The sequence below is a fragment of the Humulus lupulus genome, chromosome 3 (genome assembly GCF_963169125.1).
Source record: "Humulus lupulus chromosome 3, drHumLupu1.1, whole genome shotgun sequence".
Taxonomy (NCBI): Eukaryota; Viridiplantae; Streptophyta; class Magnoliopsida; order Rosales; family Cannabaceae; genus Humulus; species Humulus lupulus.
Window position 1 is genome coordinate 279,743,467 of NC_084795.1, and position 59,341 is coordinate 279,802,807.

Below are 59,341 nucleotides of genomic sequence, written 5' to 3' on the forward strand. Positions count from 1 at the left end.
TAGCCTTAGTCCACGAGTCTGTATATAGGTCTGTATTAGAGCTAGGATAAGCTTTTACAATGGAGTTGTTTAACTGTATCTGAACAGAGTTTCTGCCTTCTCCTCCTTTTTCTACGTTGCATTACAACTTATATTTATAGGACAAGGGGGACATCAGGTTTGGGCCGGGCCTGACCCGGACCCATTTGGGAAATGTGCACAAGGGGCCCTCCTAATGGAGGCCCGAGCTAGAAAGATACACAGAACACCAAACCCGAATCAGCCCAGGCCCAATTAGTTGCCCTGAGACGCAAGCATTCCCCCGACAAAACGGCACTTTGGCTCTGACCACTTCGAATCACGAGGCCGATTCAGGGGACAAGACCAGTCAGAGTACTTGGCTGCGCAGTCCTGACACGCCAGCAGATAATCCCAAGGAGACCCTTTCTGCAGGTGAAAAGTGGGGGGACAAGATCCACGCGAAATGAGGCGGCTTCAGTGTCCTGGACGCCTGACCCATAGCCTGGGGATGAAGCGGTCCAGGTTCGTTTACCTTTGGCCCGCTGCGTTTACTTCGGGCCCGGACCATTCTGGGCCCGGGACCGTTCAAGCTGAACATGAACCCCCGACAGTGCCGGGACCGTCCCGGACCCTTCTACACAGGCCCGGTCCGTAGCCCGCGGACTAGGCCCAAATACCGAACCGGTCCCTCTGACCGTGGGCCGGGGCGAGGGCCCAAAACCCCGACAGGAAATGGGGATAACATTTACCCCCCAAGCCTTCACCCCGGTTAGCCGGGGGGAGGGTTGCACCACCCCTGCGGTTCTTGCCAAGCTGCCTCCCCAATTTCTGCCAGGGCCAGGAGGCTTGCGGGAAGGCAGTGGCTGGGGAAGGTTACCCAGCCCGGACCATTTCATGTACCCCGGGGACGTTTACCTTTGGCCCGCTTCAAAAATAGCGACACGTGTCGCCATGTGACTATTGCAAGGGCCTCGAAGAGTCGCCTAGGCCTCCCAAAGTCTGCTAGGCCTGGGCTAGGGTGTCAGCGCACGTCACGAGGCGTCCCATCCGCACGGGGAGAGTCATAATTGATTTCCTTGGAAAGGGGCGGACCGTAGGATGGGGCGTCCTTTGACATCCACCACCCCTAGGCCGTCGGATTGGAGGTGCTGAGGATCCAGACCAAAAAAGAGCTCATAAATGTCCTCTGCGCGATCCTCGGCCGTCGGATGAAGAGGCATCTGACCGTTGGATCGGGGACCAGTATTTGGGGGCTGATATAAAGACTCAGACTACAGACATTCAGCATTTTTCCACTTCCGACCTAGCTTAAGAAAAAGAAAAACCAGAACGCTCGCCAGAGCTTTGCATGTCCAACCTTGCCGACGAAATACTTCGCCGTTTACTAGTTCTGCGCCACCGCCTGTTTCCCAGGGCCTCAACTTTCATTCTGCAACCTGACGGCGCTTCTCGGACTTGCCCCGCCGACGAACTGCTGCACCGGCTGTGCCACTTCAAGAACGAGGTCCTGCCGTCCTTACGATCGGACAACCGCCAGCTTCAGCCGTCGACACCACACAGTAAGTATCTTCTGATTCTATTGTCAACTTTGTGAACCTAGGCTTTCTAGATGCATGCACCTAGGCTCCGTGCTTTAGAATTTGTTAGGAAGGCTGCCCGGTTTGGGTGGCACCGTTTCGGATGATCCCTGGACAAGGGATGGACCGTAGTAGCCTTTCCTCCCGATCAGGGTCCCGGGGCTTTTCGGGGTCCCGGGCCTGATCCGTCGGGACTCCGAGCAGTCCTTAGGAGACTCCCTGTACCTCGACCGACTCTATTGGGTTCAGGTACTGACTGCTTGGCCTTTCTTTCTTTGTTCCCAGATCGTTACTCATGGCCACGGGCATCACGCTTCACTCCGAAGAGGAGGTTAATAGGGCCCCTGTAGTCATTCCCGGCTCCAAGGTGCCCAAAGGCAACAGGTGGGAGATGGACGTAACGCCCAACCTGTTCCGGAACTACCGGATGATGCAGCTCCTGGAGACGAGGCTGGGCATCGAATCGACTCCGGGCCTATTTCACAATCGTATGGCCAGGTTAGAGGAGCGGGCGCATACGTCCGTGGATGGATTCGGGGCCTGGAGTGCCGGCCACATCAGCGCGGGAGCTACGCTCCCGCTTCATGACTACTTCGTGCGGTTCCTGACGTATGTGGGGATCACACCATTCCAACTGCTGCCACAAGCATACCGCCTGCTTGCTGGGTGGAAGGTGTTCTGTGTCGCGAAAGAGATCGCGGATCCTACCCCGGCGGAAGTCCTGTACTTTTACAAGCTGGTGCCGCAGGTCAGCGCCAAAGACAAGAGCTTGGACGGCTTTTACAGGCTGCAGCCGCGGAGTGGCTATCCGGCTCCTACCAGCACCTGGAAGCACCCCCCGGATGTCAGGCACTACTGGATGTCAGGCACTCCGGCTAGTAGGGTTACTCGCGACCACCCAGACCATTGTTGCCCCTAGCCTCCGGGGCATCCCGTTTGAGAAGAACGTCGAGGCCCGGGAGCAGCTAGCCCTTGACCACATCGCCGAGGTGGTGAGAGCGGCGCGGGCCACCGCAGCCCAGCGTAAGAAGAATCAGCTCCCGGTGGAAGAGGCCACCTCGGAAGAGCTTTTCGAAGATGCCCTACCAAACGTTGGGACTCCCGGGGCTAGCGTATCGGGGCGAGGTAACTCCCCTTTAGTCTTAATTTATGCCCCCCAAGTTGGGGGCTTAACTAGGGATAGGCTAGAGCCGCCGGGCCCCGCGTTTGGGGCTGATGGGGAGATGAGGCCTTCATCTCCCATCCTTGTAGGATCAGAAACCTTAATGTTCCTGTCCGGGTTCCTCCAGTATGGGGGGTTTCTAATCCTGGACGACGTAGGAGACCGGATACACTCATTTGCTTTAAGGGAATTGAGTCTCGCCCGGGGCCTAGACGAGGGTTTGTCCCGGGCTATACTTTCTTCTTACTGTTGTTCTTTCCCGTTCGGCTTATCATACTAACTTTGTTTTCCCGTATTTTTGCAGAGGATTCCAACATGTCTGACCCGGCCAGCGAGATGAGGAGGCTCCTCAAGGAAAGATCAGCCTTGAAGGCGGCCAGGAGGTCAAATGTCGTGGCCAGCGCGGAGCTCCCCCCAACCAGTGAAAGATCCGGAACAACGCCCGGCCCAGGTGAGGCATTGGCCGTGGTACCATTCCGGGCCGTGGAGCCGGCCGCAAACGGCGTCCCGGACCAAGCCCCGGTAATTGATTTGGAAATGGGCGAAGCCGCAAGCGGGAGCTCTGGGAAGAGAGGCCCCGGAGATGATGCCCAGGTGGGCAAACTCGGGAAGAGGCCTCGGACGATGTTGTCAGAGACAGCCGAGGAGTCACACGGGGAGAGTAGGCTAACCGCGAAGGAGATCCCTGCTCCGCCTGTCCTTCCTCTCCACCCAACCCTTCTCGAGGAGGGGGAGTCCGCTCTGCGGGACGAGCAGTCCCGGCTGGTCAACCGGACCTGGGAGAGCGGCCGATGCTGGAGAGACGACGCATACAAGGCCCTGATGATCCGTCGCCAGGTCGAGTTTTCGGATCGTCCCGCCGAGTTCAGCGCTCCTCAGCCGATCGTGGATCGGCTAGCTGCTGAGATGGGCTTTCGCCCCAAGCTGGGCCAGGACATTGCCCCCATGGCCGCTGATCTGCTCGATCAGGTCGGGAGTACTATGTCTAACCTCCAGCTGAAGAGGTACGCCACAATAGCCAATCCGGACGGGCTGTTCATCTCTCAGGCTCTCCGCCACCAGGCTACCGCGGTAATTTTCATCTCATGTCCTTTAGTCATTCGTTGGTGGTGACTTCTTTTTCTAACTTTCGTTTGCTCCAGGTTGCCTTGTTATCTCAAAGGAGTGCCGATTTGATGGCCGAGCTTGCCCTCAAGATGGAGACGGCCAAGCTGGAAATAGAGGCGGCCGTGAACCAGAGGGAGACCGTCAAGGAAAATCTCAGCAAGGAGACAGCCCGCCTCCAAGAAGAGCTGGCTCGCGCGAAGGCGGAGCGCGAGGAAATTAGCCGTGCCAAGACCGGGGTGGAAGAGGAGTTGTCCCGGACGACGAAGGTTGCTGACGAAAGGGCGACCCTCTTGGAGACGGCTGCGGCACAGTCCGTCCTGGACAAGGAGGAGATCCGGAGCCTGAAAGCCCGTGTGCTTGAGCTGGGTGACTCCCTTCTTTAGGAGAAGGCGGCACACGACACCACCCGTCGGGAGAGGGAGGAGGCCGACAACTTAGTGGATGTCACCTTTAACGAGGCCATTTATATGGCCTGGTGCAAGGACAAGAACATGAACCTCCTTATCTTCCCCGATCCCGACTCGAAGCGTGCCGAGTACGAGGCCAAGGAGAGGGAGGATGCGGACCTCCGGGCGGACGCGCTGTAGGCCCTTGTCTCGGCCTCGTTCTTTTTGTTAATTAGTTTAGCTTGTAATTTAATTTCAAACACTGCTTCTTCCTTTGGTTTTTAAAAGATTTCTCCTTTCACCATTCAGTAAGAAGTTGATGTCGCGACTAACTGATTGCAGGGGGTTTTGTCCCGGTTCCAACGGCCGGGACTGGACCCAACGACTAGTCTTTGCTCTGTTCGGGGCCCTTGGGACTTTGTTTAACCCGGAGTGTGCTTTCCCTGGAATTTAGGTCCTGGGTTTGTTCCGGGGCTGACCTAATGCTTCCGTGCTCCGAGGATCAGCACGTCCGGGTCGGACAGACTTTATACTCCCGGACATCGCTCGTCCGGGGTGGGACCGGCCTTGGGCTCGGTTCCCTTTTATTTATACCCCCGGACGTCGTTCGTCCGGGGTGGAACCGGCCTTGGCACGGTCCTCTTATTTCTATACTCCCGGACATCGTTCGTCCGGGGTGGGCCGGCCTTGGACTCGGTTCCCTGTTATTTATACCCCCGGACGTCGTTCGTCCGGGGTGGAACCGACCTTGGCACGGTCCTCTTATTTTTATACTCCCGGACATCGTTCGTCCGGGGTGGGACCGGCCTTGGGCTCGGTTCCCTGTTATTTATACCCCCGGACGTCGTTCGTCCGGGGTGGAACCGACCTTGGCACGGTCCTCTTATTTTTATACTCCCGGACATCGTTCGTCCGGGGTGGGACCGACCTCGGGCTCGGTTCCCTGTTATTTATACCCCCAGACGTCGTTTGTCCGGGGTGGAAACGACCTTGGCACGGTCCTCTTATTTTTTTACTCCCGAACATCGTTCGTCCGGGGTGGGACCGGCCTTGGGCTCGGTTCCCTGTTATTTATACCCCCGGACGTCGTTCGTCCGGGGTGGAACCGGCCTTGGCACGGTCCTCTTATTTCTATACTCCCGGACATCGTTCGTCCGGGGTGGGCCAGCCTTGGACTCGGTTCCCTGTTATTTATACCCCCGGACGTCGTTCGTCCGGGGTGGAACCGACCTTGGCACGGTCCTCTTATTTTTATACTCCCGGACATCGCTCGTCCGGGGTGGGACCGGCCTTGGGCTCGGTTCCCTGTTATTTATACCCCCGGACGTCGTTCGTCCGGGGTGGAACCGGCCTTGGCACGGTCCTCTTATTTCTATACTCCCGGACATCGTTCGTCCGGGGTGGGCCGGCCTTGGACTCGGTTCCCTGTTATTTATACCCCCGGACGTCGTTCGTCCGGGGTGGAACCGACCTTGGCACGGTCCTCTTATTTTTATACTCCCGGACATCGTTCGTCCGGGGTGGGACCGGCCTTGGGCTCGGTTCCCTTTTATTTATACCCCCGGATGTCGTTCGTCCGGGGTGGAACCGGCCTTGGCACGGTCCTCTTATTTCTATACTCCCAGACATCGTTCGTCCGGGGTGGGCCGGCCTTGGGCTCGGTTCCCTTTTATTTATACCCCCGGACGTCGTTCGTCCGGGGTGGTACCGGCCTTGGCACGGTCCTCTTATTTTTATACTCCCGGACATCGTTCGTCCGGGGTGGGACCGGCCTTGGGCTCGGTTCCCTGTTATTTATACCCCCGGACGTCGTTCGTCCGGGGTGGAACCGACCTTGGCACGGTCCTCTGATTTTTATATTCTCGGACATCGTTCGTCCGGGGTGGGACCGACCTTGGACTCGGTTCCCTGTTATTTATACCCCCGGACGTCGTTCGTCCGGGGTGGAACCGGCCTTGGCATGGTCCTCTTATTTTTATACTCCCGGACATCGTTCGTCCGGGGTGGGACCGGCCTTGGACTCGGTTCCCTTTTTTATCTTTGCGCCTGGGATGACACCCCCCGCAAGTGAGCAGAGACTGGTCTGGGGTCACTTGAGATAATAGCCCTGAGGCACACATTTTCATGGAAATAATAGCCCTTTATGACGTTTTGCACACGTCATTTTCATTGTTCTAAAAAAGGGAATTAGCCCTGAGGCGTACATGTTACATCGTAAACATTAAACTCGGACGAGCCCTTAGGCTACTGGTAGTATTTACGGAGGTGTTCTGCGTTCTAGGCTCGTGGAACCTCGGAACCATCGAGCCGCTTCAAGCGGTATGTTCCGGGGCAGATCTCTTGCTGGATCTCATACGACCCTTCCCAATTGAGGCCCAGAACCCCTACCCCCGGATCCTGAGTGGCAGGGAAGACCCTCCGCAGGACCAGATCGCCGGTTTCGAACTTACGGCTCTTGACTCTGGAGTTGAAGTGCCGAGCGATCTTGCCCTGGTACATTTTTAACTGCGCCTGCGACTCTTCCCGGATTTCCTCGATAAGGTCCGAAGATTCTTGGAGTAAGGCATGGTTCTGGGTGGGATCATACGTGTCGCAACGATGGGACGGGATGGTCGTTTCAATTGGGATGACGGCTTCGCATCCGTACGTCATTGAGTATGGGGTGTGCCCGGTTGATGTCCGTTCGGTTGTCCGGTAGGCCCACAACACGCGGGGGAGCTCTTCGGGTCACTTGCTCTTACAGGCCTGAAGCTTTTTCTTCAGTGTCCCTTTTAGGATTTTGTTCACGGCTTCGGCCTGTCCGTTCGCCTGGGGCCTGGCCACGGCGGAGAAACTCTTCACTATACCGTGCCTCTCGCAGAAATCCGTGAAGTGGAGGCTGTCAAATTGTTTCCCGTTGTCAGACACGATTTTGTAGGGGAGGCCATACCGACACACTATGTTGTTAACGACGAAATCTAAGGCCTTCTTGGACGTGATCGTGTTCATAGGCTCCGCCTCAACCCATTTCGTGAAATAGTCTACCGCCACAATGGCGTACTTCACCCCTCCTCTCCCGGTTGGGAGGGATCCCACAAGATCGATCCCCCACACTGCAAAGGGCCAGGGACTGTTCATCAAGGTTATCTCTGTTGGGGGGGCCCGAGGGATCTTCGCGTACCTCTGGCATTGTTCGCACCTGCGGACGTAGTCTATGCAGTCTCTTTTCATGGTGGGCCAGAAGTATCCTTGGCGCAGAATCTTCTTGGACAAACTGGGTCCGGCTGTGTGATCTCCGCAAAAGCCTTCGTGGACCTCATGCATGATGGCACCCAGCTCAGTCCCGGACACGCACCGGAGGTAAGGCATAGGCAGTCCCCGGCGATAAAGTTTCCCGTCCATCATGATGTATCGGTGGGCCTGGTACAAGAGCTTCCTGGCCGCGGCTCGCTCGTTCGGAACCTCCCCGGTGGACAGGTAGTGGATCAGCGGCCCTATCCATGAATTGGAGTGATCGACGGCATGGACGGTCGGAGTCCCTATGCTTGGGACGGGGAGATGGTTGACGGGGACCAGCCCGGCCAACTCGGCCTCTGCGTCGGTTGCTAGCTTCGCTAATGTGTCCGCAAAGACGTTCTTCTCCCGGGGTATCTGGCGGATGGAATGCGCCGCGAACGCTTGGAGCATCTCCCTCGCTTGGGTTACGTATGCCGCCATTCGCTCTCCCTTGGTCTGATACTCCCCCGAAATCTGTCTGACTACCAGCTGAGAATCGCTGTATATTTCGAGGTTCGCCGCCCCTACTTCTCGGGCCAGACGCAAGCCGGCTATGATGGCCTAATGCTCCGCCTCGTTGTTCGACGCTTTGAACTGGAAACGGAGGGCGTTTTGTAGCTGGTGCCCCTGCGGGGATACCAGGATGATCCCGGCGCCGGCCCCGTTCTCGTTCGATGCTCCGTCCACGAAGACTTTCCAAACGGGAGAAGTGCGGGCCGCGGGGGCACTCTCTTCTGCGGTGACCCCGGAACATTCGACGATGAAGTCGGCCAGGGCCTGTCCCTTAATGGCCACCCGGGGCACGTAAGATATATCAAATTGGCTCAGCTCCATGGCCCATTTCAGGAGTCTCCCCGACGCCTCAGGTTTCTGCAACACCTGCCGTAGGGGGTGGTTGGTTAAGACCTTTATCGTGTGGGCCTGGAAGTACGGTCGAAGCTTCCGGGATGCCGTCAGCAGACAGAAAGTCAGTTTTTTGATTAGTGGGTATCGAGATTCGGCGTCTAGTAATCGCTTGCTCACGTAGTACACCGGGAGTTGAGTCCTCTCCTCTTCGCGCACCAACGCGGCGCTGATGGCGTGCTCGGTTACGGCCAGGTATAAGTACAAAGGCTCTCCTTCGACTGGCTTCGCCAGGATGGGGGCCTTGGCTAAGTGCTCTTTCAGCTTCTGGAAGGCTTCTTCGCACTCGGGTGACCATTCGAACCGTTGGCTTCCCCGGAGGACGTTGAAAAAAGGGACGCACTTGTCCGTGGCCTTGGAGACAAAACGGCTTAGGGCGGCCACTCGCCCCGTCAGGCTTTGAACGTCCTTGTGCTTCCGGGGAGAGGCCATGTTGATCAGGGCCTTGATCTTCTCGGGGTTGGCTTCAATTCCTCGGGAACTCACGATAAAGCCCAGGAACTTCCCGGATGCGACGCCGAAGGTGCACTTCTTAGGGTTCAGCTTCATCCCGTACTTCCGGATAACCGCGAAAGCCTCCGCCAAATTGCTCGAATGTTCCCGCGACGTCTTGGATTTGACCAGCATATCGTCGATGTATACTTCCATGTTTCGCCCCAGCTGGGCCCTAAACATTCGATTGACGAGCCTCTGGTAGGTTGCTCCGGTATTCTTGAGTCCGAAAGGCATGACGACATAGCAGTAAATGCCCTTGTCAGTTTGGAAACTGGTGTGCTCCTGATCTACCACGTGCATGGAGATCTGGTTGTAGCCTGAGTAGGCGTCCATGAAACTCAAGATCTCGTAACCGGACGTAGCGTCCACCATTTGGTCTATCCGGGGGAGCGGGAAACAGTCCTTCGGACATGCTTTGTTGAGGTCCGTGAAGTCGATGCAGGTCCTCCACGTCCCGTTAGGCTTCGGCACCAAGACTGGGTTGGCTAGCCATACGGGGTATACGGCTTCGTGGATGAAGTTAATGGAAAACAGCTTCTCTACCTCCAGCTTGAGGGCCTCGACCCTTTCCGTCCCCAAAGGTCGGCGCTTCTGACGGACCGGGGTCGCGTTTGGGTCAATGCTCAATGCGTGGCATATGATATTGCGGTCGATCCCGGTCATATCGGAGTGGGACCATGCCAGAAGATCCTGGTTTCCCTTGACTTGGGCGATAATGGCGGCCCGAATGTCTTCCGGCAGGCTCTTTCCCACTTGGATGACCCTGGCAGGGTCGGACTCGCTGATGCATACCTCTTCTATTTCGTCCATTGGCTCAAGGGTGCGTTCCTCTCCCAACCGTGGGTCCAGATCGTCTTCGTCCTGGATAGCTTGCCCGGGCGGGCGGAGTGCCGGCCCGATGGGCTCATCTCGGACCATACAAACGGGACGGGCAGAGATATGGTAACACTTTCGCGCGCTCTTCTGGTCTCCGCGGACTGTCCCAATCCCTCTGTTGCTGCACGGGAATTTCATGCATAGATGGCGGATGGAGGTGATGGCCCCGAACTCGACCAGGGCGGGCCGGCCAAAGATGGCGTTGTAAGCGGTCGGGCAATCCACCACCACAAAGGTGCAGAACTTGAACGATTGCTACAACGCGTCCCCCAGGGTAACAGGTAGCTGGACCTTTCCCATGGGGAGGAGTGCGTCTCCGTTGAAGCCGTAGATTTGGGTCGGGCACGACGCCATATCAGCCTCCGTCAGGCCAATGGCGGCAAAGGCGGATTTGAACAACAAGTTGACGGAGCTTCCGTCATCCACCAACACTCAGGACACCATCTTGTTGGCAATTTGAGCATCTATGACCAGTGGGTCGTGGTGCGGGAAATGGACGTTGCGGGCGTCGTCTTCCGTGAACGTGATGGGGAGGTTCATCAGCAGGGGCCTGGACGAGGGCGCAAACTTCTTGGTCATGGTCCAGCTCGCTCAGATAGTGCTTTTGATCATTCTTCGAAGGGCCTCCTAGGTGGGGTCCGCCTGATATGGTCGACACGTGCCCGTCCACTCGGGGGGGCGCTGCCCCGGAAGGATAGGGCATCCCAGGACCGGGGACCTGCGTGGCGACGGCCCCCTGAGGGGTCTGTGCCGGGAGCCCTTGCGCATACCCTCCCTGGGGCGGGTATGCACGAGTCGTTGCCGGCGCCGCAGACTGCCCGGGATTTGCTGTCATGCCCGGGACGCCTATGGGCATCCTTACCCAGTGATGGAGGTGTCCCAGCTTGATGAGGTTTTCAATTTCATCTTTGAGCTGCCGACATTCGTCGGTGGTGTGGCCCACATCTTTGTGATAGGCGCACCGTTTGCTGTTGTCTCTGGGGTTCCTCCCCCCCCCCCCCCCCTAAACATGGGGCTAGGCTTCCGGTAATGGACCGCTCTATCTGTAGCTAGGTAGATGTTTTCCCGGGTATCCACCAAGTTAGTGTATTCCGAGTATTGGGGCTCATAGCCCCTCTTCCCTTTTTTGGCCGACTCCGGCCGGTTCTGGCCTCTGCCGGCCCGCTTACTCCGGGAGGGATTCACGCTTGCCTCGGTTACCCCGTTCTGCGATTGCTGGGCCACGGCGGGGGCCATGCTGTGCCCTGCTGGCGCGACACCATACCCGGAGAAGGGCGTTGACTGGGCCGGGGCATATCCCGAAGCGGCAGGACCGTACACCACAGGCGTGTAAATAATGCCGGGCGCGACAACCGCCCCCGGGACGATGGGGGACGATGCGTAGGACTGCGCGGGGAAATGTCCCGCACCTCCCGGAATCGTCTGGGTGACCGGATGAGGAGCGGAGGGCCATCCGAAGGACTGGATCTGGGCCTCCTCCCAGTTGATGAATCCTTGGGCCCTCCTAATAAATTCTTCTAGGGTGGCGGCTTTATTGCGCTGCATGTCGTCCCAGAGCGGGGACCCGGCCCGGATTCCAAACTGTAGTGCCACCAGGCGCTGTCCGTCGTCGACCTTTGTCTTGGAGGCTTCTTCAGTGAAGCGCTGGATGTAGGCCCTCAGTGTTTCTGCGGGCATTTGCTTAATATTGGCGAGGGCACTGATTTGCATGTCCATCCTCATGGCGGCCACGAATTGCTTCTGAAAAGCCGACTGTAGCCCGGACCATGTTTGGATGGACCCCGGTTTAAGCCTTTTCCACCACTCTTCGGCGGGGCCGCCCAACGTGATGGAGAAGCAGAGGCATTTGCCGTTGTCGCTGACGTGAGCCACGGTCATGAGTCGGTTGTACCGGGACAGATGATCCCTAGGGTCCGTGCTTCCAGTGTAGGCGGTGAGACTTGGCATCTTGAACCCCTTGGGCAACATGGCGTCTAGGATGTGTCTTGCGCACGGCTCCTTGTCCTCTTCGTCAGAGTCAGTGTCCGCGCCCTCTTGCTTGCGGACCAAGCGGTCGATGACCTTTTTTAATGCTGCCATTTGCTCCATGAGCTGCCTGGCCGCGCCGTCCTCTAGGGGGATTCTCTCGTTCCGCCTGTCGTTTATGTCGTTCCTGAGGTCGCCGTTTCGAGGAAGGATTTTTTGCTTGCGGGCCCGATCTTTCCGGGCATTTAGTCCGTCACGTAAATCTACTCGGGAAGTGTCGTCCCCGAAGCTGAGACCGTCACGATCCTCGCAGAGGGATCGTTCCCGATGGTTCTTGTTGACCGAGGCACTCGGGTGCAAAGGCTTTTCCCTCCCGTTCGCCCTTGGGGCGGGCCGGGGCTGACCGTCCTGCGGCCGTTCCCCCTGCGGATCGATTGGGTGGCCTCGTCCTGGGTCGGGGCACACCTTCTCTTTCCTAGGTAACGGCCGTGAACGTGCCCCGGCTTTACTGACGGGGGTAGTCTTTTTCCGAGTTGCCCGTCGCTCCCTGTCCGGGACTTTCGGAGCCGTGTCGGGGGGAGGTTCTGGGAAACGGATCGGGCTAGCCCCCCTGGGGCCCCCGGCTTGCGCTTGGGGAGCGGGTTGTTGCGTTTCTAGGTGCAGGCCAACTGTGGGGTTGGCCGCCGGGCCCTGTGCGACCATCAGTGCTTGCAGGGCATGGAGAGACTCTTGCACCCGGCGGTGTGCCTCCGCCTGCTCAGCCATCCTGGCTTCCTGATCCCGGATCTGCTGCCTCAGTTTAGTCACCTCCGGGTCTTGCTGATTGTCGCGAGGGACCTCGGGATCCGCGGCTTCATCATGATACTCCCCTTCGTTCTCCTCCTCATAGTACTCTTCTTCGTCTCCTACTTCGTACTCTGTCTCACCCTCGTAGTCTTGCGACTCGTCTTGGTGAGACGTCTGAGGAGGCACGTCTTCAGGCAGGTTTTGAGGGATGCGCTGAGAAGGCAGTGGGTCTCCGTTGCCCTGCTCCGGGTTGGCAGGGTCGAAGGTGGTGTTGCGAGTGTTCACCATCGTAGCAAAGGCCTGACGTTGGCGCTAGCTTCCTTCAGCTCTCAATGAAAGCACCAAACTGTTAACCGAGATTTTCGGCAACTATCTTAAAGAAGGATATTGACTGATAATAATAATGAGAATAGAAGATCGACACAAGATTTTTACGTGGTTGGGGCGTTAACTAGCCTTAGTCCACGAGTCTGTATATAGGTCTGTATTAGAGCTAGGATAAGTTTTTACAATGGAGTTGTTTAACTGTATCTGAACAGAGTTTCTGCCTTCTCCTCCTTTTTCTACGTTGCATTACAACTTATATTTATAGGACAAGGGGGACATCAGGTTTGGGCCGGGCCTGACCCGGACCCATTTGGGAAATGTGCACAAGGGGCCCTCCTAATGGAGGCCCGAGCTAGAAAGATACACAGAACACCAAACCTGAATCAGCCCAGGCCCAATTAGTTGCCCTGAGACGCAAGCATTCCCCCGACAAAACGGCACTTTGGCTCTGACCACTTCGAATCACGAGGCCGATTCAGGGGACAAGACCGGTCAAAGTACTTGGCTGCGCAGTCCTGACACGCCAGCAGATAATCCCAAGGAGACCCTTTCTGCAGGTGAAAAGTGGGGGGACAAGACCCACGCGAAATGAGGTGGCTTCAGTGTCCTGGACGCCTAACCCATAGCCTGGGGATGAAGCGGTCCAGGTTCGTTTACCTTTGGCCCACTGCGTTTACTTCGGGCCCGGACCATTCTGGGCCCGGGACCCGGGACGCGATGGCCGCGATGGTCCGGGGTACTCCAGACAGTGCCGGGACCGTTCAAGCTGAACATGAACCCCCGACAGTGCCGGGACCGTCCCGGACCCTTCTACACAGGCCCGGTCCGTAGCCCGCGGACTAGGCCCAAATACCGAACCGGTCCCTCTGACCGTGGGCCGGGGCGAGGGCCCAAAACCCCGACAGGAAATGGGGATAACAGCCTGTATAACACACAGTTTCCTTAAAACAAATTTGCCGCCTCTACGAGGTTTCGACGTCTATCTCTCAGGATACAACGGTGAACGACAAGTAACTCAATTACTTCGCCGCTGAACCAAACATGCCCGAACTCTATCACACTAGAACAGATCTAAGAACTCTAAAGAGTAGAAAGGAAAAAACAATATTGAAAATATATATATCACAATCTTCAAAGGAAGACAAATATATATATAAGTATAAGTTTTTGGTGTAAATAAAACTAAGGCCTAAGCTCTCTATATATAGTCTTTTCCTAAGGCACAATTTTATTCACAAAAGATGTGGGACAAACCCCAATTGGGTTTTTCATTCAAAAATATCCAACAATCCCCCACATGAATGAAAAAACTGACTCAAGAAAAACCAATAGATGGTTTAGACCTAGGTGATAAGTTCAACGGTAGAAACCTGCATAGGATAGGTAGGTGTTACCCTTTGAACCTTCCCTTGTGTAAGTATATTTACTTTACTGGCTGATCAGTAGACGCGATGTCTTTGAACTGTTCTGTCGTTCGTGTAAACGATGATATACCACACACAGGAATCTTTCCTGACATATATTGGTTCTCAATATTATGTTCGTTTTGGCCCTGAACATTTCCCTGGTTCTGCAAGAGATATTCTAGGAATTGAGCCCTTATTCAATCCCTATAGAAGCGGCCCATCTTCTCTCTCACATAGGTGATTTTCTTAATTAAGAGAAACCCGTATTACTCTGCTCGACATTTCGACGCATAAGAAATCATTAAAAGCATAGCTTAACATTTTCCTTACGGTTATCACTGTTTCATCATAGGAATGGACAATGAGGATAACCCCCACAATGATCCAACATAGTCTTTACAGTTTTAGTTGTCCCTTTGAACCTAGATCTTGGGATCTCCAGTCAACTAGGTGGGGTGTCTACTGTATTGACTTTATTCATTCATGGGCTTTAGACCCATTCCCCTCGATGATTTTTCAACCTACTCTCTATTTAACCCTTTGGTTAGTGGATCCGCAATATTATCCTTTGACTTCACATAGTCAATAGAGATAACTCCAATTGAGAGTAGTTGTCTAATGGTATTGTGTCTACGACGTATATGTCTAGACTTACCATTATACATATTATTATGCGCCCTACCAATTGCAGATTGACTATCGCAATGTATGCCAATAGCTGGCACTGGTTTAGGCCATTTTGGAATATCTTCTAAAAATTGACGAAGCCATTCAGCTTCTTCGCCACACTTGTCTAAGGCAATAAACTCAGATTCCATCATGGATCTAGCTATTACCGTTTGTTTAGAAGATTTCCATGATACAGCTGCACCACCGAGTGTGAACACATATCCACTCGTAGATTTTGAATCTTTCATATCAGATATCTAATTAGCATCACAATACCCTTCAAGTACTGCTGGATATTTAGTATAGTGCAGCCCATAGCTACGAGTAAATCGTAAGTACCTAAGTACTCTTGTTATTCCTTTCCAGTGGTCAGACCCTGGATTACTCGTGTATCTACTCAGTTTTCTAACTGCGTAGGCTATATCAGGTCTTGTACAACTCATTAAGTACATTAGACTTCCAATAATTCTAGAGTACTCTACCTGAGAGACACTCTCCCCTTTGTTCTTGAACAAATGTAGACTCAAATCTATAGGGGTTCTGGATACACCAGAATCTTCTTTGTTGAATTTCTCAAGAATTTTGTCCACATAATGTGACTGACTTAGAATGATCTTATCAGATGTCCTTGAGATTTGAATCCCCAATATGACATCTGCAAGACCCATATCTTTCATGTCAAATTTCGAGTTCAACATACTCTTGATAGATTTGATCATCTTATCACTGCTTCCAACAATGAGCTGTCATCTACGTAAAGACACAAAATGACATAGTCATTATCTGTTTCTTTAACATAAATACATTTATCGTATTCATTGATTTTGAAGCCATTTGCCAACATAGTTTGGTCAAATTTCTCATGCCATTGTTTTGGTGCTTGCTTTAAACCATATAAAGATTTCACCAATTTACATACTTTTCTTTCTTTTCCTGGGGAGGAAAAACCCTCGGGTTGTTCCATATAAATTTCTTCATTTAAATCCCCATTTAGAAAAGCAGTTTTCACATCCATTTGATGTACTTCAAGATTGCGTAACGCAGCAATAGCAAGTATCATCCTAATGGAATTTATTCTCGTCACAGGAGAATAAGTGTCAAAGTAATCAAGGCCTTCATGCTGCTTATAACCTTTAATTACAAGTCGTGCCTTATACTTATCAATTGAACCATCAGATTTCATTTTCCTTTTGAAAATCCATTTAGCCCCTAAAGGCTTACATCCTGGAGGAAGATCTACTAACTCCAAAGTGTGATTTTGAAGTATGGATTCAATCTCACTATTAATAGCATCTTTCCATAAAGAGCCTTTAGTGGAGTTCACAGCTTCATCAAAGCTTTGAGGTTCACCTTCTAGCAAATAGGTCAGAAAATCTGGACCAAAAGATTTTTCTGTTCTAATTCTTTTGCTACGTCTAGGTTCATCCTCATATTCTTGACTTTGATCATGACTATTTTCAGCAATAGTCTCATGTGTTCGTTTCAACGAACTTGAATCCTCTTTTGATCTAAGAGGAAATACGTGTTCAAAGAACGACGCATTTTTGGATTCCATTATCGTGTTTTTGTCTATGTCAGACATTTTAGACTCATACACCAAAAACTGATACGCACTACTATTATGTGCATAACCAATGAAAATGCAATCAATAGTTTTTGGACCTATTTTTACCATTTTTGGTAAAGGTACAGCCACTTTGGCAAGACACCCCCACACTCTTAAGTATTTGAAGGAAGGTTTCGTTCCTTTCCATAACTCGTAAGGGGTCTTATCTTCTTTCTTTTTGGGTATCTTATTTAAAAGATAATTAGCTGATAAGATAGCTTCTCCCCACATGTTCTGCGGCAATCCAGAACTAATCAACATCGCATTCATCATCTCTTTCAATGTACGATTTTTCCGTTCAGCAACACCATTTTGCTGAGGTGAATAAGGTGCAGTGGTTTCATGGATGATTCCATTTTTTGCACAGAATTCACGAAATGGTGATTCATATTCACCACCTCGAGCACTTCTCAACACCTTAATCTTTTTGTTAAGTTGATTCTCAACTTCGGTCTTATAGAGAACAAATTTCTCTATAGCCTCGTCTTTGCTTTTTAGCAAATACACATAGCAATATTTCGTGCTATCATCGACAAAAGTAATAAAATACTTATTCCCTCCCCTTGTTTGAACAAATTTTAAATCACATACATCGCTATGGATTAAATTTAGGGGTTCATTATTCCTTTCAATCGTTTTGAAGGAAGACCTTGTTAGTTTTGCCTCAACACAGTTTTCACACTTATGATTTGAATCAATGTGGAATTTTGGTATGTGATTCAAGTTAATTAATCTCTGTAGAGTATCATAATTAACATGTCCTAGTCTACCATGCCAAACATTGGAAGACTCAAGCAAGTAAGTAGAAGAGTTATTAACTTTATTGATAATTGGTTTAACAACCATTACACTGAGTTTAAACAACCCATCAGTTACATAACCACTTCCCACAAACATTCCACTTTTGGACAGAACAACTTTGTCTGACTCAAATACAATTCGGAATCCGTGTTTGTTCAACAGTGAACCAGACACTAGGTTTTTCCGGATCTCTGGTACGTACAGTACGTTGTTCAGAGTCAGCTCCTTTCCAGAAGTCATTTTTAGGATCACACTTCCTTGACCCGCAATTTTAGATGTGGCAGAATTTCCCATGAAAATCTTCTCACCATTATCTACCTGTTCAAAAGATTTGAACAGACTCTTGTTTGAGCATACATGCCGAGTGGCACCAGTATCAATCCACCACTCCATTGGGTTGGAATTGACTAGGTTTATCTCAGACACCATGGCTGATAGATTTATTAGATTAAACTTAAAGAAAATTCTTAGGTAAGCCTGGAAGGGTTAAAAACCCAACCATTCGTGGTCTAGCCTCTCGTAGAATATTTCTATTAAGTATTTATCCAGCCTCAAATATCTCTACTAGATAATTTCCAAAGAATACTAGAAGAAGGGTCTAGCCCCTGCCTCAGCAGTCTAGCTTCTTTGAAAATATTCAGTTCCCAGAACTTCTCTAGTGAGATTTAAGTTCAAACGAACTTTTCGCAATAACAATATCTTTCAATATATAGATATAGAAATATCACTAATAGATATATTCAAATATTATATTTAAACAATAATCTGTTTTAAGATTGTAAGAAAAACATATCTTATATAATACTTGAATAAACACTATGATAAAAACAATAATTATATCTATATTTACTAATATTAAAGATACATAAATATTATAAATATAAATAACTTATATATATATAACAATATTATAATTATAAATAATATAATATAAATAACTTATAATATATATAACAATATAATATTATAATTATAAATAATACACTATAATAACTTATAATATATATAACAATATTATAATTATAAATAATATAATATAAATAACTTATAATATATATAACAATATTATAATTATAAATAATATAATATAAATAACTTATAATATAAATAGCAATTATAATTAATTTATACAATAATTATAAAGAACAAAAAATAAAAGCCGAGGCCTGTGTAACACACAGTTTCCTTAAAACAGATTCGCCGCCTCTACGAGGTTTCGACGTCTATCTCCCAGGATACAACGGTGAACGACAAGTAACTCAATTACTTCGCCGCCGAACCAAACATGCCCGAACTCTATCACACTATAACAGATCTAAGAACTCTAAAGAGTAGAAAGGAAAAAACAATATTGAAAATATATATATCACAATCCTCAAAGGAAGACAAATATATATATATATATAAGTATAAATTTTTGGTGTAAATAAAACTAAGGCCTAAGTTCTCTATATATAGTCTTTTCCTAAGGCACAATTTTATTCACAAAAGATGTGGGACAAACCCCAATTGGGTTTTTCATTCAAAAATATCCAACACTTTTTTCATACCAATGAGCATTGGTCAATTGTCATTAAAAAAAACTTATTGATGCGATATACTAAGTTCATTGGCCGTGGCCTAAAAAACATTGGCCGCGACCCACAACGTTTTTTTCAGCTACCAATTTTCCAATTTTTTCAAAACGTTCTAAATTCATTCCCACTCGATTTTATAACTTCCATACACATTACGGGAGTTAAAATCACATCTCTAACAGTCATAGCTTTTATGGCTTTGAGAAATTCAAATCAAAATGTGTAATATCAAATCTACACATTATTGGATAATATTTGGGAGTTACAAATTTGTAACTGATTTTGTAATTCCAAAATTGTAGTGGACAAAATCTGTCTACTTGATAAAAAAAAGTCCAACAAGCAGTCAGTTAGCCCAATAAGCTAGTCTAACTAGCCAATAAAGCCCAAACCCATAGAAATAGGCTCGCATATACCATCCAAATGCCCAAAACCATACCCGGACCCGGACCCGGACCCGAATCCGGATACGCTCAGTCAGCCAGGGACCTTGAAACAGTCAAGGCTCACACCACATTTGCCGAGAATTTTGGAAAGAAACCCCTTGGAGCGAGTCAGACGAATCAGGAAGACAGAGGAGAACGAAACGAAAAGAAGGACAATAAATAAGACCCTCAGGGGTTGAGAATGAGACATTTAATAACCATTTTACTCTACTTTACTCTCTTACTGAAGCGAAGTACTACTCTCTCCAGGCGATCCAATCGAGCAAGTTGAATCAGTCAGCCTGGTCTGACCCAACTGGTCTTGACTCGATCGTTGAATTCCGCCGTCGCCTCTATCATCACTCTTACCATCCTACTACTCATCCATCCATCAATATATTGTTATTTTCATTATAGTTTTATTACTTCCAATCATCTTTTGTTACAACCTGACTAACTTGAGCATCAGAGTCCCTTTGGCTGACACCTCACCGGTGCTCCCAATTGAACTCTCGTCTCTCTCTTTGTTCTTGACAGGTTGTTGGTGCTCGTCTAATCAATTGTAGGAAATCGCATCTACAAAAATATGTCACATTTGGGCACACACATGTATCCAATTTTGTGTCTCTCAATAATATATTACAAAGTGTGACAAATCACATTTTGTCACATTATTTAATCTAACATTATATTATTTAAAACAATATAACATTTCCCCATTTAAATTAAATAATCATATTTTATAACACTTATTTAATCAAACATTATATTAAAATATAATATTCTGTCCACTAAAAATGTTTTTACAAGTATATTAGTTAGTGTAAACTTATTTGTAACCATTTTTTTTCTTTGGTGTTTAGAAATATGTACATAATTGATCAAAGATATTAATTATTGTGTATAATCTGCTATAATGGTTCTGCTTATGATGGTTATGGTGAATATATTTGGTATTCTGTCTTTGGTTCAATTATTGATTCTCTGAATTGATGAAATTTGTACAAACGTTTTCTTCTATAATTGCTAAGTCGCAACATATTTTCATGACCTGTATTTCGCTTTATATGTTATTGGTTATTTGGTTTTGTTGATTTCAGTATCTTCATTGTTTGTACAGTCTACTCCATTCAAAATATTTAGTTCCTTTTGTCTATGATTTTCTTCTAATAATAATATTGGAAGACTTTTCTCCTAATGTCAAAATAGATATTTCTATTATTATTATTATTATTATTATCATTATTATTATTATTAGTGTTTATATATTTTTGGACTCTTTATCTTTTCCGATTATCTATTTGGATCATGTGTTTTAAAAAATTCATTTTTGGACTTTATATTTTGTAAAATTGTTCAAATAGACCCCTAAACTCAGTTTAACTGAAGAAAAAATTGAATATAACAACACAGTTTTTAAGCAGAATGATTTTATTTTTGTTCTAAATTGTTAGTTTGATGAATTATTTGTGATTTTAGTTGAGAAAATTTTGATCAAAATCGGATTTAGGGTTCCATTTAAACTATTTTACAAATCATAGGATCCAAAAAGTAATTTGTCAAAACACAGAATCCAAACAGATAATGGGACAAAACACATAGTCCAAAAATGTATAAACTCTTATTATTATTATTAAATGTGCTAATTCACTTTTTATTTATTTATTCTTTACTCGTTCCATTTATTATTTTTCCAAACAAAGTAGAGGGTCATGCTATTGGTTGCTCATCATGGTTGTCTTACTTTCATATCCACTTTTGGCTTGGGATGCTATCTCTACATATTGTGGTCTTCCACACCCCCTCTCTCTAATGTGGTGGCACATATTGTGTTCTTTGATGTTTCCTAACAAAGTAAAGTTGTTTCTAAATGTGGTGGCACACATATTATGCACTCTTATCTTACCAACTTTACATCTTTGTTATCTGTCTTTCCAAATGTGTCTATATTATTTGTTGCGTAATGGTAATACTACTACTTACGACATATATGGACTTTTGATAAAAAACAAGGTTATCTTGTTAGAATTATTTCCACCATATATTATGACATGTGTACTTTTTTTATACCATTGAGTATTGGTCAAATGTCACTAAAAAATACTTCTTGATGTGATATACTATAATTAATATAATTTAATTATCAAGTTCACATATTTTAATTTAAAATAAAATAAATCGGATACCATATAAATTAGAGCATTGTTACAAGACACTCATGGTGCCCAAGGCAATTTTACATTGATTGGGTCAATTCACACCATTATACCAAACCATAGTCACCATAGCAATGCTCTGGTTTTGACATTAGATTACCTTACTTTTTCTTTGTAGAAAAAAAAAATGACAAATAACAAATTTTTTCCTTCAATTATGACTCTAGTAGAGTTTTGTCCCCAAACTTTTTTGCTTAGCAAAAATACCTCCACAAACTATAGAAATCATTAAAAATGTGTCATTTCTATTGTATTTTGTTCATTTTTTAATAGTTTATTGATGTAATTACATGCTACATGCATAGTTGTAGTTCGATAGTCTATTTAACAAACTGAAGCTAGCCAAAATCAAGTTTATTAGTGTTAAACATACAAATATTAAGTCTAATAATGTAGATACATACTCCTAGATTTTTTATTAGACTACTATTTAAACATGTAATTTCCACCTAGACTATTGAATCGCTCCACGTTAACACCCCATCAGTACTATAATAGCAAACTGTAATAAAAAAAATGGTCGGAATGTAATAAAATGTGCACATTCTTAATATTTTTTGGGGAATTCTCCTATAGTGGCTTCACTTTAAGCCCTACCGGTGGGGCTCTTAGTGTTCTCGACTTTTGAACAGTTTTCGGTACGAATTTTTTTTATGACTGTGTATATTGTAGCTATTTAGAGCATCAACGCGATTTTCAGAAAATTCCGAATAGTTTACGGTACCGAAAACTTGGTTCAAACATATTGTTGCACACGTGACTAATTTTTTTTTATGCGCGTGGAAATCAACATGTTTGAACCTAGTGTTGAAGCAACAATTTGTCTTTCTATATCTTGAGGTATATTCCAACGGTGGATGATGCTTTGTCTCTATTCCGGTGACGGAGTTTGCCTTCGACTCATCGGGGTTACCTGCAAGAAAGACACTCTGATGCTTAAGTCAGCAAAAATTTCGATCTCTTTACTCTTCTATGAATCTTATATTTATAGGAAAAAATATGTAAAGCGGTTAGTTAGTTCAAGAAAACCCGGGAATGGTGAGAAGGAATAACCGAATTTCCCTCCAAAAATACTGTTTTTGAATGTCTCGTTCAGGGGTCAGAGGCGCGGATCGCCTCTGACCCGTAGCTTCTGCCTTCGGAGCTTCTGCATACCAAAACGGACCATTTTGAACGTTTGGTAAATGAGGAAAGGATTTTCGGACCGAACATTTTGGGCCCAACAGATGCCCCCTGGCCCAAGCTTCGAAACAGGTGAGGCATGCTAGTGTATTCGAATCTTGGGCCGACTCTTCAATGCCAAAAATTTCGCCCAAAGCCGTCATTCTCCGTAGATCGAGGCAATTCGTAGGAACATAATCATTTGATTGCCTGACAAGCTACACTTAATGCAAACACAGTTACCGAGTAAAGCGTTTGGTTTATAATTTTACCTCTCATTTAAATAGTTTTATTTCAAAATAATTCTTATTCAAATTCCCAAACTTTATTCTAACTTCCAGAAAAAAGCTCTGAGGAAGAAACCCTAAAGATACCCCTTTGTTCAATCCTACGACAATCATCTCGACCTGCATAATCATGGCTTCTCGTTCATCTCCCGAGCCTTTGGATCGTGAAGGATACAAGAATGCGTACAAACGCATATGCAAATCATTCGACATTCCTGACAATGTCACGGTGAGGATGCTTTCGGATGCTGAGCTTCGGGAATGGCGGTTCAAGGACGTAGTCAAGCCCACTGAAATTGTCATGAGTCTGAGACATATCGAATGGCTCCGCTTCCCTCTTCCTGCATTGCTAGTTTAGATGATTTCAAACTCTGGAGCTCACATTTCTCAATTTCTCCCTAATGTTATTCAATCAATAGTCGGAGCTCAGATGATAGGGAGCCTTAGGAATGTCATCATTCAGTCAGACGACATTTACGCGTGCTTTACCAAGTCCACGAACAAAGCGATAGAGGGAAAACCTTGGAAAACCTTCTACCTTTCTCCCAAAAAGGATCGGACAATCTTTACTGATTTCGATAGCTCCCATAGAAATTGGGATAAATACTTCTTTGTTGTTGGAGGAGCGTGGTATCCTAAATTCCTGCCTCAAGAAATTTTGTCCTTTGGCCAGGGTGTTTATAAACAGTGAGTTACATTTTTCATTATGTTCCTTATTGCTTTTAATGGAAATTAATCATATCTGGATGATTATCTGTTAGTTTGACTCTGTGTATTACTGTTTTGCTTCTTTGTATCAAATCTTTCTTGGCCTCAGGTTAACATGAGTCCTGAACGGCAGAGCAAGCTGACAGAGAAAGGGCTTCTGCATGAATCTAAGGAGAATGCCATTAGCATCAGGGGTGTACTGAACCCCTACTGTATGCAAATTATGACTCGGCTTTGCTTTGTGGATCGAGTCGATCCTAGCGCCGTGCGAGTTAGATCGCAGAAGGGTGACATGACCCTTGGAAAAATTACAGCAGCATGTGCGAAGCAGCTGGGAACTTTTATGAAGAAATCTCCTTCTACTCCTTCAACTCTGTCATTGTCGAAGACTGAATGTGAAAGGGCATGTTCTGAGACCTACGCCGCATGTGCCAAATGTCAAGGGGTCCCAGAAGGTAAAAAGAAAGAGGGTTCTGGTCTAGCTTCTGCTGCAGATTCGTCCCCTGATAAGTCCAGCCTGTCACGCAGATCTTCCCGTATTCAAGGGTGATCGTCCACACCTTCTGGCGCTCTCCAAATTCAGCCTCTTCAACAAGTGCCTCTGCCTACGGACACCTTAGGAAAAAGAAAAAAGCGCGAGGAATCCTCTGGTGAAGATTCGGATGATGGGAAGTGCATTTCGTCCAAGCTTCGGATCCCAAAGGATTCTGGCTCCACAGCTCAAGGATCTCCCCTTGTAATCCCCAAACTTACCCCGGGAAAGTTACCAACAGGCCAGGCTCTAACGTTGTGCAAGAAGCCACGAGGATCTGCCCCTGCTGGATCTTTACCTGGGGCGTCTTCTACCTCACATGTAATTGGGTCTTCCGTGGAGGCAGGCTCAGAAGGGGTGGCTCATGCAGTGGGTGTTTCTTCTTCTCCGTCTAAATCATCAAAAGCGGTGACTGGAGATGGTGTGCAGGGTGGCTTACCAGTCGAGGCGAAGTCTCCTGTCGTCTGTATGAAGTCTTCAGAGGCATTACCCTCTGCTTCTGCTTTGGCTAGAGGGTCTGATACTGGTCGTAAGCATGGGTCAGAGGGGAGACGACCTTCTTCTGCCTCTCGTAAGAACAGGCTTCTGGAGGATGCTTTTGGAGAGGGTTTTGAGTCTACGGACACCCCTCTTCTGCCGGTTGAGCCAAGTATGACCACGTGGTCGTGGGACGGCGCCAATTGTTGAAGCAACAATTTGTCTTTCTATATCTTGAGGTATATTCCAACGGTGGATGATGCTTTGTGTCTATTCCGGTGATGGAGTTTGCCTTCGACTCGTCGGGGTTACCTGCAAGAAAGACACTCCGATGCTTAAGTCAATAAGAAGTTTGATCCCTTTACTCTTCTATGAATCTTATATTTATAGGACAAAATCTGTAAAGCGGTTAGTTAGTTCAAGCAAACCCGGGAATGGTGGGAAGGAATAACTGAATTTCCCTCCAAAAATACTGTTTTTGAATGTCTCGTTCAGGGGTCAGAGGCGCGGCGCGGATCGCCTCTAACCCGTAGCTTTTGCCTTCGGAGCTTCTGCATACCAAAACGGACCGTTTTGAACGTTCGGTAAATGAGGAAAGGATTTTCAGACCGAACATTTTGGGCCCAACACCTAGTTTTCGGTACTGTAAACTACTCAGAATTTTCTGAAAATTTGCAGGATGCTCTAAATAGTTACAATATACACGGTCATAAAAAAAATCATACCAAAAACTGTTCACGGGTCGAGAAATACTAAGAGTCCTACCGGTAGAGCTTAAAGTGAAGCTGTTATAGAACAACTGTCCAATATTTTTTTATAATTTAGAAGTATTTTTGACATACAAAAAAGTTCGGAGTAAAAAAACTCTTTTCGGACCATTGTTCAGGGGAAAAAAATGTTATTTGTATTTAAAAAAAAAATCTAAATCATACTCATTGGCGCACGTGTGAGAATTAGACACGAATTTGTCTTTTTTTCTTTTTTCCAAAACGGTAATAATCGAAGAACGAATAAGGAGAGACAGAGATAGATGGCATCCTCTGACTCTCCGACTCGGAGCCCTCAACTCAGGAAAGACGTTGTCACGAATCGCTGGGTCATTTTCTCACCCGCCAGAGCCAAACGACCCACTGATTTCAAGTTTAATTCCCCTGCAAACCCTAACCCTAATCCCAAGCAGGAATGTCCCTTCTGCATCGGCCACGAGCACGAGTGTGCCCCAGAGATCTTCCGTCTTCCGCCCCGGGGCCGGGACTGGAAGATTCGGGTTATCGAGAATCTGTACCCTGCGATAAGCAGAGGAGTTCCTGATGATCATCCCTTAGTTCAGGCCCCGGACGGCGAGCTTTCGGCCGGTCGGGCTCTGGATGGGGTCGGGTTCCACGACGTGGTGATTGAGACGCCGGTGCACTCCGTTCAGCTCTGCGATTTATCTCCATTGGAGATCGGTCGAGTTTTTCTTGCCTATAAGAGTAGGATACAGCAAATTGCGAGCTACGAATCGATCAAATATGTTCAGGTTCAGCTGTTCATCTCTGAATTTGACTTTATTTAGCTTTTTTCTAATTTTATATGTGTTACCTAACAATTTTGTAGACATGTGAAAGAAGAAATAGAAAATGTGGTATGTACTATAGATCATATAATAATATAGGGTTTGGATCTCTCTCGTTTAGAGACAAATTCAGATAAGTACTTTGATCTTGGTTTTGTAATGTACGTTGGGTTTGGTTTTATGCACTTAAAGCTTATACTGATTAAGCTTAGATTGACTGATACCAAACCCAAATACATTAAATCTAAAATCTAAAGACATATAAACAAGTACAAAGTAACTAGATTTGTCAACAAATTGGAGAAAATCTAATCCCAATAATCTATAGTCTATCTTAGTGTACACAGTTTTGATAGGTTTCACATAGATAAAATTAGATGAAATTAGATTAGATATAATCAAAATTAGATTAGAGCTCGTATTAGTATTACAAATAACAATGAAAATTGGCTTGATAAAAATCATTATTTGAGCAATGTTCAGAAGCATTTGTGGTGTTCAGGACCACATCATCAAGTTATCACATGCGTGGGAGTTGAAATCTTCAGTCTTTAATTCCCTATCTCAGCATGTGCCACCTAATGTTTAAATGACACAATATGTTATCTGTATTAAAACGTAACTATTAGTGTTAGAAGCTAAAAATAGAATGATGTGGCATTATACTATGGGAGACATGTTGGGAACAAAGAAAGAAATTAGGACCAGGTGATTTTGTTTGTATTGGTGTGGTGTTGAGTACCACAAGTGCCTCTTAGCATTGTTTTGTATGATTAATTGGTCACACATGCAGAAGTTATGACTTCACATGCGAGTTTATGATTACTTGGACACAATGGTAAGACTGAGCTCTATCCAAGTGGTTGTAACCTGTAGTCTTGCTTCGCAACATCTATGATTTTTTTAATTCCTAAAGTGGACATGAACATTTAAGAAGGTTTAAAAATATTCATTAAGATCATCGGTTTGATTTTTTAAAGTAAGAAAAAAGAGAGAACATAAGTGTTGTCGAGTAAATCCTTAATAAATTTGAACTCTAGAGTCTATTGAAGAAGGGATTGGATTTTTAGTATCAGAAGCCAATCTTATTTTAGATAACTTAGCGTGGTGTGTAATAATAGCCATGAACATATAACATTTTAGAGTGACTACAAGTTCTTTGGTTGGTACCTTGGTGGTCTATTATAGCTTTTTCATGTTTTGTTCACAACTTGAAGATACCAACTTTTTATTCTATATTTGAAATTCAAGTATGGTCTGGGGAAAAGTTTTATTTCTGATATGGACATTTGGGATTATAGGGGTCCTTTATTCCCCATACTTTTTTGTTGAATACTGGAGGATTTAGTTTGACACTATCATTTTTTTCTAATATGCATAATGTCTTCAGGTGTGACAACGAAACTAGTAGAACTAAACTAACTGAGCTTGTTCTTAGAGATTGAGGCTTCATGAGCTGTACAAGTAAATACATGTTTGGTGGTCCAAGGTTAATACCATCTTTATTGTTTGAAGCTTCAGGGTCTGTCCTTTTGTGAAAATGTTAAACCCATGTTTTTAGTTCTAATAGTACTTTTGAGTTTTGCTGAATATGCAGCTTTTTATTAGACTAACTTGTTTGTGTGACAGTATAAGTTGATATCGGTTCTATGCTTTCTAAAAGGTTTTCAAGAATCACGGTGCTTCAGCAGGAGCATCGATGAGTCACTCTCACAGTCAAATGCTGGCTCTGCCAATTGTTCCTCCTGCCGTTTCTGCACGAATTGAAAGCATGAAGGAGTATTTTAATCAGACAGGAAAATGTGGGATTTGTGAAGTCCAAGGAGAGGATCTTTTGGTTGATGCTTCGACCCATTTCTTATCAGTCGTTCCTTATGCTGCCACATTTCCTTTTGAGATATGGATTATTCCTCGTGATCACTCTCCTCATTTTCACGACATAGGTGATGAAAAGGTATTTACCGCTGGTCCTTAGATTTACTTACATAAAACTAGTTACAATGATACTTTTTTTCTTTTCCTTATCCTTGGATGACAAGCATATGTGATTTTAAATCATTTTATAACTATCGTTCTAGAACTTAGACTGTGCTAAGTGAAAAGAAAAGATAAGAAACCGAAATAGGGGTGGGAAAAGTTTACTTTATTTGGTTCATAGATTAAAAAACTACTATTGTACTAGTGCCTAACGGTAAGACTTTGAAGGGATTAACAAGAAGTTACAAAGTTTAGGGGTAGCTCGAACCAAAGGTAACGCAGTTGGATTTTGACTTGAAAGGGATGAACAAAATTGTCTCATGAAAACATACTCTGAAAAATCATGAAGTTTAGTTGAATGGTTGAAAACTCTCTCCTGTGCATCTGAACTTGTATGCAATTCCTCCGTGGTGTCACTTTCAGGCTGTTGACCTTGGTGGGCTGCTGAAACTCATGCTTAGGAAACTTTCATTGCAGTTGGACAATCCTCCATTCAATCTTATGATTCAGACATCCCCACTTCAGATTAATGCTTCAGATTCATCTCATTCTCACTGGTTTTTACAGATAGTACCCCAATTAACAGGCGTAGGAGGGTTCGAAATGGGAAGTGGTTGCTACATTAATTTCGTCTTCCCCGAGGATGCTGCAAAAGTTCTAAGGGAAGTAAATGTTCCGGTATAGATATAGCTTACCCCAAATTCTAAATTATTATTATTATTTTTTCGGATGATTTGATAATTCTCAGTTTTTCCATGATCCCCAACAATACAGCAAAGCTTTTTTTTGCTATAATGGAGAAATTCCAACTTGTGATCTCGAGTCATATGTCGGTTTATGCCTTTTTTTTTAAAAAAAAAACCCCATGATTAACTAGGAATAACAGGTGTGAGTGTAGATAACTTTCTTTTAGAAAAAAATGGTTGGTACTCGTGCTTATCTTGGGTCATTTGCCTTTGAAATATCTCAGAAATACAAAAGAATAACATGGTTTAGGAGTTTAGTTCACTTGTGTTTCTGTTTCTTTTTTCTTTTCCTTTTAATTTCTTCTGTTTTGGTTTTTGAACATCTAGGAGTGTTCAACATTAATTAGAAAGTTAATTTATTGACTAAACTATATTACCTTTACTGCATCAAACTTCATGGCAAATGCCCCGATTCACTTCCAGCTTTTGTTTAATAAATTGAAATTTAAGGGAAATTAGCATTGCCACTAAAAAAAAAATTACAATCTCTTCCTTAACAAAATAATAATTAGAAAAAAATATGCACTGAGAAAATTTGTAATAATAAAGAGATATAAAATCAGAAGAGAAAGAGAAAGTTGAATACACTTGTATGTATTCATGTATGTGTATACACAGTACTTGTGTATGACAGTATGAGTAAGCCTTTTCTAAAAATAAGAATAAAATTTTGTTATAAACTGAGTAACGATAGACTTCAAATCTACACTAGTCTATTTGTTTGCACATAATGATGTATCACATTTTGAAGCTAGCACCATATTTACAGGTGTCCAATAACAATGCTTTTTAATTTTTGTAATAATTTTTTTAAATGAAAAAAAATATGTTTGAAAAAAAAAACAAGAGAACAATGAATCCAAGCAACCATAGTCACAAAAGTTATGAAATATGAATTGCCACCGTATAAAGAGTTTTAGAATCCACCATTTTTTTTCCTCGAAATATATTCACCATGTTTTTTCAAATACCATTTTCGTTGTAATTTTTCCAACCTTAAAGTTTGTTATTTATTATAATTTCTACAAATAAACAAGCAACAAATTTATTAATGCTAAAATGTAGAGACGCACATCAACGGGGTTTTTCGGATTTGGATTTGTCGAATTTCGGGTGTAAGAAACATATATTAAACTTGTCTGAATTATGTTCGGATTTGGTTAGATTCGGGCTTCGATTTTTCAAATCTGGTGCTGAAAATTTCGAGTTAAGCAGAAATGATGAAACATCAAGAAGAACACAAGCAAGAAAAATACAAAGGATCAAAAACCTACTAAAATTAAAAATCTAAGATCCAAAATTGAAAATCAAACAATCAGACACTGTATACACAACACATGAAACAAAATCCATACTTGTGAGATGTGAGTGGCTATTGTCAGAGTTGTTGGACTTGGACTAAGACAGAGAAAAAGAGGGAGGTGTGAACCGTGAGGGTCGGACTAAGATGAAGAAGAAGTAAAGGGAAGGAGGGTCCAGTGCCAGATTGAGACGAAGAAGAAGATGGAGGTGGAGGTGGTAGCACGACATTACCTAGTCTAAGAGTGATAGATTAGAGATGTCGAGATGGAGGGAGGCAGCACAAGAACCGAGAAAGAAGAAGTAATGTATTAGGTTTTTAAGGTTTTATTATAAAAATATATTTTTGAGACTTGAAATCCAAAATTTTGAATATCATAACCAACACCCAATCTGAAATGCATTTGGATTAGGCACGATAAATATGAAATTGGGCTCGGATTTCGTGCTTCAGGTTTGGGCCTATTAGACCGGACGGATTATGCAGGCGAACAGACGAATATGAAGACTTGTTAAAATGTGTGTGAGGTATTTCAAAAAGCTATATTGGATATGATGTTTTTAGAAAGGAAAAACAATTAAAAAATAGGAATATTTAAGAAACAAATGAATTGTTTTGGCATTGTACCAACCATGGAAGTTATTTTATTTAAAGTAGATATAATATTGATATGACTATTGGTAGATTCCTAGCTTTCTCTTTTAGTAAGTCTTCTTCCATACGATGGAAATCCCATGCAAAATATTGCACTTCATATGGAGAGGTTTACATGAAAATTTGCCTACTCTAAGTGGGTTACATCATCGTCATATATTTTCTCATAGTAAATGACCTTAACGTAGTTTTGGGGATGATTTCAATGCACACACAATTTTTTGGTGCCCTTACTCCCAAGACATATGGAAGCATCTAGATTATCCTTTCCTCTTATGTCAACAAGAAGACATCTTTCAAATGTGTGTTACTATATGCATCTAAAATCTTAGAAAAAGGATGTTTTGAGAAGATACTAATTTCGGCTTGGATCATTTGGTTTGAAAGGAATAAGAGAATTCATGAGCAACAAGTTAAGATGCCACAACAAGTGCTAATTTGATTATCTTCTTACTATGATGTTATACGAAGTGTGCAAATTCTTCTTGATGAATCATCTTCAAGAAGGAGATTGTTTAATCAAATGAGGTGGGGAATAAAAATTTACGACCTCACACTTTTTGTCAATGCAACAATCTCGCCCTCTACGAGTATGGTGGATTTTGGAATTGTCATCTTCTCAGCGAGCAAACGAGTAAAAGCAACTATCTTCAAACCACCACAAGCTACATAGAAACTTTATATTTATCATTATGCATGATCATCAACTTGTTGTCACAAAGTAAGGCCTAAGAAATGATTCTAAAACATATTTTCAAAAATTAAATTAATTTTTTAGTGTCCAACCAAAGTCCCTTTTGTTAGATGTTTTAAGCTTAGTAAGACCTTAAATTGATTGTGAAGTGTAAGAAGCTTACCAGTGTTGTTTTTATGATACTTGTTCTTTTGGTGGGTTTAAATTAGGTAAAAAAATATTGGTTTTCTAGTCAAAGCCTTTAGTCTTGGCTTTGGAAAGTGCAACAATTATCATAATAAATTAGGTGTTATTTTTCTTATTTAAAAGCTTTATTTTCCATCTTTTTAGGCATCTAAAACATTTTAGACGATGAGCTTTTTTGGATAGAAGAAATCCTTCATCCAATCCGTAATTGTGTTCCTTAACAATTTTAATTTAATACATTCTTTTCTAACAAAAGAAAGAAAAAATGTATTGGATCGATCCTAAGTTGCATCCATGACAATGACATCTCGGAGCATCATTGAGATTAGACTGTAATTTTTAAAATCCTGCTACTAAGTTCATCTCGCTAATAGGGTTGTGACACTCAACTCGAATAAACTGCTCAAATCAATTCGGAAAAACCAAGCAACAACTCAACCCAAAATATTTCACTAAATTTTAACCCGCCTAATATAATTTTTAACCCTTTCATTTAATAATTTTTTTAATATAATTATATATGCTTAATTTATATTAAAAAAAATTTAAAAAAAAAACCCTAACCCCGCCCAAGCCAAGCCAAGCCCAGCCCAGCCCTTATTCTTCTCTCTCACTCTGTCTCTCCTTCCCCCGCTCTCTTCTCTCTCCCTCTTCTCTCTCAGCGACGACGACGGTAACGGCAAGTCTTCTACTCACTCCCGACGCCGGCCACCATACGAAAATTCTCTCTCCCGAGGTGCCGACAGCGGATCTTCTCCCGTTCCTCTCGTCTCCCGTTGCTGGTTCTCCCTGACGCCGCCGACTCTGACAGGTACAGTGGTGAGAAGTACAGAATCACATTATTTGCTAATGTCAATCAATACATCTAATTATTAGAAATAATAGTATTGTAGAAAGATTTTATATTATGAATATGGACATTTTGAGCTTTGCAAATTCCAATTCATCCTCGAAATAGCTTCGTAAAGATTTTATATTATTCTGGACATTTCTTAAAATAGTTCAAATCAGTGAAATCACCCGTAGAGTGAGAAGTTGAGATAAATCTATTTGTTGTGTGTATATATGTGTATATTCTTGTATATACGTGTCTGTATCATTGTGTGTTTATCAATTTTGTTAGTGCATTACAGTATTATTTTCCCCTCTGTTGTGAATATAATTTAATTTCTTTTATTGTTTAGTTGGTACCAAATTTTAATCTTATTTTGCAGGGTTTGATTGAGTCTTTGAGAGGTTTCATTCCTAAAGCTTAAATGTTTTTGTTTTTGCTGCTATTCATGAGAAAGTTTTTCAATATCAATGAAAAAGAAGCCAGTTGTTGTTTTTGCTAATTATTAGTTAATGTCATATTGGAGATGGTGCTAATTTGAGGATTTCTCCCAGAATGCTCGGAAGAAGACTCCGTTCAATACTTTCGAGCTCAATCTTCAACGCCTCAGTCCGGACACAACCCATTCCAATACCTCCTATAGTTGCATTCCAAACCCTACAATTAGTACAGCGCCCCAGCCCTTGTTTGAGGAGTAATGAAGGGTTTGGTTTTGGGGGTCCCAGAGCATACAGTCTCCTGAGCCTGAACGATCTGAGGGGCAATGTCCCGAGGAAGCAGAGGACCCGAAAGGGGCGTGGGATTGGATCCGGGAAGGGGAAGACCGCTGGGAGAGGTCACAAGGGTCAGAAGGCTAGAGGGTCCGGTAAGCTAGGGTTTGAAGGGGGTCAGACCCCCTTACGTCGTCGTTTGCCCAAACGAGGTTTCACGAACCCCTTTAGCCTAACTTTTCAGGTACTTGATGGTGTTCTTGTGAGTTAAATTTTTTGTTTGGAAAAATGGAACTTTTGTAAGCCTTGTATGAAAGAACAATTGTGACTAATGCCGTGAAAGGTGTGGAATTTTATTAAATGAAGACTAAACCCTATATAGGATATCTACTGCTGGATTGGATAATGCTGAGAATCTCAAATTTATGACTTTAGTGATAATGTAGGACTTGGTTTAACCTGTTTCCTGCTTTTTTTTTTTTTTTTTGAAACTGCAGTATGTCATTGTAATCACCTTAAAATTGTTTACTTCAGTGTTGTATGATTTGAATGAGATACCAAGTTTCTTTTTGTTTTACAACCTGTGTGAAGGAACTTTGGTCTACATTCTTTCTGTATATGATTTTTCTTTTTGTTCATTTTATTCAAAATAAATGGCTCTGTTATTCAGTTTTCACAAAATAAATATGTGTGGAGAAAATAGATACATTTGTAGCTTTATGTGACTTCTGTCTATTTTTTCACCCATATGTCTCATTTATATTTTACTTGTACATAAAAGCGATAAGTAATGTCTTTTGGCTAATCTTTCTGATAATTTTATCATACGATTGTTTGGCAGCCAGTAGGGTTAGGAAAGATTGCGAAACTTATCAATGAAGGGAAGATTGATTCTCATGAGTTGATTACGATGAAAACTCTCAAGGTGTAGTAAATTCCTTCTCGAGCTTGTGATATTGTAGCATTTCCTTATTCGACATTAGCTTATTCTGGTAACCACCGTTAATGTAGGATACAGGGGCAATAGGGAAACAAATAAAAGATGGAGTAAGATTAATGGGTCGTGGGGCTGAGCAGATCAAGTGGCCTATTCATCTGGAGGTAATTTTTAATTTAAGGTCTTTCTGCTTTTTATACTGGATGAATACTATCACCTTTTGGATCTTTACTCACCCCCTTATTGTTTATTGAATGGAACTGTTACTATTTACTGTATGTTTTTCTTTTGGTGGCTATCTCAAATGAATAGATTTTGACTTTATCAAAATGTATTTAATGAACTTTGTTTGAAACCTCCATGGCACTAAGTCTAACTAAGTACCAGTCATATAATGAATAATGGTAAAAACATAATGAAACATATCCAAAAAAGAATTTTTACTTCCCTTTGGATCTTTCTTTTCTGTCTGCCAACTGCTGGACCATTAAGACAACTTCTGGATTTTATCGTTTTCCTTCATTCGTGTTTTGAAGGTTTAATATCAAATCCAAGTTTATTTATTAATATACAAAATTATAAACAAGTATTCGAAACATATATTTTACAAAACTAAGTTGGACTTACTGGGGGTGGGAATACAGGTATCAAGGGTCACCGTTAGGGCAAAGGCAGCCGTGGAAGCTGCGGGTGGAACTGTTAGAAGAGTTTACTACAACAAGTTGGGCTTCCAAGCTTTGCTTAAGCCGGAGTGGTTTGAAAAGAAAGGCAGGTTGTTGCCAAAAGCAGCCAGACCTCCTCCAAAACAGAAGGATAAAGTTGATAGCATTGGCCGCCTGCCAGCTCCAACCAAGCCTATTCCATTTTCGGTCGAAGTGGAGTCAACCCCTGGTGAAATATTGAACTGATGAACTAGGCAAAAATAAGTTTGTTTCTGTGCAGAATTTTGTATTTCTAATATGCTTTGCATAGACAATTTTGTCGGGCTGGAGAACAAAGAGGGATTTTATCACGAGGAACATTATTTAAAAAGGCCATAAGTTAAAGGATGGAAGTTTTCTTAACAATGCTTTTGAATTTTTGATCAACCTCATTTCTGGCAGACATACACTAATAAATGTAACATTATATATATATATATATATATATATTCATATATGTATTGGGGTAATGTTTTGGTGCATATTTTGTGATACCCTAGTACTGAAAACTTTTCTGTTTTTTTTTTCTTTCAGTAAAATAATTTGATAAGCAGGTTGTGTGCTTGAAGGTGTTACTTCCACCAGTTCAACTTCTTGAATGTACTAGAAAATAGCTATCTTGTGAACTAGAGAGGACACAAGAAGTGCTGATTCCATCTTCAAAATGATTTGGATATCTTCAAACTTGAAAAAATTTGGAGCTGAATTTTAAGGTTGAGAAGTGATGCAATAGCTTGGTTTTTGTGCTTTTAATTGAACATGCATGAATCGATGTATGTATGTATGTATGTATGAGATCTAAAGCTTTAAGAGAATTGACCAAAAACAAAGAATGCTTACCATTGGAAATGACAAAAAATAATCACACAATTCCATTTTACTGGTTCTACTTCAAAATAATAATCATCACATCCACCAAGCAAGAAGGCAAACCAACGAAACTAAACTAGCTTCAATTTACTGGTTTTGTAAAAGTCAAATTTCTTGTATTTTGTGAGATATTTAATAAAGTTATACATTGTTTCCGGTATTTTTGAAAGAAAAAAACTGGTACGTTTCAAAACCAAATGAACTGGGCCGAGCCCAATTGCACCCGTCAGTGACATCTCGGAGTGTCACCGGATGGTGAGATTAGTCTGCAATTTTTAAAACCCTCTGCTACTAGCGAGTGAAGCGAAGTGAAAATTCTAGGCTTTCTTTCTTTGATTTGATTTGATTTTTTCGCAGAGAAGAAGAAGAAGAAGAAGCCATAAGCCATTTCTAGGGTTAGGGTTTGGGTTCGGCCTCTATCTTTCGAACAAACAAGAAGATTACGAAAATGTCGTACGGTATACAGTCTATGCTTAAGGAGGGACACAAGCATCTCTCTGGTCTCGATGAAGCTGTGCTCAAGAACATCGATGCTTGCAAGCAACTCTCCACTATCACCCGAACTTCTCTTGGCCCTAATGGTATTTCATTCACTATATTTATATTCATTAATAGCTTGTTATAATGTGTTTTAACTTTTTCATTTGGAGATTCGGATGTTAAAAATGTTGGGTTTCGCTTGAATTTTCTGATCGATGAACCGCTGTTCTTGGATCTTTGAAATGGGATTTATGTTTATAGTGGCTAATTGTTATGAACTTGGTAGTAACCACTTAGTAATAACTTAGATGCTCGGTTTTGGTGTTCAAGCAACTCTAGCTAGTGTTAATATTTGTTTGCATCTTTTTAATGGTTATAAAACTTGAGAAATTTATGAAGAATGCTTAGTGAATGATAGATAAATGACATTAGAAATATAATAAAGTTATTGATACATAGAAATACTGTTACATATACTATTACATATACTATGAAATTTATAAGATACTATACATAATGATGGACCCATTTATAATATCATTTCATCTTTTCTAGATCTCACAATCTATGTCTATAATGATCATATAAAGGACCAAAATGATCAAATTATATACCCTAAAATAATACCCTAATGGGTCTTCATTTTTGGTGTCATTTTATTGAACTGAATCAGGCATGAATAAGATGGTGATCAATCATTTGGACAAGCTTTTTGTCACAAACGATGCTGCCACTATTGTGAACGAGCTTGAGGTTCAACATCCTGCTGCCAAGCTCTTGGTTCTAGCAGGCAAGGCTCAACAAGAGGAAATTGGAGATGGTGCTAATTTGACAATTTCTTTCGCTGGTGAGCTTCTCCAAAATGCTGAGGAGCTTATAAGGATGGGTCTGCACCCTAGTGAGATTATCAGTGGATACAACAAAGCTATTACTAAGGTTTCCTTACTTGCGCTGTAAATTAATTTTGGTTGCGAATTTAATATTTTGCAAATTTTAATTTCTTTTCTTTTGTGAAATTTCAGACTGTTGAAATCTTAGATGAACTAGTAGAGGAAGGTTCTGAAAACATGGATGTTCGCAACAAGGATGAAGTGATTATTAGAATGAAGGCAGCTGTTGCCAGCAAACAGTTTGGACAAGAAAATATATTGTCCTCACTTATTGCTGATGTAATTTTAATCTTATCGGCCTATGTTTACTGCTTCTGGTTTTATCACCTTTTTTTCGTTGGAATTTTTGTTAATGAACATTTTCTATTGTGTGCCACAGGCATGTATTCAAGTATGCCCCAAGAATCCAGCAAACTTTAATGTGGATAATGTACGTGTTGCGAAGCTCTTGGGAGGAGGTTTACAAAATAGTTCGGTGGTTAGAGGCATGGTCTTGAAAAGTGATGCTGTAGGGAGCATAAAGCATGCAGAAAAGGCCAAGGTTACTGCATACTTTCATGACATTTTTAAGAACATAAGCCCTTGTTTATGATGTTATTCACTTTGTGGCCCTTTCAATTTCAATCATTTTTTTGTTAAATTGATTTCATTTTAGTTGCTGTTTAGGATTCTATACTCAGATTTATTGAAAACTAAAATATTGCATTAAGAAATGGTGGGAAGTTTATTTTCATGTTGGATGATGCCAAGATGGGTATTTCATCCTATTCTCTTTGCTATTTCTTAATCTTTGATTAAAATTGTCTCAATATGTAAAATGTTTTAGATTTTTGCTGATATAGTACACCATTCAGAAGTAGGGTCTTATATACTGCTTTCTAAGCTGCACTTTTTTTTACACAAGTATATTGGCAGCTTCTTACTATTAATATTCCTTTGGAATTCTTTAGTAATTAGTAGCTTTTTAGCTCAACAATAATTTTTTTATATATTCTTTTCTTGTGCTGTTTTATGTGAAGTAGTATGTCCACCTTTTTAAGCTTTTATCTTCTATTACACCTACTTCATTCAGGTTGCTGTATTTGTTGGTGGTGTGGATACCTCTGCAACTGAGACAAAAGGAACAGTCCTAATTCATACTGCCGATCAGGTGAAATTTTGAAATGGATATTTTTTTCTTGCTATTATATGAACGTTTCTCTCTTCTTTTGGCTTGATTGCTCACGAGGTAGCCAATATATTTAGCAGTTATTTTCTGTTTTATTTTCTTTCTTGTATTTTGTTTGCATTTCCTGCAGTTGCCTGTTTGTCAATGCATGTGTCGTCGTGGCTTATATTGATTCTCCACTTTACTAATGTAACGTGCAAAATTTTACTTCATCTCGTATTAAAGTTTAGCGGCATCCATTTTTTCTATCTTCTTTTGGTTGTTTACTTTATATTTTCTCCTTATTCAATGATGAATTGAAAAAAAAAAAAAAAAAGGTATTCATGCTGGTCACTTTTGGACTTGCAATTTTTTGCCCCCATGATATTGGTGTCATTTGGTATTCCTGTCTCAGAAATGCCAAATGACACCATCCTGAGAATACTTTTCTGCACTGTTCTTGCTCCGGTTGATGTTAAAATTTTGTTATGTTATTATCGAAATAATGTTTTGCATCTTTAAGTAGTTCTCATAGTTTTTTTAATATCTTGTAGCTAGAAAATTATGCAAAAACTGAAGAAGCTAAAGTTGAGGAGCTTATAAAGGCAGTCGCTGATTCAGGTGCCAAAGTAATTGTTAGTGGAGCAGCAGTTGGGGAGATGGCACTCCATTTCTGTGAGCGCTACAAGTATATCACCTTCCATCGTGTTCTTTTTGTTGATTAACTTACTAATTTGCAAAACATACGTGTGATTGTTGTACATATTTTAAATGCTTATGATCTTTTATGAAATCTGTCACATGTTGAGTTTTTATTATTCTATTAAGAACTTTTTTTAATCTAATCTAATAGTTTAATTTGGGACATTTTCCTTGCAGGCTTATGGTTTTGAAGATTAGCTCAAAATTTGAATTAAGACGATTTTGTCGCACTACTGGTGCTGTTGCTATGGTAAGTCAGCTAGCATTGAATAGTACTCAAATTTTTTCAAAATTTTCTAAAATTCGCAACAATATTTTTATTTATGTTGCAGTTGAAGCTTAGCAAGCCAAACCCAGATGACCTGGGACATGTTGATTCAGTCTCAGTAGAAGAAATTGGTGGTGCTAGGGTAAGTGAATATTTTGAGTAACAAGAAACTATTGCAATTGCAATATAAGTATCCGGGGGGGACTCGAACTTCAGACCCTTGTGTGAGCAAACCAAAGGCCTGATCGTTTGAGCTGCCCCTTTTGAGTATTTTGTTACTGATGATTTCATTATTTATTATTCTCTTTATTCTCATTAACACATTAACATTTCCCATAATGTAAATATAGGTCACTGTTGTGAAGAATGAAGAAGGTGGGAACTCTGTTACCACTGTTTTATTGCGAGGAAGCACAGATAGCATCTTAGATGACCTTGAAAGAGCAGTTGATGATGGAGTAAATACTTACAAGGTAATTTGGACTAGTTTTGATTTGTGTATCGATGTTTTGCGTGACATACAATAGTATGGTATGACTATAATCCATACAGAGTAGGTTTTGACAGTACTTGTTGCATCAGACTTATGAAGAGAAACTTACCTACCCCGCTAACCATTCTTACCGGGTATTTTCACTGTCAGGCTATGTGCAGGGATAGCCGTATGGTTCCTGGTGCAGCTGCTACTGAAATCGAATTAGCTAAGAGAGTGAAAGAGTATTCATTTAAAGAAACAGGGTATTTTGTTTGTTTCCTCTTTTTTTTTTTCAGTTATTTTTTTCTTTTAACAGGGTTGAATTCTTTGGCAAGACTATTGCTAGTTTTTGAGAATCACTTATGTTCTGTTTGGCACAATAATGTATTTTTTTTGCCTTTGTTTCCCCTGCCATGTATACTTGTTCTGCTCAAGTATCCAATATGTTCTTTCTTTCAAGAACGATTATAGACTTGGGGGGCAAGGCAGACCAATAATTTTAATTATTTCATTTTTTTTGGTATGTCATGGTGTTACAATGTTAGGGAAGTAACAATTACTATCTTCTGTGCAGATTGGACCAGTATGCTATAGCAAAATTTGCTGAGAGTTTTGAAATGGTGCCTAAAACCCTATCTGAGAATGCTGGTCTTAATGCCATGGAAATTATTTCCTCTTTATATGCTGAACATGCATCTGGAAACACCAAAGTTGGTATTAGCTTGGAGGAAGGTGCTTGTAAGGATATCTCAACTATGAATATCTGGGACCTTCACGTTACCAAGTGAGCAATCTCTTTTATTTTAAAGACACTTGTTATACTTTGTACATATTTTTATAGTTCTATGGAACTATTAAAGTTAGTGAAATGCGTCTTGAAACTTCTATACTTTTTTTGTGGGATTCTTTTAGTGAATTCAAAGGTCTTCCTGTCGCTTACACTAGTTTGAGTCTGAAGGTTGTCATAGCAAGCATAATAATGATTGGCGTTTTGTTGGTGGATGCCTTCACCTTCCCACCGCATGTTATATTTTTCAGTTTTAAAGCACAAACATAACCAGAGTTAACAACTCTCTTTATAGCATTGGATTTAAAAATATAGAGTAATGGGCTACACAGAGTTTTAGTATTTTTCCTTATTTGGTGACTTTGTTTTGTGGGTAACAAATTGTACTGTTATTATATAAATGTTTGATTTTATTGAACAGTTCTGATTATATTTCTTAATACAGAATTTTATATATATATAATGACTTGGTAGTGTTTACTAATCTCTATATTATCAAAGTGAAAAAAAATTATAACATGTTATGGAAGGAAGATTCTGGTTCATTTATTTTGTTGGGTGTTTTGTCTCAGGTTCTTTGCTCTCAAGTATGCTGCTGATGCTGCCTGCACTGTACTACGAGTGGACCAGGTAAGTAGTAAAATTTCATTTTTGTGACTCTTTAATAACTTTAGCCTCCAATCTCGAGTTATCTGTACTATCCGATATGGCAAGAGCATAAATTAAAAAAAATATGCATTAATTTGTCTAAGCCAAGGTTATTAGTAGAAAAAATTTTAAAAAAGAAAGGAAACTCAAGTGTCAACTTTGATTAAGGCTTTGGTTGATGTTAATGAACTGTTGAAAAGGGTCATGTTTTTCGTTGAAATTTTGTCATGACGTCCGCATTGATAATTATGTTGCAGATTATAATGGCGAAACCAGCCGGTGGACCTGGTAAAAGAGATCAACCTGCGATGGATGAGGACTAGATCTTTTTCGCTTAGATTTTGGCTAGGAAATTTACCGAACTTGGTTAGGCATCTGTTGTTATCTGTAATGCTGAAATCGTCCTCTAGAAATTTTGTTTGTGCTTTAAGAGGGATTTCAATTCTAATGGTTTTGTATATTGCCACTTGTAAGCTTGTGCTTTTGAGAGGGGGTGTTTTTGGTTTGCCTCTCTAGTTTTTTTTTTTTTTTTTGAGTTTTATTCTGAAGCCATTTCCATTCGATTGTTTTTGGTGAAAGTATTATTATTATTATTATTATTATTATTATTATTATTATATGGATAGTTTCGGGTCCAACGTAGCCATTCACTTCACTAAAGATTATATAAATTTTTTAAAAGAATAGTTAAATTCGACACTTACTTTTTTGTTTGATGTTTGAAGTTTTAAAATTAACCTAAAAAAAAAAAAGGGAAATCTACAAAAATGCACTAAAAGTTAAAAAAAATCTGAAAAATACGGTACATTACAAAAATACGGAATTTTTGGATAAAAACACGGAATGGCAAAATTGTAAATATGGAGTGGCAAAATCATAAATAAAAGCTGTAAGATACAATTTCTTATGATCAACGTTTACAAACTAGTAAATATATGTTACGAACTTGTAAATATTTGTTACGTGTTTGTAAATAATATTTACAAAATCAGTTATAGAATTGTAGATTTTTTTTTTTTTTTTTGTAGATAAAACTTACAAACAAATTCGTAACTAAATTTTTTATTTTTGTAACAATAGTTTACAAGTCTAGTTTTACAACTAAGAAAGATATTTTTGTAACTAATATTTACGAAAATATTTTATAGTTAAGAAATCATAAACAAAATATACATAAAATTATTATACTTTTTCATATTGTTACAATATTGTACCAAAAAATTACATGAATCATCATATTTATGCTATACAACTTAAAAATATAAATCTAAGATATTCATTATTTATAAAACATTTTATTAAATATAGTGGTGAAATACAATATTTTTTTAAAAACAAGTTTTACATTTTTGTAACAAAAATTTACAAAACTAATTTCACAACTAAAAAATTTATTTTTGTAACTCACATTCACATAAATATTTATAAATTTATTTAACATGATTATTACAAAGATTTACAAAACTAATTTTTTAACTTTAAATATATTTTTGTAACAAAACTTGAAACTTGGATTAGATTATGATTTTGGTTTAACATTGAGTGTTGAGACTTGACTAACTATGATTTAAAAAATATATATATAATATTTTTATAAAGAATAATAATATTGTGATTATCTTTAACTATATATTATAACATATAGTTATTAATATTAATTTTAATTAACAGCATATTGTAATTTGTATATATATTTATTTATTTTTTGAGTAATTGTATAAATATTAACTTTAATATTAATAAATATATTTATTTTAAATAAAAATAAATTAATCTACTTTATTTTATTGAAGATGGTAACTATAATTATTATTACTTTTATTATTATATTAATTGATAGGCTTAAATTCTTATTAAAAATTAAGACAAAAAAATAAAACAAAGGTAAATATATATATATACATAAGTGGGTGGGAAGAGCCGTATTTTTGTAATTTATGGGTGAGGAGAGCCGTATTTTTGTAATTTATTAAAAATACCGTATAAAACAATTTTTTTTTTTATATTACCGTAGGATATGTAATTAAAAAAAGGGGTTGATTAGTAGTGGAATTAAAAATAGTTTTCTCATTTTCAAAACTTAAAAAATGGAAACTCCAATAAAAATTTGATTGACGCATTTGTTTTAGAAAATAAAAAAAATATTATTTTTGAAAATTGAGTTAAAATTTTTCAGCAAAAAAGAAAATAATAAATTATTATTTTCTTTCTATTCTATAAATTTTAAATCTAAAAAACACCAAACCATTCAAGATCTCAAAAATTTATAATTTTTTTTTAAATTTAATATTTTCAAATCATTTGATTTGAAAATAATTTTCTAAAATTATATTTTTGAAGTAACTACCAACCAGCACCTAAGAAACTGTATTTTCTGTGTTTCTGTGTTGGAGGTTCAACACCCTATAATATTGCCTAAAAGCTAACTCAATTAAATTGTTAACTTGCACACAATTCTTCTAATTTTCAGATTAGAAAGATAGTGATTTCTAGTAGTAAATTGAAGGTTTTAACTTCAACCCAATTCTTAAAATTCTCTTATTTTCATTGTGGAATGATAATAATTGTGAGTAGTAAACGTTGTTGCTCAATGTTTTGTTGTCTTTTTTTTTTGTTTACCACTATTAGTCCAATTTCAAGTACCAGTGATGAGAGGGCAAATTTGGCAAAAAATCTTTATAAAATGCCACGTAAGCACAATATTAAAGCTGTGAAGAAGAAAGTAGTAGCTAAAATACCAAACCATTGGGTGGGAAGTAGTGTGAAGCTACAAAAAGGATTAGGCTATTTGGAAACTGAGTGAGTGAGTCTGAGTCAGTGGCTTCTCTCACTCATGGCTTCCTTCCTTTCCTTATCTCTTCCCAAACTCACCACCAACAACAACAACAACAACAACTACATAATAAAGGCCACAGCAGCAGCTACCACTGTGGCTCCAGAGACCCTTAATGAGAAATTCAGCAGGAAAGGCATCAAGTTCACAGAAAACGACAACAAAATCCCTGTCGTTGAGCTGACTGTCAGAAATGGCAGCTCTGTGAAGCTTCAAATACCAGAGGCTCATGTCACTTCCTACAAGCCTAAGGTCTATTGGAAAGACGATGGTTTTGAGGAGGTTTTGTACACTCACACCACTCCTACCAATACCAGAGGAGGCATTGCTTTAATCCTCAATGATGTCTCTACTCCTCCTAAGGTCACCACATCACTCCTCTCCAACTCCCACTGGACTGTCAAAAATGTCGATTCTGATGCCATCGACGCTCTTCAGGTACGTCCAATGATTATTATTATTATGTATAAGATTATGAGACTGTGTTATTCCACTTACTGTTTATTAGTTTTGAGTTGGGTTCGAGTTAGAATTCCATGAATGTTAACAAACTTATCTTATAAGACTATGTTACTGTTCAATTGATTTTGAGTTGAAATCCTACTAGTGATCGAGTGAGTAGTCATAACAAATTCACAATGATGATTATTGTTATTATGTATAGGTGGAATTGAGCAGCAGTAGTGGGAGTTTGGAGATAACATATGTGGTGACACTCTATCCACTGAGCCTAGCCACGGCAGTGATAGTGAAAAACAATGGTCCAAAGGCAGTGACCATGACCAATGCCATACTTAGCCATTTCAAGTTCAAAAAACGAAACAAGGCTGCCATTCAAGGCCTACGAGCCTGTTCTTACTCCTCTCATCCTCCTCTGTCTTCCCCTTTCGAGCTCTTATCTCCAGCCGAGGCCATGAAGCGAGACGCCTCTTCTGATTGGTTTTCAGAGCCAGACGCAAAGCCCGGGGTTTGGACTCACCAAGATGTTCCTTTCACCATCTTGAAAAACAGGCTTAGTAGAGTCTATGCTGCTCCTCCTGAGGAGAGGAAGAAAGTTTTTTATAACACTCCTCCTTCCAAGTACGAAATACTTGATCAGGTAAGAAAAACTAAAGAATGTTTATAGTGTATCACTACTGTATAAGATGACCAAGTTCATGGATTTTTTGGATTGTATTTGTATGTAGGGAAAAGAGCTGTTTTATAGGATCATAAGGATGGGGTTTGAGGACATATACGTGTCGAGCCCTGGTTCGTTCCATGAAAAATATGGGAAGGAGTATTTTACATGTACTGGACCTGCTTCTATTCTGGTGCCTGTGGTTGTCAAACCTGGTGAAGATTGGAGAGGAGCTCAAGTCATTGAGCATGATAATTTGTAATTACATGTCATTCTTCTTCCTACTTAATTATTCTTTTTTAAATAGTATTACGCTTTCTTTTTGGTATATAAGTTTTGTTGATATGAAAATATAGATTGATCATATGATGAGCTCACCTTTCCAACTCTTGCAACTACATATTGTCCATAATCCATAATCACTAGTACATAACTCTACATAGCACTCTAATGAGATAAATTGCCTCAATTTTTCATGTATTTAACAGAGGAAACAAAAAGGTAAGATTGTTTCTCTATATAAGCTATCTTGCTACCAATCTTCTTGACTGATTTGTGGATTGCTATAGAGACAATTAGCTTTAAAGCCATGCTGAGGTCATTTTTAATATTTTACTATTTGGTACCTCAAACTTATGAGTTTTATACAAAGGTTTTGATAGATTATTGATTAAGCCCATTTTGAATGCAAGGTTTTATATATATATATATAAATAAGTGACTTTTGTGGTGTTATGAGACTAGAGTTTAATAGCTAGAGACCATCAGATCTCTCTTGCTACCATTCTTCATGACTGGTTAGTAGATTGCCTTGGAGAGAGACAATATTTAATTGTTACAGAATATGTCTAATAAAATTGCAAAAATAAATAAAAGGATTAAATGAGAATCAAATCCACCATAACAAAACTACCAATAAACTTCTGATTAATAATTTTAATGGAAGCATCTCAAAGATACAAAGATTTTTTACCCTAAACTAAAATTCTGAGAGATTTTTGTAACCTGCAACTTAATCTGCTCCTAACTAAATAATGTTTTACATTCGAATGAGTAGTAGTACTAAGTTGGAACAAGATAATGTGCATCAAATTCATTCTGCTGCTCCCTGATCCAAACCAACAGAACAAATAGTGCAAGGAACACAATGGGTAGAGCCAAAACCAACTTTAATGATATCTTTGGGCCAGTTTTTTGAATACTGAACTGAGGCTGAGTTTGAATTTGAGCTTGAGCTTGAGTTTCAGCTTGGGCTTGAGCTAGAGCTTGAGTTTCAGCTTGAGCTTGAACTTGAGCTTCAGTCTTGTAATCCTGAAATAACTTATCAGATTCTTGCTCCCCAACATTAGCAACAATGTCATCAGTGGATGACACTGATTCAGAGTCCCCTTGTAACTTCTCATCATCTGCAAATAAGCTTCCATTTGCTCTACGGTCATAGTTTACATCTTGTGAAATATCATTTTGGTCATATCTTGAAGCTGGACTCCAATCAAAATCACTCAGAGATATACTCCTGTTTCTGAGTCTTCTTCTGGCTTGTTTATCACAATAATCTGAATTCATGTTATCAGGATCTTGAAGAGACTGAACAAGCTTTCTTGGAGTTCTGAAGATAATGCTGTCAACATTAATTGAATTGTGTGACTTCTGAAGCCAAAAAGAAAGAAAAAAAAGCCAAATCTGTTAGTTCTCTCATAACCAATCCCAAATAAATATGAAATTTGCAAGCTAACTAACAACAATTTAAGCACTATCTTGATACAAGCTTCATTAGATATTATAATAGAGTTTTAGCAACCATTATTTTTGTTTAATTTCTCCGTGCTGTCTTGCATATTAACTAAAAGTGAAACCAACCTATATGATCTCCAAACTTAGAAGATTGAAAACAGTGCAAATGCAACTTACTAGAGGACTGTTTGTTGTGCTTCTTGACATTCCCATTCTGGAATTTTTCTGCAAGAATCCAGCAAACTCCTCATGATCTTCGTTGTTACCACAACCATGCTCTGTACAGTGCTCGGACAAGGTATTTGAGATGGAATTTTCCCTTGCAATCTGTGAGAATAGACCATCTTTAAGAGACACATCAACTCCACCATTTTCTAAACTCCACAACTTGCGGTTCACACTCCTACGATCATAATCTGACATCTGAGAAGATTGAATTGTTGAGCTTGGTGATTCAACCCACGATTCAACAAAGGAGTCAAGGGTCTGTGATTCTGGAGACACTGATGTAGGAGATTGATCATCAGAGGTTGATAAGCACCTCCTGCTTTGGTCTCTTCGACTGAAATTTGACCCTGTGACGGAAGCAGGGCTTTTCTCAAATTTTGAGCCTTTATCTGCTGCTATTCTCCTTGCAGTCTGCAAAGCTTCAAATGCAGCTCCTCTAACATATGCCATCTGATCAGACTGACACTTCTCCATCTCTTCAATTATCAACCCAAGCTCTGAACAGATGCTCCATGGGTCTAACCACCTCATCAAAAAGCTAACCATTTGAATTGCTGACAAACGTTTCTGGGAATTAGCCTCATCTACTCCTACTTTTAATATCTGCAATCCAGCTTGTAGTAGTAGCCTAGCATATGGTTCGACAATTGTAGCATTGCGTTTTGCTAGAGTCATAACCAAACCCATGTGAGCATTGGTCTGAGTAGACTTCTCCTCCAAAGCCCCGGCAACAACCTGACAAACCTTGTTGACCATCTCATCAGAAGCAAACCGCCAATTATCAGAATCCACAAGAGCTTTCAAGCAAAGGGCGGCTCCTGAGGTGAGACTCTCTCGAGATCCCAAGAGGGCATTCGAAAGAGGATTGCAAAGTGAATGAATTATAAGTCTTTTCTTGTCCTCAGGAGTGGTTGGGTCAATACCATATCTAGCAATAGCTGGAACCACCTTAGAGCATGCTTGTTGAAGAGGAAAAGACCCTGCACTTGAAGTCAAGGTCTTGATTATGGTAACCATAATGCTGTCTATCAAAGGGACTATTTTGGCGCCATGGACACGAGCAAGAACTTCATACAATGAAATAGTGCATTCACCAGACAAACCAATCTCCTTAGTTTGAGAAACTTGTGCAAGAAACAATGGAATTGCCTTTGAATCCAGATCTTTCACATAGGATTTGAGCGCTTTCATGGCTGATCTACGACTATCAGCATCTTTATCAAGATTTGCCAACTCTCTCTTTAGTATTGGACTTAAACTCTTTCCCATCGTTGACCTGAACCATCCCAAGAAAATGGTTAATGGAAAATAGCTTGAGATCTAATTCAAATACAAATAAAATTAATTTCTTAGCCATTTTTAAAAGGTGAAATCTTACAGGGTTTAACAAACTTTTAAATCGAACTACTCAACTTTTGAAAAAACATCAAACATAGAACACATTCTGAATCATTGATCATTTTAAGTACCAAGCAATTGAAAAATATCAAACTTTGAGTGTCTGAAACATCATATGAGGGAACAAATACATTATCACGCAAATGCTATAAACTGTAACGCTCAATGTATTTTCCAAAAAAAAAAAACATTGTGCATGAACCAAGATTGCTTACGACGTTATTACATCACCAATCCAATAGATTCCGATTAAAAAGGGAAAAAAAATTCAATCTTTTCATGAACGTCTCCAGGTAAATTTATACCATTTCAACAGAAATTAGCATCTGGGTATTCCGGATCTTGGAATGAAACGACATAAATAATTAAATATAATAATAAAAACCAATAAGATAGTGACGAACCAGCGGAGTTTAAGAGCTTCAAAGTACCTTCAAAGCTCTCTTTTTCTTCTGATTCCTCTTCTTCTTCTTGTTCTCGAAACAGAGTAGAGAGAAAGAGGAGAGTGGAAGAGAGAGAGAGAGAGAGAGAAAGTGGGGTTAATAGTATTGAAAGGTTGCTTGGTAGGGTTTGGATTTGAGGAGAAGTTGGTATAAAAGAGAGTGTTCACTTTGTCTGGTAGTGTATTTCCTTGTCTGAATAATACAAACAGTCAAACCCAAAAAGACAGTCATCAATTTCAAATCTTTTATCAAAATTCCACCGCTATCCTTTCCAAATTATTACCCTCTTTGGACGATTATACCCTTCTATTCTATATTGTTTATTGAGAAACTCAAACTAATCTTCTTTTTTTTAAAGGGAAACTATCCATTTTCCTATTTGAGTGTTGCTATTTGGTATCTTAAGGTGTCTAACAGCACATGAGATAACACCCTATGGTTGGTTAATGATATCTCATAATACTTATTAAATTCAAATGTGTGGGACATAATATTGGATTGCACCAATAACGATATGACACATACTTGTGGTGTTGTGTTGGACACCAATAGTGCCCCTTAGCATTTATCTTTCTATTTTTCATTTTCATTATATAATGGCAATATTATAATATCATAAAAATATATTGATTAATGTGCCAAATTTGCAATATGTTACTCTTCAAAAAAATTGTATGGTACATTTTGGAAAGATACTTTCTCATTAAAAATTCAAATTGAATGTAATTCGAAATAATTACCATATTTGACATGTTTGTTTAACTAAATAATTATACTCAAAGTATCCTAATTTAACTCACAAATTTTCATAATCTCATAAGAATTAGGGGTAATTACTAAATATTATTAATTTTATATAGTAATTATTACGTATATGTATTTACTATGTAATTACTAATTGTTTTGCCAAATATGATAATAATAATTCACATGTAAGTAACACTTTGGAATACACATTCTATTTTAAAATAAAGTATAGTTATTAGGTTGTGTAATTATTAACCTAGTAATTAATAGTGACTTCCAAATATATTTTTAACATGTGTCAAATTTTTTATTGAAACAGTTATTTTGTTTTAGAAAATATAATAATGCATTACTTATTAACATATAGAGATGTTCTACTAAGTAATAAAATAGAATCCATATTTAGTTTTTTTTTTTTTATGTTATGGGGCATATATGCCCACACTAATATAAAAAATTAGGAGAATTAAGTTATCAAATATGATTCTATTAAGTGTTTCTTAGTATATTTTTTCCCTCCTACAATTGTAATATAGCAATTGCTTTTTAAATATACTATACATTAAAAGTGTGAAAATATGTATTGTTCATTTCATAATATTTTCACTTCCAACAAAAACAGTAATTGTATGTAACCACACATATAGTAACAAATAGTATAGTCTAAGGTGTAATAAGATAAGTATATTACAATAATGTCCTAGAGTTGAATATATATATATATGTGTGTATATTATTTTTTTTTTGAAAGTTTGCAATATGATAAATCTTTTAAATATTTATATATTTTTTTAAATCTCCCTCCAAATTCCAAAACCACCGTTGGAAATGTTCAAGTTATTTCATTTGAAAACCAAACATTATAATGCAATCTTGTGAGCTGTCTCGCTAAATATACTTAGTACTGTATTTGGACTATTATATACCTTGTATGAAATTGTTATTATGTCCCATTTCAAAAAAAAAATTATTGTTATTATGTCATATAGAATATTGTCCAAAAAGAAATATATGGGCCCATATTATAAAGATTCAAATAATTTAATTCATTATTGTAAAAATCTATCAACAAATAAATGTAGATATATATATATATATTTTAAAACTCCCTCCAAAACTACCACCTACCACCTTGGAGTCAACATGGCATGATGACAATGTCATTAATGTGATATTTATTGTGCAATGTAGTACTGTGATTTTCATGTGCAATCTTGTGTAGATCAAATTCAATTTATTATATTTTAAAACAAAATATGCTCAAATATAGTTCTTATCAATATCACAAGCTATATATTAAGAAAATAAAAAAAAGGATAATTTTATGACAGGGCCTTCAAAAAGAGCCCTACGATAAGGTTCTTTTGTGTTCTCAACCCGTTAATAGTTTTCGGTGCGATTTTTTTTTATGACCATGTATATTGTAGTTATTTAGAGCATCCTGCAAATTTTCAGAAAATTCTGAATAATTTACAGTGCCGAAAACATATTATTGCATGCGTGACTAATTTTTTTATGCTCGTGGAAAATAGTATGTTTGAACTTAGTTTTCGGCACTGTAAATTATTCAGAATTTTCTGAAAATTTGTAGGATGCTCTAAATAACTACAATATACATGGTCATAAAAAAAATCGCGCCGAAAACTGTTTAAAGGTTGAGAAACACAAAAAAACCCTACGGTATGACTCTTTTTGAAGGCCCTACCAAAGAAATTCATAAAAAAATGTCATTGGTAGTAAATTGTCAATTTATTTTTTATTTAGGTTCTCAACTTTAAATTTTGATACTTAAATTCTTAATTTTCCTTTTTTAAAATAATTTACAAAATGTGCTAAACTTATGATGTTGTTTATGCCTAAAAACATAAGATAAGTAAAAGTTATGACTTATTCTTTAAGTTTGGATAATTATTATATAAATACTTTTTTATAATGAATTTTTTTTAAAAGTGTTTGGATGTCAATAAAGAAGAGATTTTTTATGAGTAAATTAGGATTTATGAAAATTATTTTGTGTTATCCGTGTTTTCACTAAGTGGCGTGTGACATGCATTAAGAGTAATTAAGTCTTCATGAAAGCTAATTAAGTTCCTCTAGAGCTTGCCTGGAGCTCCTCGGAAGGAAGGCATTGCCTTTACTCACCGTCCACCACCTTCGGAGGAGTATGTTCTCGTGGAATGGTGCTTCCCGAAGACCACATACGGATGATGCTCCGAGTCATTAGTAAGATCGTCTTTTCGATTCGAAGTCCTCCAATTCTATGAGATTCCTCCTCCGGACATGGAGTAGAGCTAACGGGTGTCTTGCATAGCGACCCTGGACCATAGTAGTCGTCTAACATTTACTGTTACCCAAATTGTGGTGTTGATTTCGTACAAGCGACAAGCAGGATGTCTCACAACGTCGTCTAACATGGAAAAACGTGCAGCTGCTCTCCTAACACTTTCAGGACATGTTACCCCAAAAGGTAGTGGGATACGTAGGGGCCCACCAGCACATTAACATATGAAATTTATCATCTATTGCCCATTTAAGATCCCATTAAGGGAGAATAAATGTAATTAACCCTCATTAGATAATTAATTGCTCTCAGTCATCTATACAGAATGCTAGGGCACACTTTGTAAGGGATCCGAGACTTTTTGTATTAAGAGCATTGCCAAAACACTGCTTGAAAATCTCCATAGAAGCTTGCTACCTCCAAGATTTTACCATCCTAATACAAATGACTATTGGACTGGGGTTTATTCATAATCTGAACCACGTAAATCTCTGTGTCTCAATCTTTATTTCTTTAAGCTCTATTATAATTAGTTGTTAGCGAACAAGCTAGTCAACATTTTGATTTAGTAAATAGCTTCTCAAGAGTACTTTGGACCCTAACTTCTTTTAAAAATGACTTTTGAATTAAAAAAATATACTTTTTATTTTGGAAAATTTGTTACATAAATCTCTATATAGTTCATTTTGTTGCACTTAAATTTGTATGCAAATTTTTTAGCAGCAAAAATCTCTACCGTTATACATTTTGTGCGGACGTTGGTTCCTCAGTTGTGTTAAATGTGTCAATCAGTACAACGTGACATCACCCGATTCACAATAAAATTCGCTTTTGCTGCAATATAGTTTTTTTGAAACATAACATATATAGCTTGTGGCATGTTTTCTATTTGTTCATTAAGAAAATACTTCTAAAATTAATAATTGAAATTCCTTTAAAAAAATTAAAAACTGAAATTGAAGTAAAATACAAAAAATCATTAAAAATATTATTGTTATTATTTAATCTCTCTATATATTGTTCCTATTGTAGCTTTTGACTCATATCTTGACCAATGAAGGATTTCCATTTTTTTTCCTATTAAAATTAATAGTTGTATTGAGACTATATTCTATTGGAAACTTGGAATAATGATGGTTCTAATTCCAATTATGATTATTTTCCAAGTTGGGTAAAAGGAAACAAATTGAATTGATTATGATATTAGGAGCCTTTTATGCTTTCAGTTATATATAAGATAAAAGGAACATTGCTAAACTAAGAAAACATGATTGAGTTGATTACTTTGTCAAAAAGTTGATTATTTAACTAAAGAGGATATCAAGATTTTGAAACTTAATTACTAGCTTACTTTTTTTTTTCTTTTGAAAAATATTTTATTCATATTGGAAATTTCTGATACATAACATTAAATTCACACCTGGATTAAGATGAACAAAGCCATTATTTCATTAGGTAAATTAATATTATGTTATAACCTGTGTAAATAATTAATCAATTTTCCTTTTATTTTTGCATTTAGTATGAATTTGCTCTTTAATTTTGGAATGTCTTTAAATATATTCTAAATGGCAAAATCGTCATTTTCTTTTACCAAATATATCTGTAAACTTTTGATCTTTCATTGGCAAGTAAAATTGTTGTACAACCATTTCAAAAATAAATAAAAGGTAAAATTCACTTTTGTCAACAAAAAAAAGGGTAACCTGTATGTTTACTTGTGCTATAAATGTGATCTTTGATTCTTGATTTTTTTTTTAAATGTTACTTAAATTTTGAGATTATTCATATATTATATATATAAAAAAAATTAACATATCTACACTATAATGGTAAGATAAGACAAGTAACCGTAAAAGATCACAAACAAAAAAAGTGTTAAATTAAAAGAGAATATATTTTTGAAAACCTACAATATTATTGTACTCTTCTATAATTGTTAAAGATGATGACGAAATATTGATACGATACCAACATATCTTTAAGGTGCTAATTGTAACCAAAATTGAGTGAACTTTATAATTACATATATTTAAAAAGAGCAAGTAACGTCCAAATAAAATATGAGAAAAATTTACAATATTTCTTTTTAGAAGTAGGGTACGATACTAGTTTAGACACGTAAACTAGTTATTTTTTCAATTTTTTCTATAACGGTGTTTATTGTAGTTATAACATACCTTTTGCAAATATTCGAGAAATTCTAGATAATTTACAGTACTAAGAACTCAAATAGTCTGTTGCACATGTGTCTATTTTTTATACGCTTGTAATATAAACATTCTAAACCCCGATTTCGATATTATAAATTATCCATAAATTCCTTAAAATTTGTAGGAAGCCTATTATGACTACAATGAACACCGTCGTTAAAAAAATTAGACTATGTTTGGTTGGATGGATGGAGAATAAGGAGGATGGAGAAGAGAGTGATAATCTTTTATGGTGTTTGGTATGAGGGATAGAGTAGTGGAAAGATAGATAAGTGTATATTTATGAAATTATTTTTTTAGCCTTATAATTATTTTGGAAGGGCATAATTGTAATTTTAAACAAATTATGAGGGAGAATAATTGAATGATTCCAAATGGGAGGTTACAAATGATTTAGTATCATCTCTTTCTTTCAATCCCTCTCACCGAACAAGAGCATTTATAATCTCCTCTCATTTCTGTCCCTTCTCTCCATCCATCATCTTTTCCCTCCAACCAAACATAGTGTTAGAGTCAAAATTGATTTACGTGCCTAAAATAAGACGTTAACTCAGATAAAAAGATGTATTTTACTCTAAACCCTCTCATACGTAACAAAACATTATAGACATTTAAGTATATATATTTTCAACCAATCACATTTATTTAAAATAAAATTCTTTTAATTAAAATTACCTGCCATATCATTGTATCTTACTAATACAAAAGAGGGTAGTTTAGTAATAGAGAGATGTGAGGTATTTGATTTTGGTGGGAAACTATTTAGCATCCAATCTGAGATGAAAAGCATTTGCTTCCCCCTCTTTTTGGTAGCCTATCTTATCTTATTTTTTGGGATTTGAAACTATTGATTCCATAAACACAAGTACACAACCCAACAACAATGTCTCTCACAAAAGACAAAGATGAAGATAAGTGAACAACTCTCTCTCACACACACACCAGAAGACATTTTCTTACATTATTTATAAATATAAACACATTGTTTTCCTCTTTTGGTGGAGTGTTATCCTGACTTTGCGCGCAATCTAAACCACTATTGTTAAGGTTTTATAGACAATGTCATTTAATACATTAAAAGTCAAATTTCCCTATGTAAATCACACAAGTTGAAACCTTAACAATATTAATGTCTATGAATTCTTAAACTAAACAATAATCAATACAATGAAACCAAGTTTACTCCTTGTATATATATATATTATATATATGAACAAATGATATATACACCAAAAATATGCATCCAAATATTATACACAGTGATGTGTCACTGCTTTTTAAAATAGTGAATATCAATTTCAATAAATGTGATTGACTATGGTAAATTGATACATCACTGTGACGTGTTACTTCTTTTTAAAACAGGGAATCTCAATTTTAATAAATGTGATTGGTTAGGCTAAATTGTCATATTACTGTGTGTAATGATTTGAATTGAATATACCAAAAAGAAACATGTTGCCCAAAGTACATTAAACTTAAACTTTAGTTGGGTGTGGATTTTTTAAGATTTACTCAATTCAAATCATTAATGAGCTTTTAAACCTTTTTTTGATCTTGGAAAAGGGGAGGGTGTGTAAGAATCATATGATATACCATATCACCTAGAATCCCTCAACTTGATGTGTTTTTATCATAATACAAAAAAAGAGTGGAATAACAACAATGAACAAGAAACATGAAACATACAATTATTAATACATGGGTTGTGATCTGCATGTTGGACAGTACCACTTTCCCTTGAATCTTGTCTCTGGTGTCAGCCCGACACAAGCGTAATGAAACCATTCGCCTCCTTGGCACTGTCAACGAACAAAACACGACAATGAATATAAAAGATTCAACTGGTAAAAACAGCAACAACTGCTGTAGATGGGAAAGAAACCTTTCATGATCTTAAAATAAAGAAAGGCAATGGTCACCGATGGCGATATTGAAAAAATGCTATTATGAATCAGAAGTCTCTTGATTTGAGTGACATTATAACTTAAATTGAGAAATTGCAGTGACAAAAGTATAAATTTGAAGTAAAGAGAAAGAGACTCACATTTTCATTGTCACAGGCAATCATGTCTCCAAAAGATACCTAAAGAATCAATAAAATTATGTTGAGTTAGCAGATTCAAAGTATAAGATAGGGCACAAAATTACATCTAAAAGCAGATGCCCAGAAATTTGAACCATATGTCAGAACCTGATGGCAAACACAGTAAGTGGGTTCATTAGGATCAATGGGTTGCTCTGTATCAACAGGGGGGGCAAAGTCCTTCTTATGGCTTCCTGGAGGAGGCATGAGCTCAAAATCCCTATCACGCTCTCGATCCCAATCTCTTTCTCTGTAATCAAACCTCTTTGATTGAGGTGTTCCATATTGTACATTCTTGCGTTTTTCAATCTTCGGGACTATAGGCAATGGGGGAAGAATAGCTGGCTCATCAGGTCCTATTTTTCCTTCTGATAGAATAAAATCAAAAAATGGAAACAAAACAAGCATTAGTAGTTATATCTACACTTTTATTGAAATGGTTGCACATACTAAAATGATGAATGTAGCCCGAAAATGGACAACCATTTTGATAAAAGCAACTCAAAAAGATATCCATGTGGCTTTCCTATAACCGGTTATGATTGGAGTTAAAACAAGCTAAGCCTCATGCAATTTGGCAATAAAAGAGCTACTTGAAGAAAGGGAAGGATTAATAAACTAAATATCGTAAGCATACAAATTGGTACTTATGTATTTTGATTAAGTTAATAATAAGAGGAGCCATTGATATAAGGAAAGTGAATATAAACATATTTACAAATATATATATGCAGAAAACTAAACTTAGATAACTAGGCACTATGGCAAAGATGAATTGACAACTGTTTCATCCTTTAGATTTACTGAGATTTAATTTCAGCGGTCTGATGTCTTGAAATTAGAATAGTTTATACTTTCCTCATAATTGCAGCACATTGTATTACATTTAAGATAAAATTACAGTTAACAGTTGTACCTTGCTTTAGATCTTCTGCAAAATGGGTTAGATCCTCATCAAGTCGTTTCACATGACTATCTATCTGAAGAAAGACGATATAAATAAATAAAAAAAAATTCATAAGGTGTTCAAAAAGCATGATGCAGTGATGCGAAGCGTCAAGCGAAGAGCATTTATGCAAAATGGTTCTCAGTCATATTGCATTGGCAATTAAAATTCAAATGATATTATTGGTATGCCATAGTAATAGCACAATAAAGAAGTAGGGAGATAGCAGGGTTATGAAGCATACAAATCGATACAGTTGACATAACACTCAGGATAGATCAAGACAACAAACCAATATTCTTTGGTAAATCTAAAATTTACTGATATAAACTGTCTAAATAATTGAGACCTTCAAGGGGGTTCCATGATGGGATACAGAAGCTTTCACCTGTTTAAGAAATTTGATGATCTTGCAAAATTGTTTACAAGGTTTGTTTTCCTTCTTTCTAACCTAAATAAAAAGGTAAAATGTTGATACTTTAAGTAGGAATTAGTTGTAAAGCTTAAAATTATATAGACTACAAAAGTACTTGACAAGAGTATTCCAAAGGAAAAACATATTAGTTACTTTTTTACTCTTAAGAAATGTAGCAATAAGAATTCTTTAAACTATAAACAAAAATCACTGAAATGGTAATAATCGTTTGTTTTTCAAATGGAAAGAGTTTATTGTTCTCTAATTTATCATGTAAACTTTTCCCTACAGTGTCATTATCACATTCACATTAAGATAACCGATCAACTACCAATGTTGTCCTAATTCAAAAGAAAGAAAATGAAAAATACCCTTTACAATCTCGAAGTCAATAAGCCTTAGCAAGATAGCATTTCTAGGATTCTTAAAGCAAAAATTAAAAAGTCTGTATGTGTATATATGTAAATATATATATATATAAATAGTTAAACAATAAAGAAAGACTAACCCAAAGGGCATACCAGATCATAAGCTTGCTGAGCCAATAGAACCTTCTCAGTACAAAGATTCAATGCATTGTCCTGATTAACCTCAATATCCTTTCGCATTTTCTCAATGGTAGCATCATCATCTTCATTGTTATTGCTATAGTGATTATTATAATTATTATTGTTATAACTGTTGTAATTGTTATTATTCCCTTTCTTTGAGCTCTGTGAAGACAATCCCAAACAGTACTTGGTTTGCTGCTTCGTCTGGTTTATCATAGCTTCATCAATTCCATTCATCAAAAGTAAAACCCTCATTGAATTTTAAAAAAAGAATTAATTGAAAATTCATATACGAAAGAGATGAAGAAAGAGAGATGGATTTTGTACACTGGGAGCGTTCGTCGAGTTCTCGAACCGTGTTGAGGAGTCTCTGGAGCTCAGCGGGCAAAGTGCTTGCGTCTTTGAGAGTTAAAAAATCAAATCAAATGAGAGAAAACGGTAAATCAATCGGAAGAAATTGAAAGAGGCTAGTTGCTTACATTCCAAATAGTCATCGACGTAAACTCCGGTTCGTGCAATCGCCATTAAATGTGCTCAAATTGGGGTTTTTGGTTTCCTAGGGCTCTTCTCAGCTCTTCCTCTGTGAACTCGAATCGAGAGAGAAGCGTTGCAACGACACCGTTTCATTGCAAGGCCAACACTTGACCGTTAAAGACGTTTTTTCTTTCTTTTTTTTTTAAACAAAATTTTATTTGCAAGAAAAGGTTGGAAAATACCACTTTTATTGGAAAAATATAAGTTTGGTACCTGAATTTTTTCTAAATACATGATTGGTCCCTATATATTTTATTAAATGATAAATCAAATCATGTATTTTACAAAATAAATCAAAATACTATCCTAGATTTTGATTAAAATATTTTTAAATATAATGTTTCATGAGAACTTTACAAAAATATGGGAAAAAAATAAATTATTTTCTATATTTATGTGCATAAAACTTATGCCACAAAATATAGTAATTCTAGCAAAAAAAATAATAATAAATATGGAAATCCCACAAAATATTATGAACAAAATACCATATACAAAAATACACACACTCTCTCTCCTACTTTCCTCTTTATCTTCATCTCTCGCGTA

General features: G+C 39.3%; 6 protein-coding genes across 10 annotated transcripts; 4 read left to right on the plus strand and 2 right to left on the minus strand.

The window, feature by feature from the left end:
* The first annotated feature begins 25,707 nt into the window (after positions 1–25,707).
* On the plus strand, positions 25,708–29,062 carry LOC133824578 (ADP-glucose phosphorylase). Its single transcript, XM_062257505.1, has 3 exons — positions 25,708–26,223; positions 27,923–28,213; positions 28,660–29,062. The coding sequence occupies exons 1-3, from the start codon at positions 25,735–25,737 to the stop codon at positions 28,918–28,920; spliced, it is 1,041 nt and encodes a 346-aa protein (XP_062113489.1). The 5' UTR covers positions 25,708–25,734; the 3' UTR covers positions 28,921–29,062.
* Positions 29,063–32,406: 3,344 nt separating this feature from the next.
* On the plus strand, positions 32,407–35,560 carry LOC133824580 (uncharacterized). 3 transcript variants are annotated; one of them, XM_062257509.1, is made up of 6 exons: positions 32,407–32,627; positions 33,031–33,052; positions 33,203–33,602; positions 34,200–34,283; positions 34,370–34,459; positions 34,940–35,560. In XM_062257509.1, the coding sequence occupies exons 3-6, from the start codon at positions 33,204–33,206 to the stop codon at positions 35,201–35,203; spliced, it is 837 nt and encodes a 278-aa protein (XP_062113493.1). In that variant the 5' UTR covers positions 32,407–32,627; positions 33,031–33,052; position 33,203; the 3' UTR covers positions 35,204–35,560. The 3 variants fall into 3 exon arrangements, with proteins under 3 accessions (XP_062113493.1, XP_062113492.1, XP_062113491.1); XM_062257508.1 differs by lacking the exon at positions 33,031–33,052 and having other exon boundaries at positions 32,407–32,635; XM_062257507.1 differs by lacking the exon at positions 33,031–33,052 and having other exon boundaries at positions 32,410–32,627.
* A 618-nt stretch (positions 35,561–36,178) lies between these two features.
* LOC133824579 (T-complex protein 1 subunit theta-like) lies at positions 36,179–41,831 on the plus strand. The gene is made up of 13 exons (XM_062257506.1): positions 36,179–36,447; positions 37,020–37,282; positions 37,369–37,515; positions 37,616–37,777; positions 38,309–38,386; positions 38,938–39,071; positions 39,263–39,335; positions 39,418–39,495; positions 39,704–39,826; positions 39,997–40,091; positions 40,403–40,612; positions 41,188–41,245; positions 41,521–41,831. Exons 1-13 carry the CDS (start codon positions 36,315–36,317, stop codon positions 41,584–41,586), a joined length of 1,620 nt encoding a protein of 539 aa, XP_062113490.1. The 5' UTR covers positions 36,179–36,314; the 3' UTR covers positions 41,587–41,831.
* A 2,169-nt stretch (positions 41,832–44,000) lies between these two features.
* On the plus strand, positions 44,001–45,614 carry LOC133824581 (photosynthetic NDH subunit of subcomplex B 2, chloroplastic). Its single transcript, XM_062257510.1, has 3 exons — positions 44,001–44,534; positions 44,761–45,195; positions 45,284–45,614. Exons 1-3 carry the CDS (start codon positions 44,097–44,099, stop codon positions 45,476–45,478), a joined length of 1,068 nt encoding a protein of 355 aa, XP_062113494.1. The 5' UTR covers positions 44,001–44,096; the 3' UTR covers positions 45,479–45,614.
* A 503-nt stretch (positions 45,615–46,117) lies between these two features.
* On the minus strand, positions 46,118–49,157 carry LOC133824583 (protein SINE1). Of its 2 annotated transcripts, none has more exons than XM_062257512.1 (3): positions 49,008–49,157; positions 47,128–48,454; positions 46,118–46,866 (listed from the first exon to the last, which is right to left on the minus strand). In XM_062257512.1, the coding sequence occupies exons 2-3, from the start codon at positions 48,445–48,447 to the stop codon at positions 46,279–46,281; spliced, it is 1,908 nt and encodes a 635-aa protein (XP_062113496.1). In that variant the 5' UTR covers positions 48,448–48,454; positions 49,008–49,157; the 3' UTR covers positions 46,118–46,278. The 2 variants fall into 2 exon arrangements, with proteins under 2 accessions (XP_062113496.1, XP_062113495.1); XM_062257511.1 differs by having other exon boundaries at positions 48,981–49,157.
* A 6,678-nt stretch (positions 49,158–55,835) lies between these two features.
* Positions 55,836–58,899, minus strand: LOC133824586 (PHD finger protein ING2). 2 transcript variants are annotated; one of them, XM_062257515.1, is made up of 7 exons: positions 58,738–58,899; positions 58,586–58,657; positions 58,229–58,476; positions 57,263–57,326; positions 56,455–56,714; positions 56,308–56,346; positions 55,836–56,062 (listed from the first exon to the last, which is right to left on the minus strand). In XM_062257515.1, the coding sequence occupies exons 1-7, from the start codon at positions 58,781–58,783 to the stop codon at positions 55,955–55,957; spliced, it is 837 nt and encodes a 278-aa protein (XP_062113499.1). In that variant the 5' UTR covers positions 58,784–58,899; the 3' UTR covers positions 55,836–55,954. The 2 variants fall into 2 exon arrangements, with proteins under 2 accessions (XP_062113499.1, XP_062113500.1); XM_062257516.1 differs by having other exon boundaries at positions 58,229–58,462; positions 58,738–58,895.
* Between the last annotated feature and the right edge of the window lie 442 nt (positions 58,900–59,341).

Bases quoted from the DNA above. Each gene is read 5' to 3' on its own strand.
- LOC133824580 (XM_062257508.1), top strand. From the start codon at position 33,204: ATGCTCGGAAGAAGACTCCGTTCAATACTTTCGAGCTCAATCTTCAAC. The intron at 34,284-34,369 runs GTGTAGTAAATT...CCGTTAATGTAG, and splicing joins TTACGATGAAAACTCTCAAG to GATACAGGGGCAATAGGGAA. The intron at 34,460-34,939 runs GTAATTTTTAAT...GTGGGAATACAG, and splicing joins AGTGGCCTATTCATCTGGAG to GTATCAAGGGTCACCGTTAG.
- LOC133824579 (XM_062257506.1), top strand. From the start codon at position 36,315: ATGTCGTACGGTATACAGTCTATGCTTAAGGAGGGACACAAGCATCTC. The intron at 39,827-39,996 runs GTAATTTGGACT...TTTCACTGTCAG, and splicing joins ATGGAGTAAATACTTACAAG to GCTATGTGCAGGGATAGCCG. The intron at 40,092-40,402 runs GTATTTTGTTTG...TCTTCTGTGCAG, and splicing joins TATTCATTTAAAGAAACAGG to ATTGGACCAGTATGCTATAG.
- LOC133824581 (XM_062257510.1), top strand. From the start codon at position 44,097: ATGGCTTCCTTCCTTTCCTTATCTCTTCCCAAACTCACCACCAACAAC. The intron at 44,535-44,760 runs GTACGTCCAATG...TATTATGTATAG, and splicing joins ATGCCATCGACGCTCTTCAG to GTGGAATTGAGCAGCAGTAG. The intron at 45,196-45,283 runs GTAAGAAAAACT...ATTTGTATGTAG, and splicing joins AGTACGAAATACTTGATCAG to GGAAAAGAGCTGTTTTATAG.
- LOC133824583 (XM_062257512.1), bottom strand. From the start codon at position 48,447: ATGGGAAAGAGTTTAAGTCCAATACTAAAGAGAGAGTTGGCAAATCTT. The intron at 46,867-47,127 runs GTAAGTTGCATT...TTTTGGCTTCAG, and splicing joins GCACAACAAACAGTCCTCTA to AAGTCACACAATTCAATTAA.
- LOC133824578 (XM_062257505.1), top strand. From the start codon at position 25,735: ATGGCATCCTCTGACTCTCCGACTCGGAGCCCTCAACTCAGGAAAGAC. The intron at 26,224-27,922 runs GTTCAGCTGTTC...GCTTTCTAAAAG, and splicing joins AATCGATCAAATATGTTCAG to GTTTTCAAGAATCACGGTGC. The intron at 28,214-28,659 runs GTATTTACCGCT...TGTCACTTTCAG, and splicing joins ACGACATAGGTGATGAAAAG to GCTGTTGACCTTGGTGGGCT.
- LOC133824586 (XM_062257515.1), bottom strand. From the start codon at position 58,783: ATGGCGATTGCACGAACCGGAGTTTACGTCGATGACTATTTGGAAT. The intron at 57,327-58,228 runs GTATGCCCTTTG...GTCTTTCTTCAG, and splicing joins CTCAGCAAGCTTATGATCTG to ATAGATAGTCATGTGAAACG. The intron at 56,715-57,262 runs GTACAACTGTTA...TTATTCTATCAG, and splicing joins TGCAGAAGATCTAAAGCAAG to AAGGAAAAATAGGACCTGAT.